Raw genomic sequence first — 56,345 nt, 5'->3', positions numbered from 1 at the left:
GTTCGAGTCTAGTTCTTCTAAAATTTTTTTTTCCAATTATATCAATGACCAGCTACCTTATAGTTATATGGAAGATATGGTGGTAGAAATGATGTAACCGACAAACTGAACAATTTTCTCAAATTTTTTTGGAAATGACAGAAGCGATTTAAACAATCTTCATTTCGTTCAAATGCTTCTATTGGTTCAATTTCTGCTCCGGTAATATAATGGTATAAATGACGTAAACGAAAAATCCTATTTTGTCGCCTACATAATTTTCTTGGAGTTAGATGAATTGATTTCAACAATTTGATGTTTATTTGAATGCTACCCTAGGGTCGTTGATCAAGTTAACAAAAAATGACTGGCCTTTTTGGCTCTGAAGATATAATCATAAATGTAGCGTAATTAACAAACCATCATCTTTGATAGCCGCTCAATTTTCTTGGAGTTGGCTCCACGGATTTCGAAAAACCTAAATTTTAAAGTATACTAACTTTTAAACGAACTTTTAAAGTTCGTTTAAAAGCTACTATGAGTTGGCGAATATACCAGACTCGGAAGAAAAAATCTTAGATGGAACCGTCAAAACACAATTTTACTATCCGCCAGATTTCCTCAAAGATGCCCGCGCCGACTTCCGAAAAAATATTAAACGCTACTATTGGTTTATTTAGATACTTTACATTTCTTAGCACGTGTCCGGATTTTGGTGAGAAAGATTTTGTTTGGTATTAAAAATGCCTTGCTCTCCACTACCCAAGTAGCAATCCGCAACTAGTTCTGATACGACAAAGTCCAAACTATGTTGCAACAAGAGCACGAATATGTTTTTTATGTTATACTGGTTAAAACAAGGTGACAGCAGTGTTTCTTTATAACGTAAACATTGAACTAACTATCATTTGTAAGTTATCGTTACTTGATTCTAACATATCTTTAATCACAGCTATACTTTTAGCTACTAGTTGAAAAAACGTTCATTTTCCGTTGCGAAACCATTATAAATACGTAAGCGTATATGTAAATCGTTACTGTGAATTGATGTAGTAATAACTTAGATATTATAAGATTATAACATATAATTTCTTCATTGATTCAGATAGTTATCGGTAGGTTTTCCCAACGTTATGATAACGAAAATGCAAACAAAACAACTTTTGTTGGCTCGAATATGGCGAACACAATATGGAGTCTCAAGAAGTGTATGAAACATAAATAAAACCAGGATAATACTTGTTTCAAAACTACTTTTTGCCGAAAATAGTGAAAGGCAGAATAGTCATTTTTGTTCTATGCACTGTCATGAACACGAAGAAAATAATATAGGGATTGAACATCGATTGTGATAATATTATAATTCTTATGATATATGATTTAAAAATGATGAGAAATCACTCTACTTGGAATAATTTTGAGCATTCTGAACATAGTGTTATTTTCCTGTTTTTTTGTTATATCTTTATAAACAGATTGATTGAAGGCGCATAAAAAGCAGTTAAGTAAAATTTAATTCCGCTCGACAGTTTGAAAATCGTTGTGAAATTTGTACCTTGTATCAAGTTTGTGATTTAAAGTACTCTTCTGTTTTTTTATTGATGATAGAAAAGTGTTCTGTATTCATTCAATGTTTATAATGTCGATGGTGACTAAGTTTCAACTAGTTTAATTGAAAACAAGTTATTTTCAAGTTATGAAAAAATAAGTTCTTTCAGTATGACATTACAACGTAACGACAACTTATTTTCAGCCGACCTAACAACTAGTAGAAACTGCGCTTTTTGAGTCATGCAAGTGGTTAGATATTAGTAAGAATCACTCAAATATCTGGTTGCAAACTAGTCACAAACAAGCTAGCGTAACAAAAATTGTTACTTGGGTATACGGGGCCGGGTATCAATTAAGAGTTTCAAATTTTGAACGATAAAAACTCAGTCATTTGATATGGGATTGATATAATTTAACAACCAATCGATTCGGAAACATTAATTTTAAACATGTATTGTAACGTCGTTCCAGTATTTTAATAGCATACTTTTGAAAAATTGACAGTAATCCAATCACAGCATGCCATCATGATGTCATACGTTTGATTACTCTCGCACGGCTGACGGTTTCGATCGTTTCTTATTTCTCGAATTTTGTTTAGTATCGATTCTTTTTTTATCTGTATAGGAAGGATTCACGTCATGCAAGAAAACGTATCGTATGAACTTTCGCACAAGAGGGAATCTATAAATATATGCTATCGTAAAATTTTAACTTTAGTGGGTTTCCAAAGTGGTCGATATAGACCCCTTGGGGTCGATATCCTTTTTGCGGGGTCGCCGTAAACGAAAACTGACTATGAGGGTCGATGAGCTCTAGAAATCGACCCCCTGTTGTTTGATATAAGTTGTTATTTGAAATATTCATGCTAAAACAGTTGTGTTTATTTGACCATCCGCTGAAATTGGTAAGTATTTTACATCAGTATTAAAAAGGAAAAAATTGAATTTTCTAAGGAATTTGTTAATGGGGGTCTGAGGCCTAAGTTAATTTTAGTAATGGGGTCCATGACCCAAAATAGTTTGAGAACCCCTGCTTTAGGCGATAGCCAGCCGCCAACAAAGCAGGTAGCTTGTCTAGTGAGTAGATGGCGAAGCTCAAAAGTTACATCCATTCACTCGCTTGATATTCGCTTTTGCTTGTGTGCGGTGTGCTGATGCCGTGTTTATTTGAGTATATTGAATATCAATTGACTTGTTTCAGCAGGCCAATTCGGAACTGTCGGCGATAGACTTTTCGTACATAATTTAAAGCGCTAAATCCACCTTCAAATCACGTAGTTAGAAGCGTTTAATATTACGGTAATTCTGAGCCTGATCATCGAGACTTAACAGCCACTAGGTTTGAAAACATCTAACTCCAACAAGCATAGCAAAAGTATTTGTTATTTACAATAAGTACTCATAATAGTCAATTAGAGTACGTCAGCCAGCTTGATTATGGTTGTCGATACTGTTTGAAATCTTTACATTATGTTTACAATTTGATGTTTCAAGTCACTATTAAACCCAAATTGGCGACATTCACTTGATCGAGGTTATTTTAAATTCTCACCATATTATTATTTTGGTACAGCGAATTGATGCCAAAATGTAATGTTTTGAGCTATTTGCTTTCGTTCAAACCAATCAAAGTAGCTATCAGGTGTACAACTTTGCTTCCGCCGTTTTCCGATAGGTGGCTGTACCGGCTGATGCTGGTCAAAATACATAGATGATAATGCCTTTAAAGTGAGTGTGTACAGCGCCTAACGAATTGTCATCGCCGTTTCAGTGACAGTTGTTTTTGTTTTCGTATTATTCACGCTCGAAAATGTCTGTTTATGTGCCCAATTCTCGCCATTTGCTGGAAGTTTTACTTTTCTGTTACAATTCGAAAAAAAATGCAGCTGAAGCGCATCGAATGCTCTCAGAAACTTACGGTGATGCTGCTCTGAGTAAAAGAACGTGTCGGGAGTGGTTTCAACGTTTTAAAAATGGTGATTTCGATGTCGAAGACAAACATGATGGTGGAAGAGAAAAAACCTTCAAAGATGAATAACAATTTACTACGAGCTCTTAAAACCGGGTGAAACCATCACAGGAGATCGCTACCGAACGCTACTGATGCGCCTTAGTCGCGCGCTAGAAGAAACGCGGCCACAGTATCAAGAGCGACATGACAAAGTCATCCTCTAACACGACAATGCTCGGCCTCACGTCGCAAAAGTGGTCAAAAAGTACCTGGAAACGCTGAAATGGGAAGACTTGCTCCATCCGCCGTATTCCCCAGATGTCGCCCCTTCTGACTTCCACCTATTGCGTTCGGTGGCACACGGCCTGGTAGATCAACATTTTCAATTCTTCGAAGAGTTGGAAAAATGGATTGCTTCATGGATAGCGTAAAAAGAGGACTTCTTTTTTCTAGCCGGGATGCGAAAATTGACGGAAAGATGGGAAAAAGTTGTCGCTAGCGACGGACAATATTTAGAACAATACATCTGTAAGCACTTTTTCGCAGTAAAACTTCTAATTTTGGAAAAAAACGGCGGAAGCAAAGTTGTACACCTGATAAAATATCGCCTTTTTACTTCAATTCTACAGAATCAGTGATTCCAGTTTTTCTTGATGTCAATCCGTGTTGAATCGAAATAGGAAGGAGTTGGCATCACTAGGAGTACGATGCGGTGTCTAAGTGCAATTTAAATATTCTGTAGTTTACTAAAGAAATAAATCAAAATATATAAGTTCGAAGAAGTAGATCAGTAGAGAAAGTAGAATTCCGTAGATATGTATCAGCATTGAAAATTTTCATATAGGCTTCTCGGAAACTCCAATCTGCTGTGGACGACCATTATTCAACGTTACTCAATATAATGCATCAAACATAGCAAACAAATCACCGGTGGCGCTTGTCGTGAACAGGAATCTCTATTTACGAACGGAAGCGGAAGTTCGCAAAAAAAGAACACTTTTGTTGTAAATACACTAAGGTCTCTTCTTACACGGGGGTTACGTACCGTGTTAAAAAATCCGTGTAAAAGAAAACCGTGTTAATTGCGGAAACCGTGCAGAAAAAACCGCGTGGAAAATTTCACGTAATAATTCCAAAAACCGTAGATTTGATTATTTGTTTGTTTTGTTTTGGATAAAATGTAACTTTTGATAATTTGAAGGGGAAAAAGTTTATTTTTTTACTACCAAATTTATACAAGGTGCACATAACTGTGGAAATGTAACTGTTGTTTCACAATACGACAAGCAAATTAATTTAAATGGCTCGTGCCTTCTGTATAATGCATTCAGTTTTCAAAAAACCGATAATACTTTCAAATTAGAACGTTCGACTAAAGAAGTGCTAGTAATACCACCAATAAACACTTTCACTACAAATCAAGCATGAGAATCAGTTCTTTTCAATTCCGGAGGTGCGATGTGTAGTAAACACTAACGATCTTAATAGTCATTTTCAACTAAACTGAGTGGGAAGACATGGATATTGGATAAAGATCTATGCACGCAGAGACAGAATTGAAGGGAAGAATTCATAGAGATGAATATAAATTAAATTAGAAAAAGTATTACTATGTGTAACGCTCGTATTATTTTTTTACGAAAAACAGTACATTTGGCGTAAAAATCAAGGAAATGCAGTACATCGACTTTGAAAATACAGTACATTTTACATTACCCTGTTTTCTAAAAATAGTGAATAAAAAACAAAAGCAAATAAATTTGATCAGGATCTTACGAGGAAAACAGGTTGAAAAAATGACATGCGAATACAACTATGTAATGAAAACCGCAAAAAAAGCCACCGCAGAGATGGGACTCGAACCCGTAGCAAGCCAAATACGGGTAAATCGTTTTGCCTATTAAACTATCCTGCATATGAGACACACATACAAACAGCCTAACTCAACATAAGAACCGAGCATGTTCAGCTGTGCTCGGGCCCTACGGCGTTCATTTGTAGTAATTTCTCAATAACAATCCCTCCGCAAGGTGTTTCAGCCCTCAGTTAGTCCGTTTGTTTTTGTATGTTTCACATGCAGGATAGCTTAATTGGCAAAACGATTTAGGAGGATAGGAACTATTTTCGGGTTCGAGTACCGTCTCTGCGGTAGCTTTTTCGCGGCATATCATGTAAAACTTACTCAATACGGCTCTACGTCTTAACAAGACTAAACTAAACGTTCAAAGCAAGTTCATAAACTCAATTATTTTTTATTTCCTTTTTAGTGCATTCTAAAATTCGTCAAAAACTGAAAAATGTGCGAAAGTAATAATAACATTTTTTGAGAAGCGGATGTTTTTGATAATGATTTTAATTCAGAGTATATTTTCTTTTTGGTTGAGACATTTTTCTTTTTTTTAATCATCAAAGTTTCGCTTGATTGTTACGACGCGCTCTGAACAAGAATTATTAATGAAAAAAATTGTGTGTGTTGCTGTTGTGTTCTCATTCACATTCGCTACGTGTTGTTACTGTTCTTGTACTGCCATAGATCTAAATTCGATGCGTTGAAGATTTAAAATTCTGTATTAAATTTTAGTGTGAAAAATACAGTACATTTCAATGTAAAAATACAGTACAAATTAAAATACAGTAGATTTGAGGGTAAAAACAGTACACAGTATTTGAGTCGAAAATACAGTACAATACTGTAAAATACAGTACGGATACGAGCGTTGTCATGTTGTCATGCTGAAGCAACTTATTTCATCGGCGTAAATCATAATACTACTAGAGCTATATCATTCAAATGGGTATGAAATACTGTACTGCTCGAGATGATGAAGAATTGAAGTAAATTTGACTAGTTCTTCAACGCTCCGAAATTCTCGATGATATCAATGACGATGCTGACATCATACACCACAACTGAACGGAAGAGACGTTGTCGTGTAATTTACGACAGGGGTTCAAGATCTGAAGACTGATTAATCATTTTATGGAACGACAGTCAATACTCCCGTGAATTGTTGAATGAATGATTTTAGTTAATTTTCAAACTTTAAATTAACTCTCATAATCGTTTTCTTACAGACAACCTGTTCCCTTTTTTAAAATTTTTCTCAAAAAAACAAATGACAGTTCTTTCTAAACTCTCATCAGAAACCGTGTTAATTGCGAAAACCGTGTTAATTCCGGAATCCGTGTAAAAAAAGCCGTGTATAAAAAAACCGTGCGAAAAAAACCGTGTGAAAAGGGACCTTAGTGTATTGTTATAAATACACCTTGAACGCACTTGACGATGATATATTAGTAACTGAAGGTTCCAACTCCCTAAAATTACCTTTAGAATTCTAGATAGTGTTTCACAATAATTTGTCTATTTTTTCAAATTTAAATCTTTTGGCGAAAGAGTTCCAAAACTGCATTTTTTAATGTCATTATGATCGGTCGTGTCTCGTACACAACCCTGTAACTTTTCAATTCGAAAGGCGCCATTCTGTTCGACTTCGCTCAAACGCAAGCCGGGGAACTTTGGTTACAAAGCTGAGAAAAACCAACACTTTGATATTTCCGCTGCTATTAACACTCTCTATCCCACACACAATCAGTATTCATTAAGACTCTAGCGACGAAATGTAGAAGGGCATAACCACAGAAACGGCCAGTATCATAAACATCTACTTACGAAACGAAAACAACCATCAAATCTGCAGTTATACCCTTTTCGATTTCATCCCTCGGAATGATAATTACGAACGATTATAGCAAGAATACTTTTTCCCGCTGCATTTCTGATCTGCGAATATTCCCCGGAAGCGGAAAATGTGCGACGAACGGAGAGCCAAATTTGCGGTTTTCTCCCCTCCATTGACTCGTTTTCATATTGCTTGGCAGCCGACTTCTGGGCAGGACTCGGTGTGTAAATGTGGCGAAATGGACAAGATAAATGGCGAAAGTTTCGTGATTTATAGCGGCTCTAGTCGGCAGTCGCGAAATCGGTCCATTGCATGGGAAGCAGTCTCACTGTCTCTCTCTCTCTCTGTTTCCCCCTTTCTCTCGTTGATGGCTTTAATTCACCAGAATCGATCGACTTGCAGGGGTACTAATGGCAATGAAGTTATTACATCGACCCAGTCCCGATCACTAGTTTCGGCGGAAAACTGGCGAAAACCCGGCAATGCGGCAATGCTAGAACGGAATAAAGCCAAAGAATCAATTTGTTTTCCGTCAACCGCAAACAAGTTGGGCTGGCTGACTGTCCAGATAAGAAGGCGGTTGTGTCTCAGGCAGTCTAGTTTGGCGTGGGTGGGATGGACCGCCAGTTTTCATTTTGGTGCCATATTTAATCTTGATTGTCGTTTGTGGGTAATGCTGAATAAATTATTCGGAAGCGTGTAGAGATTAAAATTCGAGAAGACATGTCGAAGTTTTTGAAGCGAAAATACGTTAAACTTTTTGTGCTTTTCTCATATATGTACATTAAAGTTTTAATCCTACTAGTGGTATAATTTAATTCGTTCTTTTTCCTTTTAACAATAGAACTTTCTCACTTCCCCCAATGAATGGTAAATAGCTGACATTATATCAATTCTGGAACTTAAAAGTAACCCAGCAAGTAAATATAAACAAATTAGGTTATTTGAAAAATTTTAAGAAAATATTCTGGTACTAATTATGTTTCATATCAAAGAAGATTATTTTATTAAAACTGAGTAGATTGAATTGCATCTTTGACATTCACTTTGACTAATGTCACAAAGATAGCCAATCTACAGGGTTAAGTGGAGTTATTCTTCTAGACCATTAGATGGTTTTTTGCACAAAAGTTTGACTGAATAAATGTCTGTATGTGTATCAAATGATCAAAGTGATTCAAAATCAAAATTATTAAACTGATCAGTGAGGTAAGGTTCCCTATTTGAATAATAAATCTGAGTTGTTACCCGTACGAGCAGTTGTCCTTCAAGGCTCGAGCTTGGGTCCAATTTTGTAATATTTTTACCTCTCATCTTCCAAACCTACCCATTGGATATCAGGTTATCTCTATTTTGTTAATATACAAATCTTTTGGTCTATCTTTGTGCCATTTGCGATCTCTTACAAAGAAAACATCATCATGTAAATCATCTCAGTGATTACCTAACAAATGGAAAAGTTTTTCCAATGCGACCAAAACTCGATTCATTATCGTTCCGAATTAGCCCAGAGTTTCGTTTCCTAAACCTAATAATAATCATGTCATCTAATTCAACGGTTAGCAGCTTACACTGCTGATCCTAACTGTCGTTGACAGCAAAATACACCCGAAAATGAAAATGAAATTGGATCGAGAATTTTTTGGCTACAAACAACATATTAAATAAAGAAGCTAAAACGATGAGACATTAGATGGCAGATAAGAGATTGATCCAATAAATCTCTAATGAGAGTAGCAATAGCATCTCGCATGCTTCGTTCGGCTCTGCCATCTATTCAAATTTGGGCTGGCAATTTTGCTGCTCATTTGCTTCCCTGATTAGATAACCCAGCCGGCGGCACAAGCCTTCGGACTAGTTCTGGTACTAATTTTGTTACAGTATTCATCATTATGCCGGATTGTTGAGCTTCTACGGGGTACCGAATCGAGCAGTTCGCAGCCACAACGGTTTCGGCTACGACAATGGAGTCAACCGAAAGAGATCAGCATTGCACCATCATACAAATCACTATGGCACTGCTGTCATGGTGCCTTCTTGACTAGATGCTCCAACACCGCAGTATGTCATGATTAATGCAGACTCCGTCGGACTTTGTTAATGACTCCATACGAAGGGGTTGACTCAATCGTGGAGGACCGAGGGCAAGCGGCATCATAATTCTGTAGCATATAGAATTTGTAAACCACATTTTTCGTAGTTTTAAAAGACATGTTCTAGTGAAGCGAACATTTTAATGAATTATTTCGTTTTATTATTGCATGCTTTCACAGCTGCATAGCTAATTTTTACATCAAAGATGACATGCTTTCTCTTGACTCTTCATCACTATTATATCAGAAACATATTTTTGGTTGGAAAGGATCGCATCATATATCTTACTTGTCGAATAGGATTTGCATTTTGATGAATAATAAAGTAAATCAAAGTCCCAACGTTGATGTATCTATAATACTAATACTAGCCTATGTATAATTAGCATAATGAACTATCAAGAAATTACAGCCTGAGAGCCTATATCATGATCTCAAGAGAAGCGAATTTTTTGTTAAATATATCTTCACTTTGTATTGTAGTAGGAATACTTTAAGTTTAGTTCGTTCGATCTTTCTTTGATTGAAAAGGAAAGGGTAGAGAAAGAAAATATGCTAACGATGCGAGACAGGTTTAATTTCTCTATGTATGTTTTTTGTAGCTGCATTAACATCTAGTATGTTTTACTTGAAGTATTCATGATACTGTATACGTTGAATTATTGAAAGAGAATCACCTGAACAGCCAAATTCCTTATAAACCACAAACTTCTAACTCATGATTCAAACTCAATCACGAATTGCTGAATTTTTTTTTACTTCTCACGAGACAATATATAGAGCTTGAAAACCTCCTGAATATGCTCACGAAAAGATTCATTAGCTGGTTCAAGACCTCGTATTACACTGTGATCATTAAGAATTTTGTTTACAGAGTAACCGGTTGTAACGTTTGGTTTATGAAAACCGAATCATAAAAAATCTAAGTAAATTTAAACATTACGTGCATGTAGGTAGATTTAATTAAGAGTGCAGACAAAACTGTAAATCTGGAAAATTGGGCGCACTGGTTCACTCTGACACGAGGCTAACTTGACAGCCAGAGTGAGAGTTTTTGGTAGTCAGTTTCCGCCAGAACGAGAATAAAAGTGGATTTTCCTCGAAAGTTGCGGCCGTCGAGCCGCGGGTCACGCGGGTTTTTGAGTCATCGGAGATAAGTGACTCCGGACCGTCGGTTTTGCGTGTCCTCCTTCGGCGATGACTTTTTCCTTTTCCTTTTCTTTACGCTCGAAACGTTTGCTCGCGAGTGGGGACCTCCGATTCGAGTCTACTGCTCCGGTGCACCAACACTGCACCAACCAATCCGGACTGTTCACTCGACACTCGACCCGGGCCTTCCTCCCGAGGAGATTGCTTCCGCTCGATCTCGCTGGTAAACGGGACTTCATGCACTAATATGACCTTGTCTCGGACGTTATAAGTGCTTAGGGTCATTTGAGTTATATTCTCGTTTTGGTACACAACTGTACAATGTATACTGTCTGAAAAAATGGCTGCTTAGTTTGAACAATATATACGTGTCAACGCAAAAAACCGTCGAGCGCTTGGCACACTGCCTAGTGAAGGTGACGCGAAGTGGATTTTAGCAACGCACCGATCTGCCATCGATCAGCCAATCGACAGCAGAGGTGAAACCACCATCGGCAAAACCAAAGTTTTATCCACGAAAAGCTCTTTTTCGATCGATCGTTGTAACACATGTGCTGAAAAGTTCCGAGCCTAAAACACATAGATGGCGCTAGTTTTGTGGCAGTCACCTTTTTGCCTTTCTCATATAAAAAGGCTATACAATCACTGCAAAAAACCGAATGTCATATCATATTCGACTTAACTCGACGAGTGTGTGTGTGAGTGTGTGTGTGTGTGTGTGTGTGTGTGTGTGTGTGTGTGTGTGTGTGTGTGTGTGTGTGTGTGTGTGTGTGTGTGTGTGTGTGTGTGTGTGTGTGTGTGTGTGTGTGTGTGTGTGTGTGACAAATAATGTCACACACGTTTCCGAAGATGACTGAACCGATTTTCACAAACTAAGATTCGAATAAAAGGTCTCACGGTCCCATACAAAGTTCCTGGATTTCATTTGGATCCGACTTCCACTTCCGGAATGACAGGGTGATATGCACTAAAAATGTGAAAATAATGCATTAAAAATGTGAAAATAATCTCACTCACTTTTCTCGGAGATGAAAGTTCTAAAGATGCCATAAGAATATCCCAATTTTCATTCAGATCAAATCCCTGGTTCCGGAGATAGAGTGCTCAGTATGAAAACGTCAATTTCAGGGATACTCTGTTCATAAGCTACCTCTTTATATTGGCTAGAGATTTTCTCTAGTTTGCAGACCATGAGACTCTGTAACCAAATAAACCATTGATAGTCCCATAAATTATTTGTTGAATTTTATTCAAGTCCGACTATTTTTTTTTTTCAAAATTCAAATCGTCATAGAGAATTGTAAAAAATGTGTTGGTCATATTTGTGCATGGTTGAATGATCCGAATGTCACTATGCCGATATCCACACGGAACCACCCGCGATCCCATTTCAACCAGAATATTAGTTGATTTTCTGAATTCGTTTGGTTAAAATTTGGTACAACTAATCGATTGTTGTTTTAACTAAACTGTCATTTTTGTTTTTCGATTAGCAGAAACGATGGTTGAAACAACTAATTTAACTGTTTGAAAATAAATGCTGTCATTTAGTGAGGACACATACCTTTCAATTTCAACAAATATTTTAGTTGAAATAACTGGTGTTCTTATTGAAACAAAATTCTGTTAGTTGAAAAATAAATCGGTTTTATTTGTTTTAGACATTGCAAATAGTTGAATCAATTCGAACATTTGCGAAAATTTTAGTCAATTTATATGAGCTTGGGTGCATCAACCGCTGGGAATTGGAATTTTGCGACGGCAATTCAAACGCGCCATTCAATCGCAGCGCGTTCTGTGTCTTTGAAACCCTTCGCTCCTGTTACTTTCATAAATTAAATTCATGTCAAAAAGCGTTTTATTGCTAATGCATGAACATCATCATCGATATCAAACAGCTGGAAGTAGAACAGTCTGCTGGAAGTAAATCAATGATCGAATTTGAAGCATAAAATTTTTGCGCATACCTGAAAGATTACGAGATGATCATTCATTAACATTTTCTAATTTGTCACCAAATCTTTTTCATCTTAAACAAGGTTAACTTTATCACAACACCGCTGTTAGATAAACATTTGTTATCATAAATTTCTCAAATCGAATGAACACAATTTCACCAAACGCTTTAACCATCGATGTTGTTTTCATTGACATTTTGAAGCGACGCGAACAGATTTCAACTAAAAAAGTTGTTGATTTCGCATTGCAATTATTGTTTTGCTTTCAACTGTCACCGGCATTTGACAGCATTCAAAACAACATATTTTTCAACTACTTGAATACTTGAATATATGCAAATCAAAAACCATATTGGTTGAATCAAAAATAAATTAGTTGAATCAACTATCGCAAAAATCAAAAACTGCAATATCGCAATTGTATGATTGAAGGGTTCTCCGTGCAGCTTTCGGTTCCGGAAGTACCGGCAATATTAATCAAATAAGATAAAATGGAGCTCACTTCACTTTCTCACATATGATTGAATAGATTCTCACTAACTTAAATTCAAATGTAGTGCATCAATGTACTAATATTATGCAACATTAATCTTCAAAACGATTTTCTGAACTTTTTTAAATTGTAGTATTTCGGGGAATTTCTGCTGTAATATACAGGAGAAAATGAAAATGAGAAAAGCATTATACACCACTAGGTGGATTTAAAAAAGTTTTTCAGTTAATACTGAAGGCAGCTGTTAAAATTGCATGGTATTCTATTCATTAGTTTGTGAGGTACAGGCCCGCCAGATCATTTTTGGCCCGAGTGGGTAGTTTGCCTCCTTAAAAATAGTAGTTGACTGTGTTGCTATAAATCAAAGGTTTGAACAACTACTGGGTGGAATAAACGGCCAGACCAATTGTTCCAGAGCGGTGTCAACAAGTAGAGTCAATGTTATTGATCTGTAGGTCATTCTGAAAGCATAAAACTTAGATATATTCTCAAGCGAAATATTTAAAAAATTGGTTGAAATTCTAATTGATAGAAATCAATGCTTTTCCCCCTAAAAACAACAGAATATTGTTTGATTATTCGAACTTCAACTACAAATAAATAACCATTTTTATTTTGACAGCTTCATTCAAAACATCATCGTTTGTACAATAGCGCCGTCTATAGACATGTCGAACTGTCGTTAGAAGGTCAATAGCTTGAGAATTTCATATTGACTTTCAGTATGAAGCAGTCAAAATTTTAGTTCAACAACATCTTCAGCGCAAGCTTTTAAAAATGTCATGAAATTGGAGTTGTCGGCATTCTTGTCTCCTCTTATGAGTAGACCCTGTCTTGCTAATGCTCTCGAGGAGCTGAAGATTTTCAAAAGTGCCGTCCGATTATCCACCATTTGTTTCTTATAGGCTCTTGATATTTCTTGCACCACGCATTTTTTCCAATGTTGTCTAGTGCTTCAGCGCAATCAGAATATAATTTACTCATCGTTTTGCTCCATGTTTCCAGGTAGAAAATCCATAGTCAACCCAAGCTTGCACATAGAATTTTGAACTTATGAACCAAGTAAAAAACAGTTCCAACACTTAGGAGATTTTTCGAAAACAGTTTTATAATTTTCTTAGTTGTTCTCTAGACACTGTATTGTTTTTCGTTTCATATATGTCAACTTGACCGTATGCATTTCAAGCGTGCTTGAGCAATTTGACGTTCCTGTTACGCACACCGATGCAGTGTATACGGATATTGCGGGGTTCAATCTTACACTGACGGAAAAACATTTCTGAATTTCATAATTATACACTGCGGAAAAAGCACAACTGGCACGATGCAACTCGACAGTATACAAAACGCGCTCACCTTTTTCGCGGTAAATTGGAGAACTTCTTCAGGATTCCGAGTGGGTATTTTACCGAAATTTTTGCATCGATATGTGACAATGGATGAAACATGGATTCATCACTTCACTCCGGAATCAAAACGATCGTCACCTGAGTGGACAGCAACGGGTGAGCCTCGTCCTCGCCTAAAAGCACAACAATCACTGAAAATCTTATGACCTCGGTATTTTGAGATATGTGTGGTGTAATATTTATCGACTATCTTGAGAAAGGAAATATCATACACAGTAAATATTATATAGTATTATTCGAGGGTTTGAAGGCTGAAATTGCAAAGAAACTACCGCGTATGGCAAAAACGACAACGCACCGCGTCACAAATCAATCAAAACGATGGCAAAACTACATGAATTCAATTTCGAATTGCCCCAACATCCACCGTATTAGCCCGATTTGACTCCCAGGCTGTTCGCACACCTGAAAAAAATTCTTGCCGGTAAGAAATTTCGCACGAATGAAGAGGCGATCGCTGAAACTGAGGCCTATTTTTAGGCAAAAGATAAATCGTTCTTCCAAAGTGGTATTGAAATTAATGATCTGAAACGATTGCGTTGCTCTTGATGGATATTACAGGGTCCGGCACTCGAAGTGTAACCAATTAAAAAGGCCATAAATTTAGTTTGGAAAATTACTTTTACTTAATTCAAAGTACAAAATGTGTAAAAATAATACAAAATTCAGAATCAATTCACATTTGCTCGATATGACCACCTTTTGCCTTGACTTAATGACTTGAGAGAGCGAAGGAGTTGCTTCGTTTGGCCGAATGTGACTTGCAGGTATTTTGGCCAACTCGCGGACAATAACTTTTTTCAGCGCCTCGAGACTGGTGTATCTTTTAGTTCGGACTTTGCTCTCCAAAATGGCCCAAAGAGAATAATCCATTGGATTCGCATCTGGTGAATTCGAGAGCCATTGTGTGGACGTGATGATGTTCGGAACGTTGTTTTTCAGCCATTCTTGGTTCACTCGAGCTTTGTGAGACGGTGCCGAGTCCTGCTGAAACGTCCATGGTCTGCCACCAAATTGTTTGTCTGCCCACGGCTTCAAAGCAACCTCCAGAATACTTTCCCGATTATATGTCGCATTTACCTTGACGCCAGGCTCGATGAAAACGATTGGAGAGCGCCCATCTGCGGTTACAGCGGCCCAAACCATTATCTGTTGCGGGTGCTGCCTCCTGGTGGCCAATCGATGACTCAAATTCTCGTATGAACGGTCGGTCAAGTAAACCCTATCGTTTTGAGAGTTTACGAATTGCTCAATTGGAAAAATTTTCTCGTCAGAAAATACAATGTTCGGAAATTGACCGCTTTCGGCCAAACGAAGCAACTCCTTCGCTCTCTCAAGTCATCAAGTCAAGGCAAAAGGTGGTCATGAATTGATTCTGAATTTTGTATTATTTTTACACATTTTGTACTTTGAATTAGGTAAAAGTAATTTTCCAAACTGAATTTATGACCTTTTTAATTGGTTACACTTCGAGTGCCGGACCCTGTACGTTGATGAATAAAGTAAATTTTGAACCAAAAAAATCGTGTTCTCCTTTGTTAGGCCCGGGACTTTTCAGCCCAATCGGAACATAATGTTGAGATAAAATAATTATGAAAATTCATTACTCAACCATCTTCTGTACAATAATCATATCCAAACAAAGCTTTGGTACTACATTCCTGTAGTGGAATTTGACCTTCTGTTACAACAGACTTCGCAACCGATTCAGAGTGTACAAAACTATTGCATGGCTGGTGCTACAATTCTACTGACACTTTATTCCTTCCAGGTCGGGGCTCGAACATAAGACAACAGGTTTGTAAGACCACTGCCCTATGCATTGAGCCGCCAACCCTAGGTAAGAATCATTTCCGACATATTCAATTTGTGATTTTTTTCTTTTATATCATTAAAAATAATGTTCGCTGATGAACTTCTCACTACTGAGACCATGTGTGTTTCAGCAAGAATCGCGTTTGCCAAAAATCAGTGAGTTTTCTGATCGATGATTTTTGAATCGAGAATCAATTGCAAAAAAAACTTCAGGGACGATATTAGAAATATTGATGTTTTACCAACACTATTGTCAAACGCATTACACAATTTTACCTGACCATTAATATGAGCCCACAATTCACAAATTGGTAACAAATCTTGAAACGTAGCGTATGCAGAGTTTTGCAATAAACACCATTCAGCAAATTATAAATAATTCACGGTGCACTTGAGACCTGCCGCTATTTCAAACGGGCACCCGAATTTCGTACGAAACGGGCATTGTTTTGGTCCTCGTATCGCATCGGTGTTTGCTGGAAAAAAATTCAAATTAAATATTTATGTAGCTCTCGACGGTGGCATTCAGTTCACAGGTCGGTGATTACGGTATAAAAATATACCGAAATTCCATTAATGTCTAAATGTATACGCATCATCAACGACTGGACTGGGAGCAAACAAAGAGAGAGAGAGAACTCGCTATACTTGAAAAAGCAATTCGTTGGGTACATGAGCTCAACATAGCATTTGACATTTGGTTTTACATGTAAAACACCAAAAAAATCACAGATTGTTCCAGCAAGAATATGCAGTCTCCGTTAGCACGCTCAACAAACTTCACACATCTCCGGACGATGGCAAATCGCAACCACTGAAACCAGTTCGTAGCGCGTCAATGCGTGACAGACCGCTACCCACTTCTCAAATAACAAAAAAAAAGTTTTCCAGCCCACAGCAAAACCGATCCAATCAATTTCAATTCCACAACCAGTCCAATCAGAAACACCGTCAACTACACACCTTCCCGGCAGTTCATTCCGTCCTTTTTGTTGTGTATCTTGGAAACTCACGATTTCTCTCAGTTGTTAACTAATAAAGTTTCGAGATCCCCTTTCAACTGAACCACCTCGTCTGCAGACTGCCGTGAAATTGAAGTTTTCCATAAGGTTTATTGGATTTTTATTTCCACTTCGGTACGACATAAGAAGAGAAAAAAATCTATTATAAGCACACGGTTCCTATCATCAAACACGATTATTCAAGATTTTCCCAGTTCACTTTTTATCCTGTTGCCTTCTAGAAATAGGACTTGGCTGTCCCAGCGCAATCCCATGATTGTCGGTTGATTTATAAATAGAACAGTGGAGAGATCAAGATACATGCGATTACCCTACAGGCAAACATACCGTTTCGCTTTAACGCAAGCTAAATTGTGTGAGGTGTACGGACCAGATTTGATCAGGTGTTTGCAAAATTAGGGGTTTCGGTTTCTTCCTGTTGATTGCTTGCCCCAATGGTGCAAAAAGACCAGAAGAAATTCAACCGCTGCTGTCATGAAACGAAACTGAAACAACCGAACGAAATGCTCTAAAGCTGCTGGGAAAATTCCAAACACGCAAACATTGTTTTCCGCCGCAGCTGCAACAAAATCCGTTTGTGGATTTGAAAGTTTTTCCCGCTGCTTTTGGTGCGAAATCTGGAAAGTGTTGCATGTGACGGGTTTTGCTTGTGGCTGGCGGGGTGTGAAACTTGATTATAGGTGTACGGGAAGGACCTTGTGTTTGCTTCTCGATAAGTGAGTTACACAATCGAGAATTGATTCGAAACGAAACATTTCGCAGATGTTTGTCAGAGCGATGGAGGCAATCAGTTTGTTCGATTCGTATGCTAACTTAACAGCAAAGAAATTTCATTTTGTCCCACTTGTACAATTGTTCGCATTTGTTGACACTTGTGCTCTTACTTTTTTTGGCACTAAGAGTATTTTTAAATCTTTACGGCTTCGCCGAAATCATTAACCTTTTCTTTCAATGATGAAAGCATAGAGAATGGTAAACGATCATTACTTTAACTTTCTAACATATCAGAGAAAAACGTGATTAATCCACCTAGCAGTGAGATGATACCTTTTTTATCAATACGCATGTGTTTTTGCATGGATATTCTTAGGTGTTTTAGTTCTCATGACGTTATTTTAATTATCGTCGTTTTAAACGGCAAATTGAAATTTTAATCACTCATTACCCTGGAATGCGAAAACTGCAAAACATATCGAATTTCAATCTTAGCGTGCGACAATCGATTGAACATTCCATGAGATGTCGAAGTAAGTTCCACTTTAGAGTTTTTCGTCATTATTTATGGTACTTCCAGAGCCGGTATTCAGGAATTAGCATAGCCCAAAATGATTCGAATGGCCATAAATTATTACGCCAAACAATTTACATGAAATTTATAAACTCATCATCTGTAATTCCAGAATCGGATAAAGTTCACCAATTTTGTATGGGACCTTAAGTCCTGTAATATTTGTTTTTGAAGTTCGATTTGGTCTTTTTTGAGAAAATGATTGAGCTTTGAGAATCGATTCGATACTGGAACCGGAATTCTAAAATCGGTGTAGCCGAAATCAGTTAAATTCACCTGAGCAGTGTGTAGACATCTTTGAGAAATTGTAGTGCGAATTAAAATTTGGGGATACATTCCGAATCCAAAAACGAATACCGCTCAAACTGAAATAAATTTATTTGGTAATCGATTATCCAAATCTGCAAACCCGATAAACCTGATTAATTTATGTGAAATGGACATTTTTATACTAATCACCCTGCATTTTCTAAACCAGAAGTCGGATCTGACTAAAAAGTAAGAGGTTTTATAGGATTTTAAGACCTCTCATTTGAATCATAGATGAATCTTAGCAATCTACGAGAAAAATTAATTGCATTATTTTAATTTCGTTTCACATATCATCCTGTGGTTCCGCAATCAGAAGTCGGATCCAAACGTAATTCAGGAACCTTGTTTGGGAGTATACGACTTTTCATATGAATCTGAGTTTGTAGAAAACGGTTTAACCATCTCCGAGAAAATTGAGTGAAATTATTTGTCACACACGCATTTGCTGATCTCGACGAATTGAGTCGTATGGTATATGGAAGTCATGTTCTTCCAGCATTTATTGCTGTAAATAGTTTAAATCAATATAATTATGGAATTACTTCCAACTCGATAATGCTGGTATCATCTGGTTTACATATGTCATATTCGAAAGATTATGTTGCCAAAAATGAACCGTGCTAAAATTGGTCCGAGGCAAATTGTCATAAAAAAGGATGCTGTACACAGTCTTTTTGGTACTTAGAAACAATTATATTAACAGTATAAAAAATCGTGTTTCATGTTGCTCCCAAGCATTGCTTTTTCATACAGCGCTCAAAATTTCTTCTACTGGAATAAGGCTTACACAAAAATATCGATATCTCCGTTAAAAATGGACGGATTTTAGCAATCTATGGCTTGTTGGATTTTCCGGGCCTCGGAAAATTTTTCGAAAGTTTGAGCGAATTTTATACTTATTTTTTACCTTTTTTTTATATATATAAAAAATAGGTATAGAATTCGCTCAAACTTTCGAAAAATTTTCCGAGGCCCGGAGGGCCGAATGTCATATACCAATCGATTCAGCTCGACGAACTGAGCAAATGTCTGTGTGTGTGTGTATGTGTGTGTGTCTGTATGTGTGTTGTCAACTAAGAGGTCGAGATCTCAGAGATGGCTGGACCGATTTTGATCAAACTAGTCGCAAATGAAAGGTCTCCCCGTCACCCAAAACGCTATTGAATGGTTTTGAGATAGGATGTTTACTTTTTGAGTTATACGGAGTTTTATGTCAAAATTTTCACTTTTTTGACAGTATCTGTCACAATTGACCTTGAAAACAGAATATGTTTTTAGACTTAGATTCCGCACGGTAATAGCTATCCAACAAGCCATAGTTTGTTAAAATCCGTCCATTTTTAACGGAGATATCAATATTTTTGTGTAAACGACTTTTCCCCTTATTCCAGCAGTAGAAGTTTTGAGCACTGTATGACAAAGAAATGCTTGGGAGCAACGGAAAACACGATTTTTATACTGTGACATACAATTGTTTCTAAGTGCCCAAAAGACTGTGTACAGCATCCTTTTTCATGACAACTTGCCTTGGACCGATTTTAGCACGGTTCGTTTCTGGCAACATAATCGTTCGAATATGGCATTTATAAACCAGATGATATCAGCATTTTCGAGTTGAAAGTAATTCCATAATTATATTGATTTAAACTACTTACAGCAATAAAAGCTGGAAGAACATAACTTCCTAATGCCATACGACTCAGTTCGTCGAGATCAGCAAATGCGTGTGTGACAAATAATTTCACTCAATTTTTTCGGAGATGGCTAAACCGTTTTCTACAAACTCAGATTCATATGAAAACTCGTATACTTCCAAATTTGGATCCGACTTCTGATTTCGGAACCACAGGATGACATGTGAAACGAAATTAAAATAATGCAATTCATTTTTCTCGTAGATGGCTGAACCGATCTAAGATTCAAATGAAATCTAAGAATCTTCTATGATTCAAATGAGAGGTCTTAAAATCCTATAAAAATTAGTCAGATCTGATTTCTGGTTTAGGAGATACAGGGTGATTAGTATAAAAATGTCCATTTCACATAAATTAATCAGGTTTATCGGGTTTGCAAATTTGGATAGTCGATTACCAAATAAATTTATTTCAGTTTAAGCGGTATTCTTTTTTGGATTCGGAATGTACCCCCAAATTTTAATTCGCACTACAATTTCTCAAAGATGTCTACACACTCCTCAGGTGAATTTATCTGATTTCGGCTACACCGATCTTAGAACTCCGGATCCAGTTTCGAATCGTTTCTCAAAGTTTAATCATTTTTTTCAAAAAGGCCAAATCGAACTTCAAAAACAAAAATTCAAATTAAAGGACTTAAGGTCCCATACAAAATTGGTGAATTTTATCCGATTCTGGGATTACAGATGATGCATTTTTAAAATTCATACCGATATAGAAGATGTAAATTGTTTGGCGTATTAATTTATGGCCATTCGAATCATTTTGGGTTATGCTAGTTCCTGAATACCAGCTCTGGAAGTACCATAAATAATGACGAAAAACTCTAAAGTGGAACTTACTTCGACATCTAATGGAATGTTCAATCGAATGTCACACGTTAAGATTGAATTTCGATACGATTTGCAGTTTCGACATTACAGGATTAATGAGGGATTAAAATCTCAATTTGCCGTTTAAAACGACGGTCATTAAAATAATGTCATGAGAACTAAAACACCTAAGAATATCCATGCAAAAAAACACATGCGGATTGATAAAAAAAGGTATCATCTCACTGCTAGGTGGATTAATCACGTTTTATATATAAAAAAAGGTAAAACGGACTAATACAGTTTTAAAACATCTACTGGTGTAGTAATACTTTCCTCATATTACTCTTATTTCAATAAATATAGCTGTGGGGTTCTTCAAAAAACTTTTCGCCGAATTGAACCCATTCTTGTACAGCGTAAATTTTGTAAAGGCACCCCAAAACTGTTGCAAAATTTCTCGAAAAACTGCTCGAAAAGACTGAACCAAATTCTACACAAAATGTTCTGAAAAAATAGTTCGAAAAAATTAGTTGTTAAAATTTCAGATACAGAATTTGTAACGTAAAACCTTCTGACGTAAAAATTCTAGCGTACGATGCCCAAATTTTTGAGGCACAATTTTTTATGTGAAAATTTTTGTCGATAAATTTTTAACGATACATTTTTTGATATAAAAATTCTTGACGTTAAATATCAGATGAAAAAGTTTCTGATATGAAATTTCTGACGTAAAAATGTTGGTCGATAAAACTTTACACGTGAAATTTTTAACGTAAATTTTCTGACGGACGATTTGCGACGTAAAAATTTCTCACGTAAAATTCCAGACATACAAATTTTTAAAGTAAAAATTTCTGACGAAAAATGACGTAGAAGGTAAAGCTATTTTGTCTTTCTCATATAGAAAGGCTATGCAATCACTGCGAAAATTGATTTTTGAACAGAGGCACAACAAAGAACCATTCGACTCAATTTGTCGAACACGAAAAATGTTTGTGTGTATGTAACAAAAATATGCACACGAATTTTTCGGATATGGCTTGACCGATTTTCACAAATTTAGATTCAAATGAAAGGTCTCTTAGTCTCACAGCATGCCACTGAATTTAGCCGCATTGAACTTCAAGTTCACTCGATCTTCTCATAAACCGCTGAACCGAATTCTTCAAATCTGATTCAAATTAAAGACCTTATAGTTTCTTATCCTGATATTGAATTTCATAATAATCAAACTTCCGATTCCAGAGTGCATAAAATTTAAAAAACATTACTCTATTCTCTCACATTCCTCTCATCTATTTTTTGCAAGCTTGAAAGGTCTTACGATTCCATATAAGCCTGTTAAATTTTCAAATTTCATTCGTATATGGCTTCCGGTTCTTGAATTATAAGCTGATAAGTATAAAAATTTTATTTTCAGGACGTGTTATAACACATAAAAAATTCGTTCAAAAAGCCGCATAATTCTTCAATTAGAAAGGTATGGTTAGTTTCTGAACAAATACGTTGATTTTTGGTATACCGGATAAACGTTCCCGGTTCCGAAAGTACCAGAAAAGCACTCGTGTGCTTCAAATCGAAAATCACTCTACTTTCTCAGAAACGGCTAGACTGCACACTTAGAAAAAGTCACATCTTTATAGATGCACATAAAAGGTACGTCGCGATTCACTTACATTTCCAATACAAAGCATGTGAAGATAAGTCATATTATCAACTTCACAGTTAATTTAGCTGAAGCTTACATCGATACAGACCAGTGCGGTAAAATATCATTTTCAGTCGAATAATATAAGATGAAAATGAAATTTATGGCCGCCGACCGTCAGCATATCGCTACTAATTCATTTGACTTTTGCTGCCATTTTCAAGTGAAGCTCCCAGGATTCATCGTCAGTTGAATAATCGTACCTAGTCATTTGAAGTTTTGCTTGCTCAGTCTCAAGTGCCAAGTAGTCTACCTGGTACATTGCCTTCGCTCTTGGTGGTAAGCAAGTTCGAACGAATAGAATTAGAAATGGAGTAAAGTATTGAAAATGAAAACTAAAGGAGGAAACAATTAATTTATGTGTATTCTGTGATTGATATTTCAGCTATCTGGTTTGTCTTTCATCTATTTTCTTGAACCAATTAGAATGTTTACATGAATCTCATTTGAAGGCCGCTCTCACACTATTGAAAGAGATATTTTGTTACTTCGAGAGATCAACTGACGGTGGTAAAACTGAGCCTCGATTGAAGATAAACGAGTGATGAACTGAATGCTGCCCGTTCGGGCCGCCAGCAAACATTATGTGTGTCAGAGAGTGAAGTTTACTGCAGTAGAGAAATCGTCAATGTGTTCCACATTCTGTTTCAATTGAATTGAATGAAGTTTTACCGCACTGATACAGACGCAAAATTTATGTTTACATGTTAGTAGATGTAATATTGTGTCATCACCGAAGAAATTACGGCATACTTTAAAATGTCATAAAGAGCGATAAAACTTCTTCTAAACATGGCTCAAAAATATTTCAATTTATAGGTACGCCAGTTGCTAGCCAACTTGCCGAGCGAAATCTTACACACCAAAAAAATTGAATTTTATAGGTCACTTAATCCCTCATACGATGTAATTCATAAAGAACTAATTGGTCAAATGACAGAAAATTTCATTTGCAATGACTTAATGTTCGATTAGCATGAATTTTACTGGTTTCGACTGCAACTTGCATTCTGCTAGCAGGTGCTACTGTTTGAATTTAAAAGCACCTTCTAGCAGCCAAGCAGATGTGTGCTTCTGTGGCTCAGTCGATTAACAGACGTACTTTGTGATCCAATGAAGCTTGGTTCAAGTCGCGCGACGGTCGATATCAGCATTCGTTTTTTTTTTATTTCAATGAATTTTATGTCATGGAATTTTAGACACAATATTGAATTCTTCCACGTGAATTTACTTGATCCGCAACGCTCCGTTTATGTGCATCTAATAAGATGTGAAATCATAGGGTTTTTTCGAAGTGTGTACGCCAAGCTCTTCATATTAGTCAAACTGATGAATAAACATATATTCAATATTAAGACTTAATCTATATTTATGGTGGAATCATAAAGATGTATCAAACGACTTCTGTCAAGTGGTGAAACCACTAAGGTCGGTATAGAAAATCGATGTTCTGTTTATTGCTTCAATCAATAGATATGTTAACTGAGAACATAACCGCAAGTACGTGTTTCCTAAACGCATTCGCATTTCTTTCGTTGATACATTTGCGTAACAAAACGCGATACTCCCCTACACTTACTTAACTCGATACTCGTATCATCATTCTGGAACGTTTCAACCCGTAATGATATCCCTTGAATGCTTTCCAGCACATCATGGTGGCAAATACTTCCACTTTCCCTTTGAGATACAGTCCGTTCAGATTACTGTAAAATAATGCAATTGTTACATTCTGTCCGAGTATTCAATCTGCACAAAACTCCACCTTGAGTGACATGCCCCGTACCACCAGGCACCTTGAAATTGGACAGCACAATTATCAGTGTGACTATCATTATCCGAATCAAATGTGGTAAACTTTAACTTCACCGCATCGCTAAGCGAATCTCCAGCAGTCCCACTGTAGTTTCCCAAACCGTTAAGCGCGTACTTTTCCTCTGGACCTCCCACTAACATACGACTGTACTTCGCAATTGCAGTTGTGCCTTCGAAATCTTCCATCACGATGTGTAACTCGTGTGGCTTCGCGTAGGTCAACTCATGTATCTTTCGAAGACCTAACCAAAATTCTCCTCGTAAATCACCGAAGCCTCGTTCGTACTGACTCCAACCGCGATAGAAATTAACCTGCCCATCGAAGCGATTCTGAATCACTGTCCATCCGCCACCTTCGTACTCCTGGTCGCAATACACTTCGAATGAATCACTGAAACCAGACTGCGGATGAATTCTACGAACTCCGGACCGACGATCGGGAACATCCGTGCAGGTGGACGGAAATACTTTTGGCTCCAGTACAAGGTTTCGGGATCCTGTGCCATGCGATTGAATCCGATCGGCAGTCAGTTGAATGATGAAATCATTCTGCATCTCTGTTGTTGGTAGGGTTTGCTGAATTCGTTTCATGATGCTGAAATCATAATTAATTCACAGGTCAAAATCATATCAACGGTATGTCGAGTGCAGACCTAACGTCACTCAGTAGACGGGAGATATTCAGTGAAACTAGTTCCAGCTCATTCTGGATGCTGGGAATAGCTGCAACCGGTTCCATGTGAACATTCAACTTTTTCAGATGCGTATCGAAACCGCTAAACAGTTTTGCCTGGCGAAACACCGTTTGTTCGATGTTCCTTACAGTTCTGTGTAAACTATCTATGTCCGCACTAAGTGTTTGAAAATATTCCTTTGTGCGAAGATGTTCCTTTTGCATACTATGAAAGGAAAAAAACGATTATTATTCTATTTGTGTTGTAATTTGATTTGAACATACTTGAAATTCACTGCATCGAGACCGCTAATTGTCAACTCATAGCCGAATCCAGATGTGCTAACATTAGCACCAGTTTCCTCACTAACACTCCTGCTCAAAGTTAAACAAAGTACAGCTAAAAGGCACAGAAACAGCTGCATCTTAGCAGAAAGACCGATCATAACTGAACTATGTTTTAACCGCACATCGATGCAGATGAACTCATGAACTCGGGGATTCCCAAGATCCAGTTTTTGAGATTCCTGATACTAAGTGCAAGACGGGTGATTTTTATGTAGCTTTCGGATTACTCACTCTACCGTTCTGGGTGTGTATAGCGAATTGTGATCGTTTTATGCGTATACCTATTATATATAATTAAATTGTCAAGTCCTGTTAAATGTGCTCTATACGAAATGAACACTTATTTAGTCATGTGTGCTTATTGGCAAATGAGAGCAGCTAAGAAAATCGTATTATGGATTTTATACCATTTCAACTTAAGTCGAATATTTCAACAGCATGATAGCTACTCGTGATGCGTCGCCTACTTAAAGGCAGGACGATGACTCATCATACTCTTGCATGTGTCGCAGAATTCGTGATTGAAATAACTACATGATCCGTGATTTTGTTTTATCAGACTATATGTTTTTTTTTAACAGGAAGTGAATCGAAAGAAAGGTAATTGTTTGTTGTTACTTTTCTGTATTCAGATTCGACAAGAAAGGATCCAAAATTTGTTATTATCCTCTTAGCATTCTCTTGGACGATTTTCATAAACATTTTAGTTGCATTCAAATTTTCCATGGAAAGCTTAAAGCGAACAAAACCAAACTGCTTTGGGAAGGGAAAAACATTTTCTGTCACGGAATACTCTACAGCAGAGCTTCCCCACTCTGCTCTTAATTTTTTTTCATATGATTTGTACTAAACAGAGGTTTCAGACTTGTAAAACGGTATATGTGCCATCACTTTGTCATATTCTGTCGACGTCACCCTCGTTTTCCCACGTTCGGGAAAGTCATCGACATGCCTAACCATTTTCAACCATCTCTCGCCTTCAACCTTAGTTTTCCTTACCGATTTTTGATCGGTGCCTTACCCTCCTGAGATCATCATAAAATATTACGATCGGAAGGTGGCTGTGCTGTTGGATTTCTACCTACCGCTGTCGATGCCTCGATATCTGAGTGATTCTTCGTTTGATTCCATATTTCGTTTTTCTCCGACACATCGTTCAGTTGAAGTTTTATTTTCAATTTAATTCAAATTTAAATTTCATTATTTTTTGCTGTGTAGACTGCACCAACGAAGAATTTGACATGAACATTTCATAAGATCACTTAAACTAATAAGAGTTTCGCTTTGTTTACTTTTTCTTTTGTTGATAACTCCTTAATTTTCATGTTAACTTACAAAATATTCGTGTAGAATGAAAGACAATGTTTCCATTTTTTCTAACAGTGTAGCACATGTAGCGAATATTTGTATAATAGCGCAGATATAGTCGAAAGAGAAAGTAAACAAAGAGAATTTGTCAATTGCTTTTGCTCAGTATTATGAGTTTATCAAATTAATATTGTGAACTTATCAAATAACCTTATAGTAGCATTCGAACGGGTCTAAGATTCTCGAAATCGGTTCAGGCATCTTCAAGGTATTTTGATGCATTAAATGTTAACGTCACAAATAAAGATACATCTTTCGAACCGGAAATGTTCTCTATAACCCTTCTAAGCATGATCAATAATATTGATCATTGAAGTTTCTAAATAAACCTAAATGTGTCAATTATCTTCGAGAAAATTCAGACGATAAAAAATGTACGGTTAGCCGTATTCGTCACTTATAGCATTAGCGGAAGTGACAACCATTTCATTTTGATCAATGACTCAATAGTAGCCTAATGCTTATGACAGACATGTGATATCGGAATCACTGTACACCGTGAAATCACATGTCTGTCACCCTGAATCACGGTGGTATCACGCGAGCATCATGATACAACGGTGATTTCCGTACTACGGTCATTTATCGTTGTACTGTGCAAAATCACATCACTGTTTACTGCTACCAGCGCCAATGACGAGCGATGGTGAACTCACGAAACAATATTTCCTTCTTCTGAGTATCAAATAATAAACAACCTTTGTTTTATTTTGAAAAAACAATCTCTGTAAAATGCTAACCAGCAGCATAAAACTTATACAATTTATCAACGTTTTAGCTTATCTTCAAAAAGCAGTCAAACCAAGAAATGTTCATAAATTTTGTGAAGTTTTTAAATACAAATAAGGAAAACAATATATTCATATTTGTACATAAAATTAGCACAATTGAGTTATTGTTTTCTTTTCAATAACAAGTAAATTTATTGTTGAAATGGATATAGAACACATAATGATTCATATTTCGAGTGCACATATGGTAATAATTAACGATAAATACATCAATAAACCAATTGTGCAGTCACAACTTTAAACTCCTCAAAATCCTACAGCCAAGTAGACCATTTTTCATAAGCGTGAAGTAAAACGAAGTATCAAACCTATGTCAAATCTATTTCGGAATGATTTCAAATTCAAGAAGTTTTTAAAATCAGCTTTATGATAAACATAATCCTTTTTAAGAAAATTTCGTAATGAATAAACTGCATTTTTTTGCAATATGTGTGTGCCATGCAGTTTTTATTGGTTACATAATAAGAATATCTTAAATTTATTTACTATTTTGAGGCTCAATGTAAAAAGTTAATGCGCTCTTATTTTTATTGTGAATATGCGGGTAAAAAAGGAATTATTACTGAACAACTCGAAATTTTTGCGGATTTTGCAAAAGTCGGCATGATTTACAAACAAAATTTGGTGATTAATCACCTTTTCGGTACAAATCAGCTTCGTTGCATAAAAGATAGTGCTAGTGTTCCGAAAATTAGTTCTAAAAGCCTTTCATACTTCCTCCATTTTTTTTTATTTGATTTTACGGTGGAACATCAAAATTGTGGACATCAAATTTTCCCAATGCTAATTACATTTAAATAATGAAGGTAAAAATCATGTATCCCAGAACAAACGAGTCATGAATGTATCTTAAAACCTTAAAATTTGATATGAGTGAAATTGTCATCCAAAGAACACTCACACACAGAATTAGTTTTAATTGCCACTCTCATTTGATTATATCTGTCATAAATCAGTTACTAGGAATACACTTCAAACCGCAAATATTTTTGGTTTCTATATTATCGATCATCGGAGCTGGGAAATTAAGAAAAGTATTGAGTTGTTTCGTTTCGCTGCATATTCTTTCTGAGCGCAAAACATGTCTGTCACCTCGTCGTTGTACGCGTACAGCGTTGTACAGAAATCATTGTACGAAAATCACATGTCTGTCAGGGGTATTATACCACTGACAGACATGTGATTCCCGTACAATGATTTCTGTACAACGTTGTACGCGTACAACGATGAGGTGACAGACATGTTTTGCGCACAGAATGAATGTACTGTGAAACGAAAAAACTCCAAATTTAGCTTAATTTCCCAGCTCAGATGATCGATAATATAGAAACCAAACATTTTTGTGGTTTGAAGATTATTACTAGCAACTAATTAATGACATATATAATCTTGTCTCTCTGTCTTAGCTATTGAACTATTTGTGTGTGAGTATTCACATATCACTCATATCATTGTTTAAATGTAATTAGCATTATAGATAATTAGATGTTCATAATTTTTATGTTCTACCGTAACATTCACTGATAAAAATAAATAAAAATAAAAAATAAATATAAATATAGAATGGAGGAAATATGAAAAATTTTTAGAACTAATTTTCGGAACACGAGCACTATTTTTTCGCAGCGACGCTGATTTCTACCAAAATGGTGATGAATCACTAAATTTTGTTTGTAAATCTTACCGACTTTTGCCAAATCCGCATAAATTTCAAGATGTTCAGTCATAATTCCTTTTTCACCCGCATATTCACGATAAAAATAAGAGCGCATAAACTATTAAGCTTGAGTCTCAAAATAGTAAATAAATCTAAGATATTATTAGTATGTAACCATCAGAAACGGCATGGCACACACATATTTCAGAAAAAAATCTGTCAACGTAACAGTTTATTCATCACTAAATTTTCATAAAAAGGATTATGTTCTTCATAAAACTGAATTTAAAACCTTCTTGAATTTTAAATCATTCCGAAATAGATTTGACATAGGTTTGATGCTATTGTATAATAGCAAAGTGCTTCAGAAATGTTATGAAAAACGGTCTACTACACTGGAATATAATCTGATAATGGTTTTATTAGGATTTTGAGAAGTTTAAAGTTGTTATGCTATATTTATGAAGTAACACTGAAAACTATTACAAGTATTACAAATTGAATATGTAACTTGGTACGTGTTCTGCTTCAATTTACTCACACTGAAAGACATGATTCGCTGTTCTCTCTGTTCATACCCAAAATAAGACACTTTCTAAACAATTTAAAAATAGGTTTATTCATGTATTGGATATTTATCGCTTATTATTACCACATGTGCATTCAAAATATGAATCATTATGTTTTTAAATCCATTTCAACAATAATCTTACTTGTTATTGAATAGAAAACAATTACTCAATAGTGCTGATTTTTTGTACAAATATGAATAAATTGTTTTTCTTATTTGTATTTCAAATTTCACCAAATAATGAATATTTCTTGGTTTGACTGCTTTTTAAAAATATGCTACAAAGTATATAAGTTTTATGCTGCTTGTTAGCATTTTACCGAGATTTTTTTCAAAATATGACGATGGTTGTTTATTATTTGATGCTCAGAAGAAGGAAATATTGTTTCATGAGTTCACCATCGCTCGCCAATGGCGCTGGTAGCAGTAAACAGTGATGTGATTTTGCGCTGTACAACGATGAACGACCGTAGTACGGAAATCACCGTTGTATCATGATGCTCGCGTGATACCACCGTGATTCAGGGTGACAGACATGTGATTTCATGGTGTACAGTGATACCGATATCACATGTCTGTCATAAGCATAAGCTTGCGGAAATCGTTTCAATCATCTCCGAGACAATTAAGCGACAAAAATATGCACATACACACACACACAAACATGCATTTTCTGATTTCATCGAGTTTAGTCAAATGGTATATAACACTATGGGTTTCCGAGGCTCCGCTTCAGTCTTTTTTTTTTCAGAAATGCTATTACCTCTCTACAGAAAAGAACAAAAAGTTTTAAAAAAACCTGTTTTAATCCACCTAGTGGTGCAATGATGTGTTTCTCACATTACTCATACCATCATGCATAGGTTTAACAATATCTCACCTTGTATCTCCGACACCGGAAGTCGGATCGGAATGAAATTCAATAGCAGACTATGGAACCATAAGAGTTTTTATTTGATTTGTTTTGTGAAAATCGGTTCAGCCATCTCCGAGAAAAGTGATTGCATATTTTTGTTACATAGACACATACATACACACACATACACACACGCACAGCTATTTGCTCAGTTCGTCGAGCTGAGTCGAATGGTATATGACATTCGGCCCTCCGGGTCCTCGGTTTTCACAGTGATTGCAAAGCCTCTCTGTATGAGAAAAGCAAAAAGTTATTTCATCAAAACTTTGGAAAAGATTCTCGGAACTCAGCAAACCGAGTTTAATATACCATTCGATTCACTTCACTTATAACTCTTTTTTTTCAATATCGCTTGAATTTTCTGATAATATTTTCAGTATTCGTAACCACTTTTGGAAAATATCGAAAATGTTTCCTCCACTAGTCTATCTATCTATATATATATAAAAATGCAGAGATCATTCTTTGTAATCGCATCACGTAAGAACGGATGGACGGATTTACATGATTCTTTTTTTTTATTTGATCAGTTTCTACCCCCATCGGGTTCGTACATTAAAAAAATTAGGAAAACTTGCCGGAAAAGTGAAAAAAATCCATAAAGTTGTTTTGTATAGATAATGAAATTTTCCACTGAAAAAGTCGCCAATGATTGCTAGATCATCGATAGGTGTTTGGCGCATAACGAGTTGCATAAGTGTTTGGCCGTCGAAGAAAGGAATACTAGATCGTGTGGAGAATCTTTTAGCGCGCAACGAGTTGATTTGTGTGAAGTTTTCACATGCTTATTTGATTCATGTGGTTCGCCATTCCGAGCCACGTGCTTTTTGGGTATTGGGTATCAACATTATTACTTGCCAAATAATTTTATAATTTAACGATGGAACGCATATGAGTGTTCTAGCTATACCGTAAACAGGATCAAAAGTTCTGATATTGTTTACCAGAAGATGCATTGTGTGCAATATTATCAGTTAGATGATTATTGTTGGCCATCGTAGGCGTGAGTTGAACAAATCACATTATAGAACGATTTTTGTACGAATCAATGATATGATTCACCTGTTTAAATAATGAGATCAAATAGAAAGGATTGTCTTTCATTTAGCTTGCTGAAGTTCGTTCGCGTCGGATAAATGCTGGTGGATTGAAAACCATTAGTTGTGAGATTTAAGCATTGACTCGAACGATAAGCTGAATACTGGTACAATCACTCCTCATGTTCACTCCGCTATAACAGAAGAATTGCACAATATGAAAAATGTAGAATCATAGTACTCAAAAAAGAGTAAGGATTTGAAGATAAAGTGCTGAAAATTTCTACGTAACAAGGTTCAGTTAAGGGGTGAGTAGGGTCTAACAATTTTAAAAAACCCTCTATTTTTTCTTTGTATTTTCTGATAGTAAAACATTTCAAGAATATTCTGTGAAATTTTCAAGCCTAACGGAACAAAACTCAGCAAGTTATGGGCCTTCATCTTTGTTCATCTCATACTGCGAAGAAGTAAGAGCTCGGCACACAGGCTTAAGATTTCTGCTTCGGTTGACTTAAAAACTTCACAAAATATTCTTGAAATGTTTCATTATAACAAATTATAAAAGAAAAAAAAATGATTTTTTGAAAATGTTAGACCCTACGGACTCCCTTGAGTAATAAATTGTTTCCATTGATTTTACAGACAAAATCTTTAAACGCGTTTTCCTCTAAAACAGGTTTGTGTTGAAAGATAATTCTGAAAAAAAAATCGCAAAAATGATGATATTTTTCATCATTTAGACCCTACATGGCTTGATGAGTGTTATCCAGACTCTGCACCGGGCGAAGCAACAATTCGTAAGTGGTTTGCAAAATTTCGTACTGGTTATATGAGCACCGAAGACGATGAACGCAGTGGACGTCCAAAAGCGACTGTTACCGATGAAAACGTGAAAAAAATCCACAAAATGATTTTCAATGACCGTAAAGTGAAGTTGATCGAGATAGCTGACACCCTAAAGATATCAAAGGAACGTGTTGGACATATTATTCACGAATATTTGGATATGAGAAAGCTTTGTCCAAATGGGTGCCGCGTGAGCTCACAATCAAGACAATGTACCGTGTCACAAGTCGATGAAAACCATGCTTAAATTGAACGAATTGGGCTTCGAATTGCTCTCTCATCCACCGTATTCTCCAGATTTGGCCCCCAGTGCCTTTTTCCTGTTCTCAGACCTCAAGAGAATGCTCGCTGGTAAAAAATTTAGAAGCAATGAAGAGGTAATCGCTGAAACTGAGGCCTATTTTGAGGCAAAGGACAAATCGTACTACAAAAATGGTATCGAAAAGTTGGAAGATCGCTATAATCGCTGTATCGCCTCTGATGGCAATTATGTTGAATAATAAAAACGAATTTTGGCAAAAAAAATTGTGTTTCTATTGAACGATACGAACTTTTCAGCCGAACTGTTAAGTTTTGCGTAACAAAAGCTTTTCACATATTTATATTTTTTTATGAAATCATCGCTGCCAAGTAATCAGTAAAATAATGAAAAGATACAATAACAGCATAAGAGGTTTTACAATTCTACTGTCCGAAAACATAAATTTAAAAAAAAATCGGGCGAGACGAAGTTCGACAGGGCAGCTAGTTATTTGACAAAATCAAACAAATTGGCTAGATTAAAGCTGTTGAAATTTTTTATTATGATAACAATATTTCATTGAAAATTAAAAGCAATTTACACAGTGCGTCCATTAGGTTTCGAGACTGATTCCATAAATCGCCAAATAAACAAGTTTTCTTGATATCAATTGCGAACTTTGGCGCTTAGTTTCTGGATCGTACTGAAAGCACCACGTTTCGTCGCCAGTAACAATTGATTTTAGGAAGTTTGGATCATTTCTGGCTGCAACGACTTCTCTGGAATGATTGATTTCTGCTCTCCCGTCAGTGTATGCGAAACAAATTTTGCACAGACCTTTGTTTTGCTCAAATCCTCGTGAAGAATGAGACGAATAGTTTCTTTGCCGATATTCAAAGCCGCTTCTATCACTTTTAGAGAAGCATTACCATCATTCGCAACATAATCACGAATTTTTTCAACCATTTCGGAAGTATGAGTAGAAATTTGTCTTCCTTCACGTTCTCCCCTTCAAGAATCGTTTGTGCCAAACATTGATCGCCGTACACTTGTGTCCGCAATCAGAATGTTTCTGATGCACTTTTACAAAGTTTTGCATTGAACTTCAATTGTTTACGAAGAACTATCGCATCCTTGTTATTTGTCAATCAAATGTAATAGAGGTAATAAAGAAAGGTTCAAACTTCATAATGCGCGTTCGAATACATAGATGGCGCTATTATTGCAGGGCCGGTGAAACATGTTAAACCCAGGTGGGTAATTTTTTATACCGGGGAGAAAGACCCACTATTTTGAAGTATGTATTCCTATATTCTAATGGAAATGATATTTATCCCTAAAAAGTCATTTTTCAAATGAAATATTGTTTCTATAAAACTTTTCATTAAACGCGTAAATTAGAAGTTTGAAGAGTTTACGGCACAAAGTTTTGAAACAAAATTTCGCATCTAAGGTTTAGGCTGGTTTCAAAATCACTTCTAATATTTGTTTTCAATATTGAGGCAGCAGTTATTTGTGATCCGTTTCAATTTATTTGTGTCTGCGAATTTTCAAAATTATTTCTTTGAGAATTTTGGTTATACTGATCGTTTAGTTTGTTGAGGTTGTTGATGGAAAGTGCTGAATTCGTTCATCCAGTAATGGAGTCATCGAGGTGATCCTGCATATCCTCGAATACGAAGAAACAATCGATTTTCCATCAAAATGTGCCTCACCAAATGCATAAACAGTCTAGCCACTGATGTGCACGGAACCATCCGCGATCCCATTTCAACCAGAATATTAGTTGATTTTCTGAATTCGATTGGTTAAAATTTGGTACAACTAATCGATTGTTGTTTTAACTAAACTGTCATTTTTGTTTTTCGATCAGCAGAAACGATGGTTGAAACAACTAATTTATCTGTTTGAAAAAAATGCTGTCAATTAGTGAGGACACATACCTTTCAATTTCAACAAATATTTTAGTTGAAATAACTGGTGTTGTTATTGAAACAAAATTCTGTTAGTTGAAAAATAAAACAGTTTTAATTGTTTTAAACATTGCAAATAGTTGAATCAACTCGAACAATGTTATTGATTTGCGAAAATAATCAAAATATACTTACTGATACACGTCATGATCTATATGAAATAAGTTCGGTATGTTGAGATTCATGAAATAAATATCGTTGTTAAATTATAAACAGTATTTTAGATTGTCATGTAATATCATTAGGGCTGGGAAAACCACTGATCACTGCTGATTTCAAGTGATGTTAACCAAGGAATAAATTATCATTACGAAATCTGAACTGATCTGATCTCTAAGTGATTTTGATTTTTGTATGATCATGATCATGTCAAATCGAGATCAGTAAAGATCTAAATTCTAAAAAAATACTTCTGATTCGATCGGAAATAATTGATGTAATAAAACGTTTTTAATCAGCAAAAGTGCCCGGAGGGGCGAGTAAATTGGCGAAATTATTAAATTTTCCTAAAATGAGTATTGAAAGATGATGCCTTCAAACGGTTGAACTAAAGTTATGCACTGATAATTTTAGTCAATTTATATGAGCTTGGGGTGTATCAACCGCTGGGGATTGGAATTTTGCAACGGCAATTCAAACGCGCCATTCAATCGCAGCGCGTTCTGTGTGTTTGAAACCCTTCGCTTCTGTTACTTTTATAAATTAAATTCCTGTCAAAAAGCGTTTTATCGCTAATGCATGAACATCATCATCGGTATCAAACAGCTGGAAGTAAAACAGTCTGCTGCAAGTAAATCAATGATCGAATTTGAAGCATAAAATTTTTGCGCATACCTGAAAGATTACGAGATGATCATTCATTACCATTTTCTAATTCGTCACTAAATCTTTTTCATTTTAAACAAGGTTATCACAACACCGCTGTTAGATAAACACTAAATCACAACACCGCTGTTAGATAAACACATAAATTTCTCAAATCGAATGAACACAATTTCACCAAACGCTTTAACCATCGATGTTGTTTTCATTGACATTTTGAAGCGACTCGAACAGATTTCAACTAAAAAATTTGTTGATTTTGCATTGCGATTATTGTTTTGCTTTCAACTGTCTCCAGGATTTTAAAGCATTCAAAACAACATATTTTTCAACTACTTGAATATATGCAAATCAAAAACCATATTGGTTGAATCAAAAAGAAATTAGTTAAATCAACTATCGCAAAAATCAAAAACTGCGATATCGCAATTTTATGATCGAAGGGTTCTCCGTGTGCATAACACATTAATCAAAAGATCCGGGACTGACTCGGAGATCACGTTCAAAGAACATATGTCAAAATTTAACATCAATAGCACCACGAACACTGAATCTACCGACATTTAAGTGACGAATTTATGAAAAATGATAATTGTGTTCTCCACTAGGATCCATTCAAAATAAAGGTTTGTGGTATTCTGATTTTGAACGTGGCCAAATGAAACAGTCAACCGGAAAAAATTAAGCAAGTTTTGATAATCGTGATGTATGAAGTCCCGGGGTGGCGGTTCAATGCATAAGGAACTGGTTTTACAAACCAGCTGTCGTATGTTCGAACCCCGACCTGGAAGGATTCGTAGTGTCAATAGAATCGTAGCACCAGCCGTGCAATGGTTCTATACACTCTGAATCGGCTGCGAAGTTTGGTGTAACAGAAGGTCAAATTCCACTACAGAAATGTAATACCAAGGCTTTGCTTTTGATGTATGAACGCAAAATCAAAATTTGTGACATTAGATGTGCTGAGGTGGTTAGCACATGAAGTGGAAATTCTTTTACGATCTTGTACGACAATCTGGGCATAATAAAGATCTTTTCCAAATGGGTGCCGTGTTCGCTCATAATCAACAAAAGTCTACCGCAATAAAATGGAACGCGTTGGTATTAAACAGTGGACGAAACATGGATCCACTATTTTTATCCGGGACTGGGAAAGCCATCTGAAAACGTAACAGGTAGCTGGAACAATCATGGCGTCAGTTTTTAAGATGTTCAAGGTATAATTAACATCAACTATCTTGAACAGGAAAGTACTATCAAAAGTGATTATTACATTGAGTTAGTGACGCGATTGAAGAGCGAAGTCGTAAAAAACGGCCTCATAAGAATAACAAAGAAATCACCGTTAACCAAGCAATGCACTGTGCCATAAGTCGATGAAAACAATAATAAAATTAAACGAATTGGGCTGCGATCTGTTTCCTCACCGCGTTATTCACAATTACTTAGCCCCCAGCGATTGCTGGTCCTTTGCTGATCAGAAAAAGGCACAACAGGGCAAAATATTTGGTCCGAATAAAACAGTCATCGCCGCAACTGAAGCCGATGTTTAGGCCATTGACAAATCATTCCATAAGGATGGTATTGAAAAATTAATAAAGTGCTAGAACGATTGTATGTCATTTGAAAATGATAATGTTGATGAATAAAAAATACTCCTGCACACGAAACTATGTTTTCCTGGTTAGTTCCTGGACTTTTTGAACGATGTGTTAGCAACTTTTTCCTCTTTTCTGAACCACAAAGTGTACAAGTCTATTCGATACAGAATCTTGGTTTGCATGAGTGATTTTCTTAAAAGCGAACTTATGTATACAAAACTGTCGTATTTATTAAAGAAAACCACGACAAAGATTTTCGTTACTAACTGAATTTTCGATCACTTATTATCTGAAATATGATTTTTTAGATATAGATTCATCTACTTCAATCAAAGTGTAGCAATATTTCTAATGCATTTTATGTAATAATATGGAAAATCAATTAAAAATGATTGAGATATAGATGTTCAAAACCTGAGCACTGTTTGTACGGTTTTCAGTATTTTGAACTTGCACACCAGTACAAAAAATCAAAATGTAGTCCTACGGCAAAAGATGTCGAGTGATGTTATTAATGTGAAGATATAGAAGGTGAGACGTACAAGGTTCATTTGATCATGTAGAAATCTTCTAGTAACTTAACTTTCATTTTCTACCCGAGGAGTTGACCATAAACATCTGCCGGAAAATTCCAATTAAGGTCTTCTACCATTTACTATTAAGTCCGGCAAAGCTACCAGAAGTTACTTTCTACTTGCTACTGCATTCGTTTTTTGCCAGTTCGGAATGTAAAGAGTAAAAGACCTTTATCGGTATTTTCCGGCATATCAGAGACTCGAATAATTCGCATTGATGATATGCTTAAGCTAGACTCCTCTGCTGGATGGAAAAGTTAAGTTACTAAAAGATTTCTGCTTGCTCAAATGACCCTTGTCACGTCTCACCTTTCTGCGGTATATCTTTACATCCTTACTCTACCTTGAGAACTAGCATTCTATAATTTTGAAATTATTTATTATATCGAATTACAATAAAAATATTCTCTTATATTATAAATAATACTAATATTACAATTGTTTTTTGCTTGAAATTTCAAGTGGGTATTTACCCAGCTTTGGAATTTTCGGGTGGGTAGTGCTACCCACCGTACCCACCTCTTTCACCGGGCCTGTATTATTGCAAAGTCCACACCAAATCGAACTGCAGAGTATGGAAGTGTGCTGAATCAGAAGTGTGATCATAACTGCAACTGCCCTATGCTGACAGAACTCTGACGTCTATACCGACAACATTTTTTTTTTATTTGCTTCTTATCTGCTCGTTTTCAAATTCGTAAACAGGGTTGCCAGTTACGCAGATATTAAAGAATTTCTTTTTATTCTCAACCTTTTTTCGGCAATTTTGATTTTCTCAACCTTTTTTCGCCGGGCCTTCGTAGCCTGGGAGTGTTTCTCGCGGACCCACACGGACCAACGTCATCTGGAAGACTCATGCAACACTCAATTCATCGACCACTGCCGATCGCCTGCTGAAAGCTGGATTTACAGGAACCCGAGATGACATAGTCTAATGATACTATTCCAGTTTTAAGTTAGTCGTTAATTAAGATTAGAAAATACCGTTGGCATCTTAGAGCTTAAGCAGTGTGCCTAAAATTATATTACATTATTGAATAAAAAAAAAACTAGCTCAGCTTTGAATGCAATCTGCAATATGTACTGAGATATGATTAGTGTCTCAAAACTTGATGGACGTACTGTCATTAAAATTCGATTTACAACTATCAATACTATTGAACATTCACAGAGATATAAAAAGATGCCTTAATGATAGAAGGATTAAGAACGTTTTTGATGTAAAATCGCATGAATATAATAGAAACTGCAGAGGAACACTGCCAAAAAGTTTGATCCCAAGACCGAACAAATTCAAATATATTATTGTTGAAAGTTTTGGTTTCGGAAATATTACAGAATAAACGGTGTAAGTGTTTAAGCAAACTTTTGAGAACTACCCGAACCACTTTGGAAAAATCACATTTTGGAGCGGTTAGTGGAATTAAACTATATTTAATTTAATTTAATTTCCATTTAATTCCACTATATTTGAAAATATTTTTAATCTGGCTATGAATTTAATTCGTCTAGAATAGACGTAAAATATACATTTGGAATAATGAATTAATTGTAGCGATGTTGAATTCACGTTCATTGTTGTCGCGCGCAACCGAGAAGTACAGCTGAAGGTAAAAGTTGAATCGAGGGTAAGGTAGCCTCACTACTTCTAACTTTACTGTTGAATGACTATGCTTTAGCCATTTTTTAAACTTCGATTGTTTCGGATGCCGCATAGACATATTACATATTCAGTAAATACTATTGAATTTTGTCAGTAATGAAAGCTCCAAAGCTTCAATTAAACAATGCTAGATGAATATTGAACAAACCTAGACTCAGGTTTTAATTATTACAATTTAGCACAAGGCAATCAAGGATCTCCTAACCACAAAGTAATATTTATCCGCTTGGGAAGCCTTCCAAAGCAAAAGGTTACAGTCACTAAATGAAGCTTCAGCATTGACCAAACGAGGGACCGGCAATGCTTAGTTCAACCATCATCTGGCTTGAAAAAAAAGGGGGTTGGATTTGTTTAAGTTTTCTTTCTTCAAATAGAACACAATTTTGCGGTACTGCTTCCCGTCTTGCTTGACATATGGCCTGTCCATCGCTTCCCTGCAAATGTGATTACATTTAAGCAATTTTAATCAACATACAGCTGTGCCGGCTTGTGGTACCTCCTCCCTCCTCTAGTTCCGTTCTTCGTATGCTCCATCGTGACACCCAATCCTGTACTGGGAATACAAACTTATTCGTATCATCCTTTCGAAGTATAAAGCTTTTGCCGGTTGAAAACAACATTCGCTAACTTTCAGCTTTCAGACGTTTCCGTACCAGTCAGTACAGAAACACGTGATAAATAGGTTTGGCGAGAGGAACGAAGGAGCTGGTGAAGTAAGAGGTACGTTTATTTCACTGTTGTCGATAAGTTTGGTGTTAGATCGTGTTTTTTCTGCGTATTCATATTCTCAAGTTTAGATTTTCATCATTTTATTTCCTTCGTATATCGTCCTACAATATGTTTTCCGTTGTATAAGGGGTGTATATCGAACAAATAAGAATTTTGTACTTCCTAAACCTAAACTTTCCCTAATCCACGGAGTGTATAAGACGTATGCTTTAGTCGAAAATGTTACAATAAATTCGTTGTACATTTGTGTTACACTACGGCTGAAGACTTTTATCGACAGCATTTTTTTTTTCATTCCAAGCGTTAACCTTTACGTTAGTACTGAACAAATATCTTTGGTGAAAAGTTTTTATTCCCGTTTTTCACCATAAACCGCACTCCATTTGATGTGAGTCTGTTCAGCCTTAAGGGGTTACACCACTGTAGAATTTTCAAAAAATCGGAAATTTTTTTTTCATTGCAAAAGGTCATGTATGATCTGAAAAATAATATTTCAAAAGATGAAAAGCGGGAAAAATTTCTAGACGTCTCAATTTCGGCTTATACCGCGAGACTCCGATTTTAAACGCGTTTATCTCCGAACGTTTTTTTTAGCAGGCCGGAAACATAAGTCGAGTAAATCTTGAATAACCGATTCAAAAATATTACAGAATATTCTCGATAGCTATCTCCACAGAGGTACGTAGGGACTTTTGAAAATTGTGAATATTTTTATGTTATGAAAAATTTTGAAATGAAAAAATGCGGTTTTATTTTCAAACGGCTGCCATTTTACAAAAAATCAATTAATTAAAAAACCCCTACGTACCTCTGTACACACTGTGATATGAAATTAGAAAATTATTTATTTTTTGTTCTAGATCGAAAATTGCGGGAGCTGAATTTCCGGCCGTCAAAATGCTACAATTTCGCGGAGATGCCGCCAAGTCGCCATTTAGTTTTTCAATTTTTAAAACTGATCATTTTTTTGTACTTAAACATACATATTAAAAAGTGCTTTATAAAAAATTCGGATTACTGCATTTTTTGTATCCCAAAATAATTCCCCAAAAAAGTCCTTCTCTTTTTTTCTACTGTGGTGGAACCCCTTAATCTTAGAATCACTGTAAAGGAGGTATCGGTTTCCAGTTGGCATGGAATAGATCTTCGATTTGGCGAAATAAATCCGACATATGAGTTACTCGAGCAGCATCCGGCTAATTTTTCTTTACCGAGAATCCGGCACTCAGCTTTTTTCCTAAATTTCAAGAGGATACCAATACCGATAGCCAGCAGCTGAGTGACTGAATATATCAGTTATAGATGCAGTTTTTTCTTTACTTCGACCTCATTTGTCGAGAGTCTCTCAGTAACCGTTAAGTAAAAAGTAAACTTGGGATTTACTGACAAAGATCCAAAAGTGTGAGTAAATATCAATTTAAAAAAACTGTAGAAACAGTGCATTTTCATGCTTCGTTCAAAACTACAGAAACAATGAACAATATAGTGTTGTGAACAACAAGATAAAATGGTATTGATATAAGTAAAAAAAAGCGCCGGCAAAAGTTTCTACACCACCAAGAGTTATTGATTTTAGACGTTTCTGAATTCGAACTAAAGTGATAAATATTGAAGTATTCCACGACATTCTGAAAAAAACAGAAGCAATAATTCTTGTCAATATTTATCAATGATTTTCTTCGAACGTGCATTTCGGCAAATGAGTTTACCGTCCTAGTTAACTGTAACTCGAGATAATATTTGAAAACGAATCACTTTCTTTAACTTGTCAGCTTTGAAACTAAAATTCTCTCCATACCAATATAGAAAGCCGCATGCGAGACTTCTGGAAGAATTTAATACTGTTATTGACATAACTGTCATAACTACTAAACAGCATTTTTTCGAAATACTTATGCGAGAAAATGACAAAGCCATTGCATACATTCAGTCACACTAAAAATAACTTCAAACACGGATCACTTCTGCAGGGCAATCTCATCAATTTGCATAGACATTTCTCTGACGTTCGCCGGTTTTGGAACACGGCTCGAATAGGAAGACTTTAAGAACCCCTAAAAAGGAAATATATGAATTCTTGTCTGTCCTACACTCGAAAGCTGCCGGCAGAACAGGTCGGATGAGGCTGTAAGCCATTCGGTGTACTTGGATAAACTCCACACTTCTTCTTGTTATGTTGTGTTGTGAGACTGCCGACTGTCGTTCGCACGCTACCCTAATGATGGCATCGGCTGATCCTTGCAGGCAAAACAGCTGTCAAATTCAGGAAGCTTAGGATGCAAATTTAATATCAAATTCTGTGGTGTGCTGAACCGAGTCAAACTGCTTTCAGCGAAGAGTATTTCGTCCTACGGACTGTCGAGCGAGCTTGCAATTTGCTCAATGTTGCCAGGGGACATTCTTTGTCGAGCTGTTCTATGGCATGCCCCTGCAGGTTAAATATGCCGGGTTCTACCAAACATCGCGCGCTGATACTATTCCAACATTAATTATAACGCATCTCTAACCGTAGGCAGTCTGACGAAATGACGCCTTTGGCTAAAATGGTACCAGAATGTGTTGCGATGTATTTCTGTACGATCAAACAAACTGGCCAGGAACTGATTGTTGTAACACAATTAGTAATCTACACCCAACAAGTACTGATGCTACCTGCGTGAAAGGGTTCGCTTCAAATTCTCATACCACAACACGATAATGTATGGGAATATAAGACTCTTTATTTATTTAACTGTAAAATTTGCTTACTTCAATGGAAGTAAATGTCAGGAACAGCTCTTTCAGATAAATTCGTTGATTATAAAAAACGGATTGTAAAATTTCTTCGATTTTTAATATTATGGATTAAATTTTCTGCAAAACATTGTTAAATATTGATTTAATTCACTTGAAGAGTATGGTATTTTTTGTTTGCCGTACTATGACCACAGTTACCCAAAATTTACCAACAGCAAGAACTATACTGGTATCTTAATTATAACATACGATTCTCAGGATCAAGTTCTGCCTTTTTTATCATTCTTTATCCCAACTAATATAGCTCGAAAACTGTAAATTTTACCATTTCACTGACCAAAAGTTTTCCCATCGGTTTAGGCCCAAGCGGTTTTTGATGATCTCGAAATCAGTTTTTGCCTTTCTCATACAAAGAGGCTATGCAGTCGCTGTGAAAACCGACTTTCCAACCGAGACTGGAGGGCCAAATGTCATATAAAATTCGATTTCCGGTTCCGGAATTACAAGATGATATGCACCAAAAATAGGAAAAATAAATATAGTCACACACGTTTCTCAGAGATGGCTGAACCGATTCTCACAAATTCAAATTTAAATAAATCATATGACCCCGTACAAAGTTCCTGGATTTCTTTTGGATCCGACTTCTGGTTCCGGAATTACAAGGAAATATGTGCATATTTATGGGAAAATGCGCACTCAATTTTCTCAGAAATTTTTTAACCGATTTTCACAAACTAAGAAGCAACTGAAAGGTCTTAAAACCGTCTCAGCAACGTCCAACCGGTTTTCACGAATCATAATCCAAATTAAAGCGCTGTCTTTAAATATACTATACAATTTAATTCAGATCCGAATTCCGGTTCCAAAACATTCAAATAGTCATTGATAGTCATAGTCATATAAAAGTACACTTATTGCCTTTCTCATATTGAAAGGTTATGAAATCCCTTGAAAAATTGACTAGTGAACAGTTTATAGTATTCGAAAGGATATGTATTCCGTATGTAAATTTTCCTTACATACATCTTCAGAATGACCAACCATTTTGATTTGCACGGATGAAGAGACAGGCTAATTCGACTTAGGAAAGATATTTGAGAAGAATGGATGTGTCTTGCCTTTCTCATATAGAAAGTTTATGCAATCACTGTTAAATCCAACTTTTGAACCTGAATACCATCTTGATCTGACTCCCGGTTCCGGAATTACAGAGTGATTAAAGTAAGAATTAAAATTTAAAATTACTTATTCTTTTTTCGCAGAGATGGTGTGATCTATTTTAAAAAACTTAGAAAAATGAAAGGTCTTATGGTCTTGTACAAAACTACTGAATTTCATCAAGATCCGACTTCCGGTTCCGGAATTACAGAATAAAGAGTGTTGAACATTTCAAGCAGTTATTCAGAGCAGCGATGCAAAACACGTAAAATGGAGTTGCTGAGGTCTCAAATCGCTTCTAATCGGTAGGCATTGTCAGTTGAACGGCCGAACATATTCATTCCAGCTATACCAGTCCCCAGCTTCCGATTCCGGAATCACCGGTAATAGTGGTCACAAACTTCAAAAATGGAACGAACTCACTTTTCTCAACGATGAGATGGCTTGACTAGTTTTTACAAACTTAGGTTCAAATGAAAGGTCTTCTGATTCCATGCATTAATTTTGTCCGGATCTGACTTCCGGTCCCGGAATTACAAGGTGATGAGTGTCGAGCTTATTATCTTATTGAATGAGGTCGAATTTTATATAAATCCGAAAAATGTTCACCACCATATAGTTGAGGACACAAAACATACGAAATTTTAGAAACAGATTGTAATCCTATTCGAGCTTTTTTCATGACAATTCGTTATACCCGGCTTTAACCACGTTGCGGTCGATCGCCGGCTATTCAAGCTAGTAGGTCTGACTGTTTAATGACCCTAATAACTCACTGAAACTGCGACAATATCCCGATTCCGGTTTCGGAAACATTTATTCAAAATATCCAACATTAAACTTGCATCGATTTTTCGTGAAATATTAATGAGAAAGGCACTATTACATCACAAGGTGGATTCAAACAGGTTTTACCTTTTTTTATATATATAAAAAATAGGTAAGGAATTCGCTCAAACTTTTAAAAAAAATTCCGAGGCCCGGAGGGCTGAATGTCATATACCAATCGATTCAGCTCGATGAACTGAGCAAATGTCCGTGTGTGTCTGTATGTGTGTTGTCAACTAAGAGGTCGAGATCTCAGAGATGGCTGGACCGATTTTAATCGAACTAGTCGCAAATGAAAGGTCTCCCCGTCACCCAGAACGCTATTGAATGGTTTGAGATCGGATGTTTACTTTTTGAGTTATACGAAGTTTTATGTCAAAATTATGTTTTTTGACAGTATCTGCCACAATTGACCTTGAAAACAGAATATGTTTCCAGACTTAGATTTCGCACGGTAATACCTATCCAACAAGCCATAGATTGCTAAAATCCGTCCATTTTCAACGGAGATATCGACATTTTTGTGTAAGCGTGTTTTTCCCCTATTCCAGTAGAAGGAGTTTTGAGCGCTGTATGACAAAGCAAAGCTTGGGAGCAACTTGAAACACGATTTTTTATATTGTTACATACAACTACCAAACAGACTGTGTACAGTATCATTTTTCATGACATTTTGCCTCGGACCGATTTTAGCACGGTTCGTTTTTGGCAACATAATCGTTCGAATATGACATATGTAAACCAGATGATGGCAGCTTTTTTGAGTGGAAAGCAATTCCATAATTATATTGATTTAAACTACTTACAGCAATAAATGTTGGAAGAACATAACACCCATATAACACCCATATACCATTCGCATCATCAGTTCGTCGAGATCAGCAAATGCGTGTGTGACAAATAATTTCATTCAATTTTCTCGAAGATGACTCAACCGTTTTCTACAAACTCAGATTCATATGAAAAGTCGTCCTAAATAAGGTTCCTGAATTATGTTAGGATCCGATTTCTGGTTCCGAAACAACAGGATGAAATATGAAACGAAGTTAAAATTGTGTAACCCATTTTTCTCGTAGATGGCTGAACCGATCTAAGATTCAAATGAAATCTAAGAATAATCTACGATTCAAATGAAAAGTTCCCTATAAAACATCTTGCTTTTCAGTCAGATCCAACTTCCGGATTAGGGGATACAGGGTGATTAATATAAAAATGTCTATTTCACATAAATTAATCAGGCTTATCGGGTTTGGAGATTTGGATAGTTGATAACCAAATAAACTTATTTCAGTTGTAGTGGTATTCAGTTTTCGATTCGGAAGGTACCAAAAAATTTAATTCGCGCTACGATTTCTCAAAGATGACTATACTGATTTTCAAACAGTTTGAATCAAATGTAAACTATACAGCTCATGAGGTGGATTTAACTGACTTCGGCTACACCGATTTTCGAATTCTGGTTCCTTATGGTACCATACAAAATTGATGAGTTTTATTCGATTCCAGCTTCCGATTCTGGAATTACAGGGTGATGAATTTTTAAAATTCAAACCGATATAGAAGATGACAATACCAAAAAGCTTCAAAGTTGAATTCAAAGCTATTGCAATTTATTCGTCATAATAATTTATGGCCATACGGATCATTTTCGTTTATGCTGGTTCCTGAATATCGGTTTTGGAAGTACCGTAAATAATGGCGAAAACTCTAAAGTGGAACTTACTTCGACATATCATAGAATGTTCAATCGATTATTACACTTTTAGATTCAAATTCGATTCGATTTGCAGTTTCGGCATTAAAGGGTAATGAGTGAATAGAACTTTAATTTGCCGCTTGAAACAACGGTCATTAAATTAATGTCATGAGAGCTAAAACACCGAAAAATATTCATGCAAAAAACACATGCGGATGATAAAAAAAGGTATCATCTCACTGTTAGGTGGATTAAGCACGTTTTTATCAATAAAGTTTCGAGTTTCGAAAACGCGGTATCAATTTACTTATACCTCTGCTACTTTAATTAGTTTTCCGATTACATTTTACAATGTCATTAAAAACAAAGCAAGTCATTAATGTTATCAGTGCTTTTTTATTTAATTTTATTTAAATCAAAATTTCAAGTCTTAAGGCAAAATATCTATTTTCAGAACTTGATGCTACAGATCAAAGGCGATAGTTTTGCTCATCATGACCTTTATTATCCCTAACAGTAGTCGCTTTCGAGATACTCAGACATGAAATTAAACTCGAAATTCTGTTGCATTGAACTGTTTTCACAAATTATGAGTTATTTCATGTCAGTTATTTTAGTGTCAGTAGGATCGTAGCACTTGATTCTGTATGCCATGCATTGATTCTGTATACTGAGAATCGACTGCGAAGTCTGTTGAAACAGAAAGGCCAATTTCCACAAAAGGAATGTAATGCCAAGACTTTGCATGAATGAAACTTAGTTTGAAAACAATGAGTGCAAACACGGACACGGATTTCACTATGCTAAAATCGTTTGAAAACATATTTTCGCAAGAACTGGACCAAAGGACTTCGAATGTATAAAGCGGATAAAAATTTTACCCTTCTTCTGCAACAATTTTTTTCATCTTATTCTTCCGTCATTGTAGAACGCAGCATAGATCTGGCCGCTCGTAATAAACATGCAAAACTTTGAATGCAAGAACTGGAACAAAATGTTTATATCGGAGAAACCGGTTAAGTTTTTATTCTGATTTCGGAGCATTGAATGTTCCCTTGGCCGGTTCTTGAAAATAGATGTTTTTGAACATTTTTGCACTGCAAAATCAATGTACGGTTTTTGTGCACAATATTTTTATCTGGTTTCTTTATTCAACAATATTTCAAATGGTTTTCTAAACTAAGTTGCATCAATTTTCTGCATTTATACTTTCATATGTCAAATCAAGTTTGTCTTCTTATGTTAATATCAATAGCAAAAATCGAATCTTACTCAGGCATTTTCTATGTTAATGGAATAACTTTTTTCAGTTTTCACACATATACGTACATCGTCAATTGATGATTAATTGCGTGTAATGTAGTGCTGAAAGTTGATTTGAAATTTAGCTTCTTATTCAGGATTGGTTCCGAGGATACTTTCGGATTGCTGTATTAAACATACTGGAAACCTTGTTCTACAAGCCGATGTTCTGGGTTACTGTATTGTCATGCTGGTTATATAAGTATTAAAAACAGATATTAAGCGAAGTTTCTGAACGAATTGAAATTTAGATCACCATACGAGTGCATAAATTACTACTCAGACAATACGATGCGCATTTCTCTCGCATCGAAAGCCTTTCCGTTAACGACGTTTCTAGCCAGTCACATAAATTCCAGAAAATATGTAAACTACAATAGTAGTTAAATATTTGAACTATTATGTAGTATAATTACTACGCCAATCTGTTTTCAACATCCGTTGTTACAACTCATTCCTTATAAAGGATGTTTTTAATATTGCTGGCTGATTTGAAATTTAAATAAAACACCTGCCAAATTACGAAATGGCCAATTTGTTTTATTTAGGTGATAATTTCTTGGCATTGAACATTTCAATATGATTTCGGGCATTTGCCCGCAACAACTACTTTTCACAAAGGTCGTTCTGTAGATCCAATTTCAACCATTTGAGGGCGTATTTCAGCAACGACACGTTGAATTTTGGTTTTACAAACATCAATCGTTGCTGGTTCACCAGTGACAAAGACACCAAATTGGCGTCAAATCAAACGAACGTGGAGACCAGTTCACCGGTGCTTTTCTCGAAATAATGTTGTCGTTGAAATGTTCTTCAATAAGTTGATTGTTTTGGCCGCAGTATGACAAGTGGCACCATCCTGTCACAAATCACATTTCGTCTACATCCATATCATGAAAATTTGGTAACAAAAATTCATTGATCATGGTTCTGTATCCGTTCCGATTAGGACCATTGCACCAAAGTCGTCATCCGAGCACTAGAAAGACAAGAAAAAGTCGATACTCGTTTATACCAAACATTTTATAACACTATTAATTTGATATATTTGTGCTCATTACATACTACTGAAAATTTTATCATAAATTACTGATCATATTTTCGATGTTGGATTAAGTGCAACAAGAGAGTAAAGTAGTTCGTATTCACGACAAAAACTGCAAATTCAATAATTTCCTTACAAACTCACCGATCTTCGGAGTCGGGTTTCCGGAAATACCGGGAATAGAGGTAAAAAACTTCGAGACTCACCTACTTTTCTCCGCAACAGCTCATCGATTTCTTAAAATATAGAATGAAATGAATGATTTCTATATAAATTCTATACAAAATTCCTGAATTCCGTTCTGATCCGACTTCCAGTTCCAGAATTACAAGTTGATGAGTGTTTAAAATTTCAAATCGCCGTTTAGAGTAACGATGCAAAAGTTAGAAATAAAAACTATTCTAATTGTACCTGAAATTATTGCAATTGACAGGACATGCTGGTCACTGGCCATACGAACCGGATTGTATTTTTTGAATTACTAGGTGTTATTAACAATTCAAAATAAACTGTTATGCATCGACGAGCCGAAGGCGAAACGTGAAGAAAGTTGGGCTCAGTTTCGCCAAAATTATTTGTCAGAAATAAATAGCTTCTACTTCAGGGGTTTTCAAGCAAATCCGACAATTGGATTGAGTGTTTTCTTTATTGTTAGAACTATAGACTGGAGTACATCAATGTTGTTGGTGAACACCGAAGAATCAGTTTCGGTGCGTCGCATTTTCGGTACATTGCGATAAAATTACGATGCATGCAAAAAATGCACCATCTGATATTTACTTCCATTCAGTTTCAGCGGCAGAGAACATCTTGCGTATCTCAATATCGGTCCCTAAAATTAAAGTTTAAACGAAACCCGGTAGAGACTTGAGTTCATCACTAATGAACAAATAAAATCTCAACGTAGGGCAGAAGCAGCGTTCAAAAGAAAAAGTTGATGTGCACAAAATACTTTCCGGATTTTTCGGAGCAGAAAATTTCTCACTCTGCGAAAAATTCCGTCATAGTAATTCAATTATGTTTGTCTCAAAACGAATTTTGCTACTCGGTTATGTACAAGTCAGCATGGAAAAGATCGTACAACAAAAGTTGTTACCACGAGTTCAGTAATGCTTTTTGAAGTCGATATACTCGAGCACAAGTTGGAGATTGTTCACGGGGGAATTTAATTAGCACATACATGTACCTTCATTCTTAACATTTTCCAACCAAGGACAGCCAAAGTTTTCAGCGCGTTCAGGAGTGCTGGATGCAACACGCTGGTGGAAGTTGGTGTGAGAACAGGAAATTGGCATCACATACAGGAGATGTGTGTGTATAATTGATCGAACATAGTGCAGAAACTATAGTCGCAACAATATGAGTTTAACTAATTTTGAAACACGACTAATATATTTGAATTTCAGTTGATCAGGCAGGTAAAAAATTAAACCAGAAGGATAAGTATATCGTACTCTATGAACTTAAAAGTAATACTTAATTTCGATATTTCAGTGGAAATTTCTAGATCGTCAGTTCAACTAACAGACTGCCAAATCAGTCCAATATATAAATTTCAAAATTCGACTCGCACACGGAGAACTCCCAAAACACAGAATTACTATATTGCAATTGTTGTTACTTGCCTTGGCTGTTTCAACTAAAATATTTATGGTCTAACTAATATATCTGTTGATTTTGTCATAACCAGCTATGTGAAAAAAATGTTGTTTTCGAATGATAGCAAATGACTGAGAATAAAGACAGCCAAACGCAAAACAAAAAAAATCTCTTCACTTCATGATGAAAATGGTGAACAAACATCACTGATGCAAGTGACTAATATATTAATTGTTTTGCAATTGCGGGGAAGTATAAATAATTTTTAATGCATTACTAATTGATGTTGTAAGTCAATCCTGAAATAGTGGCAATTTCTGGAATTACTCTCTTCTACACTCTGAACATTATCAGATTTGTGTTCCCAATATACACAATGTCTAAACAGTGTCGAACAGTCGTACTACCGCGTCACTCATTCGGAGTACCTATTCATACCCAAACTTCATGACGCAGAACCATGCGATTAATTTTATTACCATTTCTAGCACCGGTTGTTATAAATAGGAAAGTGATATCCCATAGCCGATTTCACCGCTACTAAACGTCATCGTAAATCATAAAAGTTCACGAAATTTATGGAGCCTGGTGGCATTAATTATTCACTGTGCCATAATGCGTATATTTGTAAATATTTTCTCACTATGTTCGAGGAAATGGCATTCTCAAATGAGCAGGGAAACTATGAGCATGCCTAATTTATTCAAAAACCAGATCTAATCGCCAAACTGCTTCAATGAAATACCTACCTACTAAATGGAAATGATTCATTGGAAATATGTAATGATGGTTTCTCTGGTATGCACGTAGGATACAGAAAACGTAAGGGACTTCAAAGCTTTGAACGGTCATTCCAAAATATCCAGATCCAACTTTCAGTTCCAAAATTATATGACGATTAGTGTCAAAAGTTTCAAACCGCACCGGTACATGCTGGTACGTAAGAAGAAAACATCACCGCCTTTGCTCCGTTCGCAGCGTGCTTTGTTCAATTTCGTATAGCATGGAGGGTTGCCACATTCAAATCTATATTTTTCAAGAGAAAAGTCCGTAAATCTATATCGGAGGGATCAAAATTCAGACAACAGAAAGAATTACACTACAATAATTGCAACACAAGTTAATATAAATAATGCTTGACAGTGTTGGAAAAATCATGATTAGAAAAGTTCATTTCATTATCACTCGGGAAAAAATCAGTTCAAGAGATTTTCTAAAAAGGCGGATGAGTAATTTCACAGACATAACTGGAGGACGTGAATACGAATAAAAATGAAAATCGTTCGTATTAGTTTTTTTTTTTTTTTTTTTTTTTTAATAACTATTTATTGGAATATGAGTTAAAATTAAATTATTAAGATTTAAATTGGGTGTTCAGCCACAAGTGGTGACTTTTCAGCCCTGTTATATATATATATATATATATATATATATATATATATATATATATATATATATATATATATATATATATATATATATATATATATATATATATATATATATATATGATTTGGTTATTACCATGAAGTCATCATTTGCTTCCGCAATTCTGAGATTTTTGTGTAGGGAAAATTCTAAACCTACTTGTATTGTGTAATGGGGAAAAGGAACTTATATACTAACTTACTAACTAATACAGAGAGCGAATCGATTCAATTGAAGATTGCATCGATTTTTGTCGGATCGTTCGTATTAGTTGATTGTGTGAATTTCTCTACGATATTAAATACTGCTCGGATATAAACGAAATTAACACCATGCATATTTTGCTCCGATGCAAACGACCAGCATCAGTATGACGTAATCGATCTTCTGTGAAGCGGAACTGGCTGTGCAAACGTCCCGTAATTGATTCAATACCGTACTACACTATTGGCACTGGAACTGAGCTCTGGACCTGAACCAACCGATAGGAAGAAAAATTCGTATAGTTCTTTGGGAATATATTAATAGTTCTAAAAAGAACCGAGGTTTTATACCACGCAAAAGGTTGCGAAAAAGGCAAGCAAGCGTGATGAATTATCCTTATCATTTCCAAAAGTTTTAAAAAACTTTGTGTTTTGGAGTTATTTATGGTTATCTCACACTGTTGCAAATTTAATAAAAAATTCCTGATCATATTTCCGAGAGCTTGTAGAAAAATTTAAATTATTGGGGGCTTTATTGCTACAGGGTAAGTTGTGAAAAGGCGCCCCATAGTAAAGTAAGTTGTATTCACGACAAAAAACTCAGTAACTGTAAAAATCACTTCCGATATTTTCATTCATGAAACAAACATCCACAAAGCAAAACTTCATTACGAATTTTCATCCAAAGAAACATCGCTCAAGAGATAATCTAAAGGCAGAAGAGTCTCCGATAATACTTCGATGCTAAATTTCCACTACCCTTAAATTCGACACCATTCGATTTAATTATTATATTTTCATCAATAAAAAAATCTCTATTAAAAAAATTTGCAGCTGAGAAATAACGACTGCAATATTTTCGATGCACAAACATATTTTTGCCACATTCCAAATAGCGATTATAGCGACGAAAGGCTGTTTTCATTCCAGCTAACTTATTTATACTACACTATTTAGATTAAACCCAATACGCTATTTAGCATCAATTTGGTTCATAGAAGTAACAGGAGCGCAGCATCGTCAGCAAGTCTCGAACACACAGTAGGCTCAGTGTTTGAATGTTGCGTTTGAATTGGCATAGCGGTAGCCTGCGCTCCTGTTACATTATTCAAGCTAAATGGCATAGCATGGCTAATATTTTTTAATCGATTGCACATCATGCTTTGTGATTGTATTTATTACTATTAATAATCACAGCACTTGCTGCCTTTATTAATGATGTAGTGCCGAATAAATTTCAAATACTTATCCACTTATCAACCACCCTACGCAAACTGAATATTTTCAGAAAGGTTCAGTTTCTGTTCATCGGCGAATTTATTCATCATGTATTCTGCAAAGGGTTGAGATACAACGGCTATGAAAATTCATTTCCCAAAAATCTTCTGTTCGAGAATCATTTCAGATATATTCAATGTGCGAACTTTTTTCTCAAATATCATCGAGCAGAATGTTCGCTAAAGAACTTTACAGGGGAGCGGGTCATATCGCCGAAAGCCATTTCGCCGAAAGTCGTTTCGCCGAATGCCATTTCGCCGAAAGTCGTTTCGCCGAATAGGTCATTTCGCCGAAAGTCCTTTCGCCGAAAGGGTAATCTCGCCGAAAGGGTCATCTCGCCGAAAGGGTCATCTCGCCGAAAGGGTCATTTTGCCGAAAGGGTAATTTTGCGGTAAGGGTCATATCTCCTGCATGTTATGTTTCCTGTATAACTGATGTGGCGCAGCCACATAACCGAAGCCAAGATGGCTCGGCGGCACAAAGTTGGAAGCGGCGGCCTCTTGCATACAAACCTGTAACCGCCTCGTTTGCCCGGTCTGCTCAAAGCTAGGTTTCTTTGCTTTAGTTAGGTCCGAACGAGCGGTAGCGAGGTCGGACAGCACATGAACTAAAATGATGTGGCGTACTCGCATTAGTATTTTTTCATTTTCACTTAATAAACGTAAAATACCACCTACATTTGCCTGGTAGATACACCTATGTTATGCAATTGCTTTGATGCTTACTAGCTAATAGTCAACAAGTTTTCTTAGGAACTGCTTTCTGAGGTTCATGAATCAATTTTTATTCAAGAGTACAACAATCAATCATTATTCAAGAAGTACAATGGTAAGTTAACAAAACGAGCTTTAACGCTATCATCTTTCGTTTGTCTTTAATTTAACCCTTTTTGCGAAATGACTTTCGGCGAAACGGCTTTCGGCGAAATGGCTTTCGGCGAAATGACCCTGATCCCTTTTCAGAATTGATTTTTTTTGCCATGCGAAATCAGTTTCAGTGCGAGTCGCGTTGTCAAAAAATCAGTGCTAAATTTTTCTACAGTGAGGTTTCTGATCGATGATTTTTTTTTCTAAAAATCATTTATAAAATTTGATTTTTTCCCAACACTGATCCTTTATATTCTCTTTTATTCAACCTGTACCCACTTGTTAGTATTATCACAAAACCATGATAATGATTCTATTCTATAAAAGAATACTTTTTGCCATTCTCATTTATGAAAGTACCCAAGAAATCATATGTATTATATCACTGCACATTTACATCTTTATTTTTACATTGCATAATTAGACTAATGTATAATTATGTATAATTAGACTAATTCTACATACTTTAAAGCAATGTGCATTAAATTTGCATTAAAAACGTAACTGAATATTATTTTACAACAACCTACCGCCGTACTATATATCGACATTCAATGCTATATTTTGAAGCAACGAAACTTTAATAATAACTATAAGAGTAATAATCCTATAAGAGTCTAATAATCGCCCTTTTCAGCTTTATAATAGCATTGAAAAAACATGTATAACTCCGCTGCATTTGATCAAATTTTACGCGAATTTTTAAAGCAGAATTAATGTAAAGTTATAATGCGTCGTGGTTACTTGGGTAATGCAATCACTTGAAAAATTGACTAGTACAAATTGGCACGGAGGGCAAAATATCCTATACCATTCGACACAGTTCATCAAGCTAAGCAATGTCTGTGTGTGTATGTATGTAAGTGTGTATGTGTAAAAAAATGTCACTCATTTTTCTCGGAGATGGTTTGACTGATTTTCACGAACTTAGGCTCAAATAAAAGGTTTTATGGTCCCAAAGGTAACTATTGAATTTCATCCGGATCCGACTTCCGGTTTCGAAATTATAGGGTAAAGTGTGTTTAAAATTTCAAACCGTCATTTAGTGCGATAATGCAAAATAAGGAAAAACTTTTATTCATTTGACATAGCTGTTTACAAATTGGAAAGGTTATGTTAAGTTATACCCAAAGAAGGTTTCTAATTTTATTCAAAAGTTAGAAAAAAAATTTCGTGACTGATTCTTCCAGTGATATTGTTGAAAATATAAGTTATGTGAGAAAGGCATCATTGCCCAATAGGTGGATTAAAACAGGTTTTTTTAAATTTTTTGAAGGAACCGCGAGGCTAAACTTAAGGTATGTTTAAAAAATCCGTTAAAAATTCAAGAAGAAATTTATGTGTCCGGAACTCCGTAACTGATAACTATGTTATTTCAATTCTGAATTTTGGTTTTCTATTACTTCCATTCGATAATCCTAAACTAATAAATTGGGTGTATTTGCCCAGTTCGTAAGCGTATTTCTCCGAGAGTATTCAGAATACCCTATTAACAACACTCTTAGAAAAAATTAAAAATACTCAAGCCGTAAATCCAAGCAAGCCATATTTTCTTGGGTGACGACAAATATTACAATATGGATCCACTAGAGAGGCCGTCATTTATACCGTTATATCTCCAGAACTGCAAGTAACGACCTACTTGATTCACATCCCAA

General features: G+C 35.8%; 1 protein-coding gene across 1 annotated transcript; it reads right to left on the bottom strand.

Moving 5' to 3' along the window:
* Positions 1–24,236: 24,236 nt before the first annotated feature.
* Positions 24,237–25,838, bottom strand: LOC131427502 (microfibril-associated glycoprotein 4-like). The gene is made up of 4 exons (XM_058590745.1): positions 25,693–25,838; positions 25,388–25,633; positions 24,685–25,329; positions 24,237–24,625 (listed from the first exon to the last, which is right to left on the bottom strand). The coding sequence occupies exons 1-4, from the start codon at positions 25,830–25,832 to the stop codon at positions 24,499–24,501; spliced, it is 1,158 nt and encodes a 385-aa protein (XP_058446728.1). The 5' UTR covers positions 25,833–25,838; the 3' UTR covers positions 24,237–24,498.
* Positions 25,839–56,345: the final 30,507 nt, after the last annotated feature.

Source organism: Malaya genurostris, chromosome 2, assembly GCF_030247185.1.
Source record: "Malaya genurostris strain Urasoe2022 chromosome 2, Malgen_1.1, whole genome shotgun sequence".
In the NCBI taxonomy this organism is placed as follows: Eukaryota; Metazoa; Arthropoda; class Insecta; order Diptera; family Culicidae; genus Malaya; species Malaya genurostris.
The sequence above is the reverse complement of the archived record's forward strand: the minus strand, read 5'-3'. Positions and strand labels throughout refer to the sequence as shown.

Excerpts from the sequence above, each read along its gene's own strand:
- LOC131427502 (XM_058590745.1), bottom strand. The coding sequence starts at position 25,832 with ATGCAGCTGTTTCTGTGCCTTTTAGCTGTACTTTGTTTAACTTTGAGC. Across the intron at positions 25,634-25,692 it reads CTCGATGCAGTGAATTTCAA|TATGCAAAAGGAACATCTTC; the intron begins GTATGTTCAAAT and ends TTCCTTTCATAG. Across the intron at positions 25,330-25,387 it reads CGTCTACTGAGTGACGTTAG|CATCATGAAACGAATTCAGC; the intron begins GTCTGCACTCGA and ends TTATGATTTCAG.